This window comes from Culex pipiens, chromosome 3, assembly GCF_016801865.2.
Source record: "Culex pipiens pallens isolate TS chromosome 3, TS_CPP_V2, whole genome shotgun sequence".
NCBI lineage: Eukaryota > Metazoa > Arthropoda > Insecta > Diptera > Culicidae > Culex > Culex pipiens.
The window spans coordinates 119,008,420-119,069,367 of NC_068939.1; the positions used below are offsets into that span (position 1 = coordinate 119,008,420).

At 43.7% G+C, this 60,948-nt stretch overlaps 2 protein-coding genes, 1 long non-coding RNA gene and 1 pseudogene across 8 annotated transcripts; 2 read left to right on the plus strand and 2 right to left on the minus strand.

Annotated features, from left to right (window-relative positions):
• Positions 1 to 3,597: 3,597 nt before the first annotated feature.
• On the minus strand, positions 3,598 to 5,000 carry LOC128093564 (superoxide dismutase [Mn], mitochondrial-like; annotated as a pseudogene).
• A 5,715-nt stretch (positions 5,001 to 10,715) lies between these two features.
• On the minus strand, positions 10,716 to 47,567 carry LOC120413942 (E3 ubiquitin-protein ligase hyd). Of its 6 annotated transcripts, none has more exons than XM_039574944.2 (16): positions 46,985 to 47,567; positions 32,847 to 33,578; positions 29,193 to 29,635; positions 27,983 to 29,039; positions 25,386 to 27,921; positions 24,828 to 25,320; positions 24,285 to 24,769; positions 21,316 to 21,508; positions 21,134 to 21,235; positions 19,595 to 21,064; positions 19,318 to 19,505; positions 13,163 to 14,583; positions 12,899 to 13,105; positions 12,689 to 12,836; positions 12,392 to 12,622; positions 10,716 to 12,318 (listed from the first exon to the last, which is right to left on the minus strand). In XM_039574944.2, the coding sequence occupies exons 1-16, from the start codon at positions 47,044 to 47,046 to the stop codon at positions 12,106 to 12,108; spliced, it is 9,981 nt and encodes a 3,326-aa protein (XP_039430878.1). In that variant the 5' UTR covers positions 47,047 to 47,567; the 3' UTR covers positions 10,716 to 12,105. The 6 variants fall into 6 exon arrangements, with proteins under 6 accessions (XP_039430878.1, XP_039430879.1, XP_039430880.1 ...); XM_039574945.2 differs by having other exon boundaries at positions 27,983 to 29,018; positions 29,193 to 29,650; XM_039574946.2 differs by having other exon boundaries at positions 24,285 to 24,742; positions 29,193 to 29,650.
• LOC120413945 (uncharacterized) lies at positions 14,592 to 16,679 on the plus strand. Its single transcript, XM_039574950.2, has 3 exons — positions 14,592 to 15,296; positions 16,411 to 16,468; positions 16,529 to 16,679. The coding sequence occupies exons 1-2, from the start codon at positions 14,876 to 14,878 to the stop codon at positions 16,455 to 16,457; spliced, it is 468 nt and encodes a 155-aa protein (XP_039430884.1). The 5' UTR covers positions 14,592 to 14,875; the 3' UTR covers positions 16,458 to 16,468; positions 16,529 to 16,679.
• Positions 21,545 to 22,297, plus strand: LOC120413948 (uncharacterized). Its single transcript, XR_005604993.2, has 2 exons — positions 21,545 to 22,001; positions 22,072 to 22,297. It is a non-coding gene; the product is annotated as an uncharacterized LOC120413948 (long non-coding RNA).
• Positions 47,568 to 60,948: the final 13,381 nt, after the last annotated feature.

Consider the following 60,948-nt stretch of genomic DNA (forward strand, 5'->3'; position numbering starts at 1 on the left):
CGCCTTGTTATTTTTCCAAACAAAGTTGCGCAGGTAACCATGGGTCCCATAGCGACGGCCAACAGAGGAAAAAGGAAAATACAGCGCTCGACCAAAATTTTAATCAGAGAGGCTTTGAGTGTCATTTTGTGAGGTCGTGTCTGGCATTGTCTCGCTTTCGATTTGGCTTTTTTTCGTTTTTTGCTTGGTTTTTTGTCTTTCTTTTCAGCGATTTTTACAGGAATGGAGCAAAATTCTAAATGTGGCTGTTCCGCTGAGGAGCGGACCGTGACCAGGTCTGTCCAGGCTACCGAGGCATTTGCGGAGGCTATACGTACCCTGACTGTGGCGATTCGGGACAGTCGCCGAGAGCGCTGTCCCGAGGGGTGTTTGTCGGCCTGTTGGCTTAGCTTCATGACTGGGATCGTAGCCCAACCCCCGCCGGAGCGTGTTGGAGTTTACCGTCGTAAAATGAAAGGTGACGGTGCTGGCCGCTGTGATGTGGCCACCCAAACCTTTCCGGTAACGCACGACCAGTTGCTTCGCAAAGTCAAGCTAGCGGCCATGCACATTGCAATCAGGCAAGCAAAGCATCGTTGCACCTGCGGTATCGTTGAGGCCATTTGGGCCACGATGGAGCTGGAACTGACGGGTCAAAACTCAGGTTTGGAAATCGTCGAGGTGGAAGAGGAAAAATTGGTTCAAATTTTCAAATGTCGCGGCCAAGAGCCAAATTTTCCGTCAGAAATTGTCGAAGAAGATGCGAGTCGAAATTCTAGTGCCAACCACGTCTTCCGCCCTGCTTGGACCATTTTCGGTAGAAAACTTCTGCGCTGTCTGAGCATTGTGACAGCGGAAGTGTTCAAAATTTACACTGGACGCTGATTTTGCGTCTTTTTCTCTAAATTTCTTGTGGTTTTTCTATTTGGGCTGATAGGTATTTCCGATACGTTTTTCTTCTTTGATATTCCAAAACATTCGAACTTGGTGATTGTCGCGAGTTTGAACATCAAGCTAAATTTTCTAATCTTTTGATCTGTCGTTTTGTGCGGAATCCTCTTCTCAAAGGGTTTGTTTGCAGGGTTTAAAAATGGGTCATTGTATTATTTTTTTTATCACCAATTTTCCAAATGTGTTTAGTTCATTGTTTGTTATTTCTTATTACAAAATGTATGTTCAAAGTACATTGAAGCTTATTGATAACTTTAAGCGGAATGTAATATTCTTATCGGCAAGAGAATCTTAGATCTAAGCCGAAAGTTTTCTTTGTTTTTAAGTGTTAAAAGTGATGTTAAATTTTGATAAGAATAAGATATTTTTTTTTTTGCTAAGCGAAATAAAAAATAACAATCAGTTATTTTACAATTTTATTTCGAAAATCGGTGATAAGAAAAGCAATTGATGATCAAACTTTAAACTTTGTGGGCAAACATTTTGGGAAGAATTGACCAAACAAAACGCACATATCACAAGATTAGAAAGTTTTGATTGATGTTAAACTTACGATGATTGCTATCTAAATTATTTGTGGGTATTGAAGAAGAAAAACAATTGATAAAAGTTAAAAATTTCTGTAAATAAATTTTTTTGTGTTCCGCGAGCTTACAAATGATACTCAATGCCTCTCTCCAGTGATTTAACGAGTTGTTTGTTATGGTTTAATGTTGACCTAACTGCAATTCGTTATAAAAAAAAACAAATTGTTCAAACGTTTTGAAATTTCCTTTGCACTTTTAATAACTTTTTCTCTCTTTCTCTCTTTTTTCAAAGGTTTCCCTCATAACTGTCGAATGAGAACGATTGCTGTTGATGGCTGAATGTCTCAAAGGTGAATTTGAGATTTTCAAAGAAATATATAGGGCTTTTTAAACAACATTATTCTTTTCAGATTTGTAACTAACCATAAGAGGAGACGATAAATAGAACGCGGGGTCACGATGGAAATTGGGAAATACCGATGGATTGTGGTAGAGGCTGATGATTCAATGGAGAGATATTTTGAGGATCAACTTAATTTGTTAACATAATCTGTAAAATTTGGTTTTTCCATGAAATAAAATATTTAAAAACTGAACATGTTTTGTATTTGTTGCATATGAAAGAAATTAACCCTTATATTATAATTACACTTTGTGATTTCTATTATTCGCGTTTCCTGTCATTATTTGAATATGGTGAATAGGCTAGGTGCTAGGGGTTGGTCAGAGTCAAAGTTTTAACTATTCGTCAATATATTGACGTTGTTTTTGATATTTCGTCAATATATTAACGAAAAATGTTTCGACCTGCATTTGGACACCTTGGTTTGACAGATGACAGATGGATCAACAACCACATTTTGACGACCGAAGTTTTTTGCCGTTTCCGCTTAGTCTCTGCTAACAATCCAAAAATTCATGAAAAATAGAAATACTTAGTCGAAAATTCGGTCAAAGCCGGCCATTATAAGAGAGAGCTCTTACCCTCGCTCTTACCTGAACGAATAATCTGTTCTTTTGAACGAGTAAAACGGAGTTAGAACGGGAGAAAGTTTCAGAGCAGCAAGCAAAAGAAGCAGCTCCGGTGCAGCTTGCGGCAAAATTTAACGGGTTTCTCGGTTCGCAGGATTTTTCCAGATTTCTGACCATGAATATGGCCGTAATTTCTCCTCTCGCGTGAAATAAAGGAGGTAAAACATTCAATTAAACCTGTTAATAAATTGAATCCCCAATCCGAACCTCCGAATCGCCCTGAATCGATTATTCCGGCGTTTCTCAGACGCATAACGTGGTCGAACTTGGCATTCCGGAAAAAAACGCTCAGCTTACGGTCTGAATGCACCGGCTCAGCGGATCGTAGAACGTTTCCTTTTCGCATGGACTTCAGTACCGTCCGCACGGAGCCACGCAAGATAACGTTCAGACAGGAGGGAGGTCTTAGCAGGAACAGACGGTCATGTCTCCCGGCCGGTGCACAGGATTGGCAAGGTTAAAATTCGAATTAGCCTTAAAATTTCTTTCTTCAGAATCTTCGCTATAATTTTATTAAATGTTTACTTCCTAACATTATTTCTGGAACTCCTGCCGACTCTACCAGTTGCCCACGTCCCAAATGGCATTGACTTAATTGCGACGCAGGTTCTTGCTCAGCAGGTAGTACGCATGCCCCTACACGTCAGTTCCGAACAGTGGAACCAAACCCGTAGTTGCCTCCAGCGGGTTCTGGTCCGGGCAGGCCATAACCAAAGCGATGTCGTCTTCTTGTAGCTCCAAACCTAGGGGTCGGACATCTCGGTCAATAGGTTAACAATAGTTTGTTAACATATTTATATTTCGTCAATAGTTTAACGTGACCTTACCTTGTATTTTGCAACCTTGATCCAAAAAAAAAACGCTGTCAAATTAAAATGTCAACATAAACGTAAACACACACACACTCTGTCACAAAAATTATCAACTGGACGGTGCCATCAAGTTTCAAGGCGGTGGCCACATCATCCATTCGATCTTCCGCAAGAACTTCTTGCTGGACCGGTTGGCTCCGTTGGCCGAGCTGAAGGAGGCTTTCGAGCGGGACTTACATTGACTCAAGAAATAGATGGAGGCCGCCGCCGTGGCCGTCAAGAGTTTGGAGCTAGGGGTTGGTCAGAGTCAAAGTTTTAACTATTCGTCAATATATTGACGTTGTTTTTGATATTTCGTCAATATATTAACGAAAAATGTTTCGACCTGCATTTGGACACCTTGGTTTGACAGATGACAGATGGATCAACAACCACATTTTGACGACCGAAGTTTTTTGCCGTTTCCGCTTAGTCTCTGCTAACAATCCGAAAATACATGAAAAATAGAAATACTTAGTCGAAAATTCGGTCAAAGCCGGCCATTATAAGAGAGAGCTCTTACCCTCGCTCTTACCTGAACGAATAATCTGTTCTTTTGAACGAGTAAAACGGAGTTAGAACGGGAGAAAGTTTCAGAGCAGCAAGCAAAAGAAGCAGCTCCGGTGCAGCTTGCGGCAAAATTTAACGGGTTTCTCGGTTCGCAGGATTTTTCCAGATTTCTGACCATGAATATGGCCGTAATTTCTCCTCTCGCGTGAAATAAAGGAGGTAAAACATTCAATTAAACCTGTTAATAAATTGAATCCCCAATCCGAACCTCCGAATCGCCCTGAATCGATTATTCCGGCGTTTCTCAGACGCATAACGTGGTCGAACTTGGCATTCCGGAAAAAAACGCTCAGCTTACGGTCTGAATGCACCGGCTCAGCGGATCGTAGAACGTTTCCTTTTCGCATGGACTTCAGTACCGTCCGCACGGAGCCACGCAAGATAACGTTCAGACAGGAGGGAGGTCTTAGCAGGAACAGACGGTCATGTCTCCCGGCCGGTGCACAGGATTGGCAAGGTTAAAATTCGAATTAGCCTTAAAATTTCTTTCTTCAGAATCTTCGCTATAATTTTATTAAATGTTTACTTCCTAACATTATTTCTGGAACTCCTGCCGACTCTACCAGTTGCCCACGTCCCAAATGGCATTGACTTAATTGCGACGCAGGTTCTTGCTCAGCAGGTAGTACGCATGCCCCTACACGTCAGTTCCGAACAGTGGAACCAAACCCGTAGTTGCCTCCAGCGGGTTCTGGTCCGGGCAGGCCATAACCAAAGCGATGTCGTCTTCTTGTAGCTCCAAACTCTTGACGGCCACGGCGGCGGCCTCCATCTATTTCTTGAGTCAATGTAAGTCCCGCTCGAAAGCCTCCTTCAGCTCGGCCAACGGAGCCAACCGGTCCAGCAAGAAGTTCTTGCGGAAGATCGAATGGATGATGTGGCCACCGCCTTGAAACTTGATGGCACCGTCCAGTTGATAATTTTTGTGACAGAGTGTGTGTGTGTTTACGTTTATGTTGACATTTTAATTTGACAGCGTTTTTTTTTTTGGATCAAGGTTGCAAAATACAAGGTAAGGTCACGTTAAACTATTGACGAAATATAAATATGTTAACAAACTATTGTTAACCTATTGACCGAGATGTCCGACCCCTAGGCTAGGTGATGTATATTGATGCATATTAAGCTTTTCGTGAGACACATTTTGAAATTATGCATTTGTTACCTCAAATTTAAAGTTTTGTGGAAGAATGGAAATATTAGGCAAACATAAAAATTGCAAATATCCTTTTTTGTTATTGTTTATTTCTTGTAATGCCGTTGCAAATATTTGTCAAACTTTATGTCGACTTCAAAAAGTATTTGCAACGGCCTGAAATGTGCACCAGAAATAGGGAAACATTCCAAAGCATAAGCCTACTACATACACTGGATTCATAAATTTGAATGTTTTTGTAAAGTTTTCGGTACATCTTACTTAGGAGCAATTATCTACGAAATCGGCCGATTTCTACCATTTTTTTTGTATTTTTTTATTTGACTCAAACTTTGTGGGTAGCCTTCCCTATGACCAAAGAAGCTATTTTGTGTCATTTGTGCACCCATAGAAGTCTCCATACAATTTTGGCGGCTGTACCTACGTGAATATCCAAACAGCTGTAACTTTCGTGTGAAGTTTCTGATCAATTTGGTGTCTTCGGCAAAGTTGTAGGTATTGTTGAGGACTATTGAGAAAAAAAATAGGTAAACGGAAAAAAAATTGCCGATTTTTTTATTAACCCTTTACAACCCAACCCCGCCTTTAGACGGGCTTCGATTTACAAAACGCCAAAAATCAATTTTTCAACCAATTGTTATCTTTAAAAAACATTGGAAAGAAGAACACTTAAAATTTTAGAAAATTTATGGGCTGGAAGCTTTACTTGTTTTATGTGACTTTGCCAATATTTTTAAAATTGTCATTTTTTTAGGGGTCAACTTTAGCAGTGTTTTTTACTAACATTCCTTATATTTTAAGTAAAAAGAAGTATGCAGTAATTTTTCTAGTGCCCCAGACTATGCCTCTACGTATTTATTAGATAGGCAAAATGCAATGATAGGAAATGGTAGAATAGGCCAAATACTACCAAAAACAAACATAAACTAAACAAGATAAATGCAGATTCAAATACTTAAAAATGAAACAACAAAAACATAAAACAAGAGAAGTAAAGTTTTTCGTAGAACAAAAGTTGCTCAAAATAACCTCCTAAACACGGGAAAAAAATTGGGCAGTAGAGGGTTAACATTTTTTTTTCGCAAAAACTAAATTTCCCAAAATACGTATTTTTTTATTATCGAGATTTTTTGATATGTTTAAGGGGACAAAAATATGCAACTTTTGAGCAATAGAGAAGCATGGTCAAAAAATCTGCCGCCGAGTTATAAATTTTTGAAAAATAGTGATTTTTGAAAAAAATAATCCAAATTTCATACAAGAAAAAAATACCTAATTTTTTTATGTAAAATTGAATTTGCAACCGAAAAGGCTCCATTTTCAAGATAAAGCCACCGTAAGTTTGATTTTATCGAAATATTTGCAGTTTTTCGAAAACATCGTGGATCCGACAACCCTATCAAAAGTTATTAGCACTTAAGTGTTATTTATACACTTTTTGGAGGCCGGATCTCAGATATTTCAATGAAAATTATGTCCGGGTCCATCATGCGACCTATCGTTAGTTAGATAATCGAAAGACCTTCCGAATGATCCTAGTGTTGAGCCACCCTATTGGAGGTGACGTGCGCGGATGCAACCCTGCGCACAACGGCGCCGCCGTTCAAGAGAAAAAGTGACACGTCACACACAGTTAGTTCTAAGCCAGCTTCGCAACAATAAAGACACGTTTTGTTGTTACTCGCGCGTATTTTATTTTCCGACAAAGTTAACCGGATCCGTCCCTCCTTTTCGCGTTCCCTGCTGCCGTCGGTACTCTGCTAATCCGGCCAACAGGTTTTGTGCCCAGGAACGCAGCGGAAGAGGAGTTCGGTCGCGCGGAAGCTGAGGAAAAAGTTGCAGCCGGACGATTGGTGAAAAGTTCCGGCAAGATGGCGGACCAGCGCTACGCCCTTCCCAGACTGACCAGCATAAACTACCACACTTGGAAGTTTAAAATGGAGATGTTGCTCATCAAGGAAAGGTTGTGGTCAGTTATCTCCAAGGAGAAGCCGCAAGTTCCCTCGGAGCAGTGGGTGGAGAAGGACGAAGTGGCGCGTGCGACGATTGGCCTGTGGGTGGACGACAACCAGGCTAGGCTGATAAAGACCTGCAAGTCAGCGAAGGAGGCCTGGGAGAAGTTGAAGGACCACCACGACCAGCGTTCCGTTGTGTACCTCCTCAAGAAGCTAGCCCGGCTGGACCTTCCGGAGGGCGGCGAGGTGGAGGAGCACATTCAGGTGTTCAACGAGCTGGTGCAACGAGTCGAGGATGCTGGCCAGGAGATTCCGGACAAACTCCGAGTGGCGCTCATGATGGTTTCGTTGCCAGACTCGTTCGATCCGCTCGTCACGGCCATTCAGCAACGGCCTGTCGAGGAAATCACGTCGGATCTGCTGCAGGCCAGCTTGATGGCAGAGGCGGAGAAGCGGCGTGAACGTTCAAGCGCGGTTGAAAGCGGAGACAAGGCTCTACGCTCGAACGTAAACAAAAGAAAGGGCGGCAAGGGTGGTAACAAACAGCAGCAGCAGCAGCTCTGCAATCACTGCCACCAGCCTGGCCACTTTTGGAGGAAGTGCCCCGAACGGAAGAAGGAGGAGTCGACGAACATGAAGCCAGAGTCAAGCAAGGAGGGTAAGGTCAAGGCAAAGCAAGCAGATGTTTCGGACGAACCCCTCGCTTGGATGGTCGGTCACGGAAGATCGGCAGAGTGGTACGTCGACAGCGGCGCGTCGCGGCACATGACCGGCGACAAACGGTTCTTCAAGGCGCTTCAAGAGAAGGTGAGCGTCAGCGTGACGCTCGCAGACGGGGAGAAGGCGGAAGTTCGAGGCACCGGAAGCGGTCCTCTACGTTCCCAAACTCACCAGCGGACTGATTTCGGTGAGCACACTTGCAGCGAAAGGATTCGAAGTTGTGTTCAACGGCGAACGCTGTGAAGTCCGGAACCGTGCAGGAGTATTAGCAGCCCAAGGGACTCGCCACGGAAGCCTCTACCGATTGTGCACTCCGGACCAAGCAATGATCACAGTGCAGAGGAGCCACACTGCCAACTGCCAACACACCTGGCATCGTCGGCTCGGTCACCGTGATCAAGAGGTGGTTCAAGCGATTCCGGGGAAGTTTGCGGAAGGGATCAAGGTTGAGGACTGCGGCGTACGTACGCTCTGCAGCAGCTGCATGGAAGGAAAGATGTCACGCACTCCGTTTCCGAAGCAGGCTGTGCACGACACGAAGGACAAGCTGGATTTGGTGCACACGGATTTGAGCGGCCCGATGGAGGAAACCCCGAGCGGAAACAGGTACTACCTGTCGCTGATCGACGACTACACCAGAATGACGTTCGTGTACCTGATCCGGAACAAGTCCGACGCTGCGGGCAAGATCGAAAACTTTGTCAAGTTCTGCAAGACCCAGATCGGAAAGACCCCGCGCATCATTCGGTCCGATGGAGGCGGCGAGTACGTCAACAAGGCGCTGCAGGAATTTCTGCGCCGAGAAGGAATCGTGAGCCAGTTCACGGCGCCGTACTCTCCGCAGCAGAACGGAGTTGCCGAGAGAAAGAACCGGTATCTCAAGGAGTCGTCTCTGTGTATGCTGCGCGATGCAGAGTTGGAGCCGAAGTACTGGGGCGAAGCGGCGCTGACGGCGACCTACATCCAGAACCGTCTACCGTCGCGGTCGATTGGGATGAGTCCGTTCGAGAAATGGTACGGGAGGAAACCCATCCAAGAGCACATGAAGATCTTCGGGAGTGAGGCGTGGGTGCAGGTGCCCGCACAGAAAAGGAAGAAAATGGACGTGAAAGCGCGAAAACTAGTGTTTGTGGGATACTCGAACGAACACAAAGCATACCGTTTTGCCGACAAACAAAGTGAACGTGTGACGATAAGTCGTGATGTGAAGTTTGTCGAGGATTTGCGTATACCGGACGAGAGAAAGTGCAGTGAATTCGAAAGTGAATCAGTAAAGCACGACCGTGAAGATCAAGAAGTGTCCCCGATGGAGTCCATCGTGCGAAACGAGCTGTCTGATGATGACTCTTTCGAGGGTTACGAGTCCGCCGAGGATCTGTTCAACGGCGAAGAAGCGGTGCAAGAGGCGGCGGCGCCGGGTGACCCACCTGGACCGGGCGAGGCGGATGCTCAACCGCCAGCGCTGGAGGCCGCACCGCGAGCACCGGAAACAGAGCCAGCAGGTCAAGGACAACAGCTGCGAGTGATGCCGGACAGATCTACACGAGGACAGCTGCCGGCCAGACTGAAGAACTACCAAGTCGGCCTGGTGGTGATGGAGCAGGACGAACCAGCGGCGTATCAGAAAGCTGTACGTTGTCCCGAAAAGGAGGAGTGGGTTCGAGCGAACAACGCCAGCAAGAAGAAGCAGACCAAAGTGTGCCGACTGCTGAAAAGCATTTGCGTTCTCCAACAAGCGGCGCGAGTGTGGCACCGGACGATCACCAGAAAACTGTCGCGGTTGAGATTCGAGCGGTGCAATTCGGATTCGAGCATCTACAAGCAGCCAATCGGAGGAGGAGATCAACAGGATCAAGAGAGATAAGAATAGAGCGGTACCAAAACTGGACGACGGAGGAGCCCAGGGATGAATCCGCGAGGGGGAGTGTTGAGCCACCCTATTGGAGGTGACGTGCGCGGATGCAACCCTGCGCACAACGGCGCCGCCGTTCAAGAGAAAAAGTGACACGTCACACACAGTTAGTTCTAAGCCAGCTTCGCAACAATAAAGACACGTTTTGTTGTTACTCGCGCGTATTTTATTTTCCGACAAAGTTAACCGGATCCGTCCCTCCTTTTCGCGTTCCCTGCTGCCGTCGGTACTCTGCTAATCCGGCCAATACCTAGAATATCGAGGATCTGACATTCCTATCAAAAGTTATTAGCACTTATGTGTTATTCATACACATTTTGGAGGCCGGATTCCAGATATTGTGATAGAAATATTGTCTGAATCTTCCATGCGAACTATCGTTGAATAATTTTTTATCAGATCTTGCCGATGAGCCAGAAATATTGAAGGTCAGCGAATCCTATCAAAATAAAAGAGTAATAAAGTTGATTTGTTAAACATGTTAAGGGGGAATGTTGCTATTTTTACTGAATGAATTGACTTTATGAATGTGAGGAAAACACCAACCACCTAAAGGTGGATTAAGTAACGTTTAAATCATAAAATCATAATTTTATCAAAATCATGCAACTTTGCACCGGTTCGAAACCGGTTTGACAAGAATTCAGCAGCAAGAAACAAGAATTCTCGAGTTATGAAAATGGACCCTAATGGTCCGATTTTCAATGTTGACACATGAAACATCCGTGAAATTTTCCGATCTTTTCGAAAACAATATTTTTTTGTAATCAAGACTAACATTTCAAAAAGGCGTATTATTGAATGTTTGGCCCTTTTAATATAGAAAATTACTCTAGGGCGGACTATTCTGCCCCCTCCTGCCCTGTTCGTGGACTCGCTATTAGGTTTTACGCCGACTCGGTTTTGAGGTTAGAAATTTGACAGCTTGGCTGCACTGTTTACATTTTTTGCACCTGTGTCTCTGTAAAAATGTACGTGCGTGTGCGCTCGTGACGTCACGCTGTAAAACCTAATAAAGTGAATTTCGGATTATGGAAACGAAATCAAAGACACGCCAGACACTTCCTTTTACAAGTGTTTAAAATGTATTTCCTTGAAATTACGAACTAATAGTTCAGTTGGACTCCAATAAAATTATTGTAGCTTGTGAATTTTTTTTTGTTTGTTTTTAGAGCAATTCCAGCTCAAAACAGGGATTTGTCTGGTAATTTTGTACCCGACCCTCTCCGATTTCAATGAAACTTTGTAGCCATGTTATTTTGAACACTTATATTAGCCTTGGATAACATATCTATAAAGTTTCATTGAAATCGGAGAGGGTCGGATACAAAAGTACCAGAAAAATTCCTGATTTGAGCTGGAATTGCTTTTTAGCAGCTTCCGCACTGAATTTATTGAACTTCGTTTGATTTTCTCTTTGTTATTCTTTCTGCGCCTATTTCCGGGTATTCTAGTTTATTAGTTGTTTTAGGGTGGTGCAATTTCCTTCCGCGAATTGATTATTCTAACTTTCTGTCTCAGCGAAACCCTCCCTAGAACCGAGCAAATTGTAAGCGAGTGAAATAAATTGTGGTAGTTTTTCAAAACTTAATAGAGACAAATAATAAAGAACAGAAATTGATGCTACATTGTAGATAAATAATAAAGAATTCTAGCGCGCGTTTTACAGAGCTTTTTATGCGTTTTGTTTTTATTACGAAATGGCGCAAAACGATAATCCCATTGTTGATGCTGCTGCTTTCACTAACTTTTGAACTGAACTTAACGCTATCTAAAGTGTATGCAAGTGTTTCTGTGTGTGTATTTCTCGAAGCTGCTGCTGCTCAAGCCGAGTTCAGCAACACTAACGTTAATTTTATTCGTTTGTATTGTTTTTTTTCTTCATACTTTTAGTTTAATTGTATATGATAAATATAGATATATAAATTTATTTATAGGTTTGCATTTATATTGGATATATAAATGGTTTAATCACATTCAAACGCGACGTTATTGATAATCCTTCTTCTTTCTCTTTCGTCTTCCGTCTTCCTTCTTTACGCACAGAGTTCAGAGAGTATCGAAGAAAACAACACACAATTAAGCGAACGCGTATGTTTCTGTTTTATCTGTTTTGCTTGTGTTTTACAGTTACACAAATGTTTTGTTTTTCTTTTGCTTTTAGATTTCTTTCGTTTTTACGCCGAATCGAGAGGGCACCGGAAGTGGGGAGGGGGAGGGAGAGTAATTTTAGATCGCACGGTCGTTTCAGATTGGATTTTTAATGTGCCAAACTACTCAACGAAATATGTACACACGAAGGAGAAGAGCAAATAAAAACAGGATAATTGTTAGAAGAGAAAATTAGTACTTCAAAAGTTCGATCGCCCCCGCTCATTTCCCCACCACTGGTCACTGGTCCTTGACTATGTTAGTGTCTTTTTGCTCTCTCTCACACACTTTCACGCGCTGTTTACACAAAGCCAAAGTTTTTCGTCTTGATCGCCAGCAGCAGCTTGTGCCGGAGGACGGCCTTGCTCGAGTAGAGCGGGATGTAGAGCCGCGAGATGCACGTGTTGGCCGTGGGCAGGTGGGCGTCGTCCGCTGGCCGGATCGTCACCGATGGCATCGGCTGGAAGCCCTCCTCGGAGGCGGGCAGGGCGGGCGAGCCGGTCCAGAAGTAGACCTGAAGAGAAAAAAAAACGTTTCGTCAATTGTTGCCTTTTCGAATCCCCTTTAACACCCAACGCATCACTCACCAGATCCTGCCGCTCCAGGTTGCTCATCTTCTCCACGACGCTCCACAGCCAGCGCTTGAACTTGAGCAGCTTGTCGCTGCTTTCGTTCGACTCGTCGTTGAACGACGTGTACGAGATGAGCGTGCCCACGTGAATGTCGCCGACGCCGTTCAGCAGCAGCCGCAGGTCCTCCGCCGTCAGCTGGTCGAGCGCCGTGTCGGGCAGCACGTCAAACACCCCGGACCGCAGCGACTGCAACACACAACATGTATGAATTAGAAAATGGTTCAAGAAACGAATCCTAGCGCGTCTACTCACGTCCAGTGCCTTCTCCTGCGTTTTGATCATTCGATACTCGGCGTACTTGCGCACGTAGTCGAACACGTTCGTTTCGTTCACCTGGATGTCCCGACCGCCGGGCACGAGCTCGACCGTGCCGGAACCTTCCTCCGGGACCAGATCGATGCTGCAAGAGAGTCAATCATCAACTTTCGGTCTTGAAAACAAGTGCCAATCAATAATACTCACACAAAGTTCAGCTCCAAACTCTGCAGGATCGTGATGCCGCTCTTGGTTTGCGAGTCCTTGACCAGCTGGCGGAGCGAGTCGTACACGACGGGGTCGAAGAAGGCCAGATCGTGGAACCGGACCTGCCGCCCTAGGATGTACTTGAGCACGTGGCGCTGCAGGAACAGCGGGAACAGCTCGTTCTGCAGCAGGCACAGGCCAATCAATCTGAAAACGGTTCAAGTTTAGACTCGGTTCAACGGTTCAACCACACAGTCATCTTACCTTCCGACGTTTCTAAATGCATTCAGCCGCTCGCTCGACGGATAGCCCTGGCGGGGACTGTAAAAGCCGCGCTTGCCGGGCGAGTAGAATAGGGGCGCGTCGAGTTGACAATCTTCTAGTATCAACACTGGGCCGCTTTTCTTGGAGGAACTCTGGCCGGCGGACGTGTAGCCCGAGCTGGAGCCAGCGCCAGCACCCGTCTGGTCAACCGAGGATCCGCCGGCGGCTCCGGCCACGCTCAGATTGTCGATTTCGAGCCGTTGCCGGCTGAGGATTATTTCCAGCGCTTCGTTTGCCTTCTGGCGAAGACTTTCCTCCGAGGCGAGAAGCATGAGAATCTGCGTCGCCGGAAGGTCCAGCAGCATTCCGGTGATTTTGGGTGCGTTGTTCGGGTAGAGGGCTTGCACTTTCGGGTAGAGTCGTTCTCCGAGTTGTTGCTGGTGCGCTGGTAGACCATCGTTGAGATGCAAGAAGGGTGGACTGCTGTTTCCTCCGACGGCCGCTCCTTGGGCCTGCTCGCTGGCCGGTCGGAATGGCCGTGCATCGTAGTTGAGCGTTTTTCGTGAGTCACGATTTGGGCGCCACAGCGGCTGCTTGCTGGAAAGTCCCCGGCGAACGTTTGGGTCTCGATTGGCGCTGCTGCTACCTCCGGAAGCGTTCACTATCGAACTGGACCCGGTTCCAGAGCCGGCAACGCCGCCGCCTCCGCCGCTTGTGCTACTACTGCTCGTTCCGCGATGCCGCTGCAGCATACTGTTGAACGGCACCGTCGTGTACTTGGCCGAGCCCGTCTGGGCCGCGTCCAGGTTCGGTAGCTTCTCGTTGGCCAGTAGGGCTTCGGCAATCGAGGTGTAGAAGCTTCTTGCCACTCCCGAACCCTCGCCAGGTTCATCCTTAAACGTGACCTTGACCCGGCTGAACGCCAACGGTGACTGCAACCGGCGGTTGTTGTAGTGCGTGTTCAACTCCTTGAACGTCTGCGTCAACAGCGACGCCCGGTTCCGCTCCATCTTGGACAGCGTGAGATCCTTCTGCTGGGCGTTGCGCAGCTTCTCCATGTACCGTCTAAACTTAGCCTCTTTCACGGGAAATCCGTTCAGCTCGTAGATCACACTTCCCGGCTCCACGCCGACGTCCTCCAGGAACACCCGTCCGAACAGTATCAGCGACAGCCGCCAACGGCCCAGCAGAATGTCCGACAGGATGTTCGAACTGAGCGTACCCTGACCGCCGGGGCCGCCACTTCCGGACCGTAGATAAATCCCGCGCGGGGGCAACTCCGGCTGCTGCACCGTCTGCTGCTGCGCCACGTTCGGCGTCGTCTCGACCGTCACGTGGGCGGAAATCTCCTGCAGGTCCATCGCCTCCGCATGTTGAATCACTTCCGCCGCACTGGCCGAGCTGGCCGACGGAGAAAAGGCCTGGAAAAACGGGGACGAAAAAAAAACATTATTTTGACTTTGTAAACAATCGTAGTAGACGACCCACACGCGCCTTGTTATTTTTCCAAACAAAGTTGCGCAGGTAACCATGGGTCCCATAGCGACGGCCAACAGAGGAAAAAGGAAAATACAGCGCTCGACCAAAATTTTAATCAGAGAGGCTTTGAGTGTCATTTTGTGAGGTCGTGTCTGGCATTGTCTCGCTTTCGATTTGGCTTTTTTTCGTTTTTTGCTTGGTTTTTTGTGTTTCTTTTCAGCGATTTTTACAGGAATGGAGCAAAATTCTAAATGTGGCTGTTCCGCTGAGGAGCGGACCGTGACCAGGTCTGTCCAGGCTACCGAGGCATTTGAGGAAGCTATACGTACCCTGACTGTGGCGATTCGGGACAGTCGCCGAGAGCGCTGTCCCGAGGGGTGTTTGTCGGTCTGTTGGCTTAACTTTATGACTGGGATCGTAGCCCAACCCCCGCCGGAGCGTGTTGGAGTTTACCGTCGTAAAATAAAAGGTGACGGTGCTGGCCGCTGTGATGTGGCCACCCAAACCTTTCCGGTAACGCACGACCAGTTGCTTCGCAAAGTCAAGCTAGCGTCCATGCACATTGCAATCAGGCAAGCAAAACATCGTTGCACCTGCGGTATCGTTGAAGCCATTTTGGCCACGATGGAGCTGGAACTGACGGGTCAAAACGCAGGTTTGGAAATCGTCGAGGTGGAAGAGGAAAAATTGGTTCAAATTTTCAAATGTCGCGGCCAAGAGCCAAATTTTCCGTCAGAAATTGTCGAAGAAGATGCGAGTCGAAATTCTAGTGCCAACCACGTCTTCCGCCCTGCTTGGACCATTTTCGGTAGAAAACTTCTGCGCTGTCTGAGCATTGTGACAGCGGAAGTGTTCAAAATTTACACTGGACGCTGATTTTGCGTCTTTTTCTCTAAATTTCTTGTGGTTTTTCTATTTGGGCTGATAGGTATTTCCGATACGTTTTTCTTCTTTGATATTCCAAAACATTCGAACTTGGTGATTGTCGCGAGTTTGAACATCAAGCTAAATTTTCTAATCTTTTGATCTGTCGTTTTGTGCGGAATCCTCTTCTCAAAGGGTTTGTTTGCAGGGTTTAAAAATGGGTCATTGTATTATTTTTTTTATCACCAATTTTCCAAATGTGTTTAGTTCATTGTTTGTTATTTCTTATTACAAAATGTATGTTCAAAGTACATTGAAGCTTATTGATAACTTTAAGCGGAATGTAATATTCTTATCGGCAAGAGAATCTTAGATCTAAGCCGAAAGTTTTCTTTGTTTTTAAGTGTTAAAAGTGATGTTAAATTTTGATAAGAATAAGATATTTTTTTTTTTTGCTAAGCGAAATAAAAAATAACAATCAGTTATTTTACAATTTTATTTCGAAAATCGGTGATAAGAAAAGCAATTGATGATCAAACTTTAAACTTTGTGGGCAAACATTTTGGGAAGAATTGACCAAACAAAACGCACATATCACAAGATTAGAAAGTTTTGATTGATGTTAAACTTACGATGATTGCTATCTAAATTATTTTTGGGTATTGAAGAAGAAAAACAATTGATAAAAGTTAAAAATTTCTGTAAATAAATTTTTTTGTGTTCCGCGAGCTTACAAATGATACTCAATGCCTCTCTCCAGTGATTTAACGAGTTGTTTGTTATGGTTTAATGTTGACCTAACTGCAATTCGTTATAAAAAAAAAAAAAAAACAAATTGTACAAACTTTTTGAAATTTCCTTTGCACTTTTAATAACTTTTTCTCTCTTTCTCTCTTTTTTCAAAGGTTTCCCTCATAACTGTCGAATGAGAACGATTGCTGTTGATGGCTGAATGTCTCAAAGGTGAATTTGAGATTTTCAAAGAAATATATAGGGCTTTTTAAACAACATTATTCTTTTCAGATTTGTAACTAACCATAAGAGGAGACGATAAATAGGACGCGGGGTCACGATGGAAATTGGGAAATACCGATGGATTGTGGTAGAGGCTGATGATTCAATGGAGAGATATTTTGAGGATCAACATAATTTGTTAAAATAATCTGTAAAATTTGGTTTTTCCATGAAAAAAAACAACATGTTTTGTATTTGTTGCATATGAAAGAAATTAACCCATATATTATAATTATACTTTGTGATTTCTAGTATTTGTGTTTCATGCCATTATTGGAATATGAGCAGTTCTCTCAGATTTCGGTCATTCGATATTTTTTGTATTTTTTAATCCGGCTGAAACTTTTTTGAGGCCTTCGGTATGCCCAAAGAAGCCATTTTGCATCATTAGTTTGTCCATATAATTTTCCATACAAATTTGGCAGCTGTCCATACAAAAACGATGTATGAAAATTCAAAAATCTGTATCTTTGGAAGGAATTTTTTGATCGATTTGGTGTCTTCGGCAAAGTTGTAGGTAGGTATGGATATAGAATACAATGAATAAAAATGATATACGGTAAAATTTTTTTTGGTGATTTTTTATTTAACTTTTTGTCACTAAAACTTGATGTGCAAAAAAACACTATTTTTATTTTTTTGATATGTTTTAGAGGACATCAAATGCCAACTTTTCAGAAATTTCCAGCTTGTGCAAAAAAATTTTGATCGAGTTGTACATTTTTGAATCAATACTGATTTTTTTCAAAAAATCGAAATACTGGTCGCAAAAAATTTTCAACTTCACTTTTCGATGTAAAATCAAATTTGTAATCAAAGGTACTTTAGTGAAATTTCGATAAAATCCATTTTTATGTAACTTTTTTGAAAATAGTCGAAGTTTTTCATTTTTTTTAAATTAGGTCACATGTTTGCCCACATTTGAAAAAAATATTTTTGAAAAGCTGAGAAAATTCTCTATATTTTGCCTTTTTGAACTGTTTTGATACGACCCTTAGTTGCTGAGATATTGCCATGCAAAGGTTTAAAAACAGGAAAATTGATGTATTCTAAGTCTCACCCAAACAACCCACCATTTTCTAATGTCGATATCTCAGCAACTAACGGTCCGATGTACAATGTTAAAATAAATATGAAACATTCGTGAAATTTTCCGATCTTTTCGAAAACAATATTTTTAAATTTGTTAAACCAAGACTAACATTTTAAAAGGGCGTAATATTGAATATTTGGTCCTTTTGAAATGTTAGTCTTGAATTTTGAAAATATTTTTTTTCGGAAAGATTGGAAAATTTCACGAATATTTCATATTTCAACATTGTAAAGCGGACCATTAGTTGCTGAGATATCGACGTTAGAAAATGGTGTGTTTTTTGGGTGAGACTTAGAAAACATCAATTTTCCTGTTTTGGCAATATCTCAGCAACTAAGGGCCGTATCAACGAAGTTCAAAAAAGCAAAATATAGAGAAATTTCTCAGCTTTTCAAAAATATTTTTTTTTTTCATAAGTGGGCTAACATGTGCACTAATTTTAATACATGAAAAACTGCGACTATTTTCAAAAAAAATACCTAAAAATGGATTTAACTTGAAAACGGTGCACTTTATCGAAATTTCACTAAAGTACTTTTTGATTGCAAATTTGATTTTACATCGAAAAGTGAAGTTGAAAATTTTTTGCGACCAATATTTCGATTTTTTGAAAAAATCAGTATTGATTAAAAAAAATATAACTCGATCAAAGATTTTTTGCACAACCTGGAAATTTATGAAAAGTAGGCATTTGATGCCCTCTAAAGCATATAAAAAAATGTGTTTTTTTGGCATTTTTTTAAATTTTATATGTGTAAAATAATCATATCAATTATAATCATTTGATGTATAGTAGGAATTTCAATACATGTATTTCATTCCTCTGAATTCTCAAAATGATTAAATTAGTGAAATCAAAAATATAATTTGATAACGATTTAAGGTGGAGCCGTTGATCATTTTCGAAGAAAATTAATCATCACTATAAAAAATTGTGTATTACATTCAATTTAACGAATTTCAGCACCAAAAGGAATCAGCATGTGCCGGTTGTTGCCTTCTTGAAGCCACTGAAGGAATTTTTGATCTAAATCAATTGTGCTTCAAAATTTATATTATTTTGTGGCACAGTCATTGACGTCCTAGTTGGCAATCATTGATTAATGATGATTTCCATAACTTTACTAGGAATGGGATAATCGTTACCAAAAGGAATCAGCATGTGTAGGCCACTATTCTAAACAACTTGTTAAAGAAATTTTGTCAAAATATTGAAAACGACGCAAAATTTATATCTTTGAAGGAAAAATCATGACAATGATGGAAGTCTTCACGTTAATCCATTTCTTACTTTTCCCGACATGAACAAAATAAAATCAGACATTCCTGAACTCTTTTTTTTTCACGATTTTTGGTGAATTTCAAAGTTTCCCAATTTCCTCCGTCTTGAGTGGCCACCCTCGACAAAACAAATTTGTCTCACACATAAGGTTACGAGTTAGGTGTTCCGTAAAAAGTGACGGAAATGCACTTGTTTACTTGACTTCCGAAAGTATAATATAATAAAGGATAATACAGTGGCGCTGTCAACTCCGTATCTGTCCTCGACGAAGAATCTCAATCGTTCAAGGTCATCAGAGAGTGTCTTTATACGTTACTCTACGAGCAGCACAGTGAGAGCGCATGTCCACAATCCTTCGAGACAGCCTCCGTATCAGAACGTGCTCGAAACCCACAACAAGTGAGAACCCAAAACCCAACTCACCGTTGACGGTCCGGCGCGCACAATCACACTCTTGCCGGGCGACGTTCCACTGGCGGCGGCGACGCCTCCGGACACACTGCTGGTGGCCGCGTACGTGACAAAGGACGTAATCGGCTGCTGCTGCTCGCCACCACCACCACCACCAATCGAGATCGTTGACGACGCAGCTGTAGACGAGCCGTCCGACGCTGGGGAGGGAGAGAGAGAGAGAGAAGCAGGGTTAGAAGGTGTTTTAGGGGGGTTCCGGTTTGGGGGAAGAGTGGACACCGAGACCTACCACTTCCACCCGCCGCCGCCGCTGCCGTCGCTGCTTGCGGAGCAGGAGGTGGAGGAGGAGGATGGGCAGCGGTCGTCCCGCCTTCGATCGACACCGTCTTCCGTCTGGTCACGATGATTGGCGGACGGATTGCGGATGACGACGACGATGAAGTGGAGGAGGAGGCGGCGGTTGTGGCGTCCTGCTGAACCACCACGACCGATGGCGATGGCGCTGGTGGTTCCGGTTCGGCGGATTCGTCCAGCTTTTGGCGCTTGATGATCTGCCGCGAGTCTTCCGAGTCGGACTCGGACAGCTCGTCATGGTCCTGGTCCGTGTCGACGTCGATCTTGATCGAGGACTGGGACAGATCTTGCGGCTCGTCCGAGCTGATAATGCTGATCTCGTCAACGTCAACGTCGTCGGACTCTTCGGCAGTGTACTTGCTGTTGGCGGCCTTGATGTAGAACAGATGTTTTTTTCTGTAGTAACCGATGCCACCGTCGCCGGTCGTGGATCCGCCAACTGCCGGAGGGGGTGGCGGTGGTGGTTTGGAAGATTGTGACGCCGACTGTTCGCCGGATGGGCCAGCCTTCGGTTGTTCCGCCGCCACAGTGTTAACCTCTTTGATAGGAGAAATTGCCTCACCTTTCTCGTTCAGGACGATCGTCGTCGTTTTGTGCAGCTGCTGCTTCGTTGCGTCCTGGTAGATGCTGACCGGGATGGAAATTTCCACGCCACTCGTCGTCGTTCCGGTCGCCGTTGTTACCGTGGTCTTGTCCTGGGACGTTTCGTCTTCCTGGTAGATTTCCATTGCGACCGATTCCACGTTGCTGGTCGTCGAGTTGGAAATGCTCGTCGAAGAACCGCTTGCCAGTTCATCGTTCCGAATGCTAGCGGACAAGCTGAGTCGCACCGGTGGAACCTCCAGATTGACGTTTCCCTCGCCGCTGCCACCCGGTTGTTGTTGCTGCGTGTTCGGAGGCAGCGTAATCGGACGCTTGGGCATACCGAAGAGTTCCTCGCGACGAGCGTTCGGCTGCAACAGATGGGGCTGATCGGCCAGCGGAAGTGCCTCCGCAAGTGGAGCATTGAACGGATCCGGTGCCGGACAGCCCAGACACAGCGTCGAGTCGGAACGCTGGAAGAACGAGTGACGACGACCAAGCGAGGGCCGCATCAGATCATCCCCGTCCACCGAGTCCGTGTCCATCACGATCGACGTCGAAATGTCCTCCTCCGCGTCTTCATTCTCGTTCTCGTCCTGATCGTCCCAAACGTTCGAGCCCGTCGTCGTCCGATCGATGTCGCAATCGTTGCTGGCCCGCATGTAGAACAGGATCGCGTCCAGCACGTACGCCACGTGGCGCAGCGCCGTCACGTCCAACACCGGCAAAAAGTCCCGATGTTCCGAGTTGTGCGCCCGCATCAGCGACAAGCAGTACGTGAGGAAGTCTCGCCGACTGGAGGCGGCGTCCGAAGAGGACGAACCTACAAAAATAAAACACCACACGATTAGCATCAGTTCGTCGACGACGTGCCGCCTTCCAAGCTGCTTACCATCCCGTGTGCTCCGCTCGGTGGCGCTGCTATCGGTGAACCCGAGACTGCGTGCCGTGGTGGCGCCGAGCGATCCGATGGCCGTGCGGTTCCTGCTACCTGCTGAGAACAAGCACACACACACACACACAAAAATCGTCATTATCTGGAGCAATACAAATTGCGGCTTGCGCTATCCTTACCGAGCACTCCCATCACGCTGGTCGGATTGGAGGTCGAGGGCGCCGAGGTGCTGGGCGTATTGAGCGGATGCAGCGGGTGCGTTGGGTCGGTGGAGTCGGTTAGCGAGGCACCGAAGCGGAGTTGCGCTTCCGTCGCTTCCATCACCGTCAGGATCCAGTCCCAGGTGGGCTTGAGGCGCTTTTCGACGTACATCTGAAACGGAATTGTGGAATTCTCGTTACGAGCATAGATTATTAATCAAGTAGATGTCCCACTTGGAAGTTGCTCCATATACCTAGTTGGCGACACCCCTTTAGCGCTCTGCGCGCCGCCATCGTCAATTTACAGGTACTAAATTGGAAAACAAAATCATAGTACTCTATACACTTGCCTGTTGAAAAATTGTTTTGTTTTTGACAAAGTGTTACCGAATTTGGTTCAACACGTCCTTTAATAAACTATTTCTGTAAATTACTTTTTTAAATCCCAAAACACATGAAAATATCGGCCACCAGGTGTGTACTCTAGCAGGGCAAGTAGCAGTGGCAGCAGCAGTAAAAAATCCAACTAAAATAAAAGAACCGGAAAGGGAGGAAATGACTCTCTTCAAGCCGAACACGGCAAGTTCCCACTCAATGCCGAAACCTCTGCGGGTTTGCACCACTCCCCCGGCCAGGTGAAAAAGACTCGAGTGGTGGCAACGAAGGTTAGACTACAGTCCGCTCCTCAAAAAGATGCTTCTTGGTATATGCCTCATTTTATTTATTTTTTTCCAGACAAAAAGAACTTTATGTAAAACTTTTACCAAAATGCAGCGCAAGAATAGACAAATAAATCTAACGCTAATCCCGCCGTTCAAGTGCATAAGATTTAAAGAGGCCACTTCCGACTTTTAAACTACCTGGCTGACATTGAACCGCAAGAACAATCTTTTGCGTTGGGAAAAATTCTGGAGCTACTCCAAAATCTAGACAAATAAAATTTAATCAGCATATAGGTGTATGATATCCTTTTTATTGGGTCAACTTTTTATTATTAATTACCAAAGTAAAACAGGAAACAGTTGCATCAGAAATCGGGGCATTTTATCATGGTGCCCGGCATGTGTTTAGATTAGACTTTTGTTTCCGCTCGCTTCCGGCAAGTTAGTAGCAATTCCGGCAACGGAGGATTGTCTCACGCCGTGGTTCTTGTAATAACCGGGTCCCAGGAAAAGCTTTGCTAGAGTTCTATTCTCACGAGAAAGCTGTGGCCTCTAGAAGCGCCGACAGTTACGGTCAGATTCTAGAACCCTGCACAGTTTCTGGTTGATGTGGTGGAATGATTGGCAGGGTCTTCTTAATCAGGTTAAGAGTGCAACCAGAAGGCCTGAAAAAAAATAAATTTTCTCATAAGCAATTGTTCTGTTCAACTTTATGCTACTCACATGCTAATACGCACCTCGCTAACACGTCTCCCAGCTGAACGGGTGGCACCGTCGGAGGAATCGGCTCCGTTCGCGGGATTTTCGGTGGTCAGAGATGCCCGCACCGGGTTGTTCTCAAAGAAAAAAAAACCAACGATTTGAAGTCCCACTTGTTGGTGAAATGTTGACCGAAAATAAACAAAGTTTGCAAAGCAGCTGTTTGAACTGAAACCGGGGAAAATTAATTTTCCCTTTGGAAACATCGAAAAGTAGTACCTGTGAATTGCCACCAGGTGTTATTTTGGCGTGGCGGTAGTGTCGCCAGCTCCAACAGGGGAGTGGCGTATCTATATATATTTAGTCTATGTTACGAGCTAGTTGAGCTTTCCTGAGACGCTTAAGAGAAGCCCCGAAGTCTGTTAGAAACGCTTATCCCTAAGACACTTATTCTTACATGGCCTGACTCAAGTGTGACGAGACGCCTAAGATGAGACTTTTTGAGACCTTAGGACAGGGGTGCTCAAAGTTTTTGGATGCCGGGCCAAATTTGAAACTCAAATTAGCTTGCGGGCCAAATGTATAACATAATTAATTAAAATATAAATAAATTTCGTTTTTTAATTTAAATGACTAAAAATTACATCAATGAGTTGAAGATTATTAAAATCTCTGTTATATTTTGAAAATTTTTGCTTTTTGAAAATAATACAAAACCAAAAATTACCGTTTTAATCAGTTTTATTGTTTTAATAGTTCTGTTAAAAAATGGGAAAAAGTTGAATGTGCTTGTGTATTTATGGAAATTGCATGTATTCTATTGAAAATAGTGACATAAAATCTAATAAAAATGTGTTTATCATTAAATTAAGTGTAACAAATGAAAAATCGTTGCAAAATTATTGTCCAACTATTAGTCCTCTGCAAATATTTATAAAAGTTTTTGTGAACGCAAAATAAAAGCAAAAAAATATGTAAAAATTGAAATTATATGCCAGAATTTCAACAATTTACATTCAATATTAGCGAAAAAAAATGTGTGGTGCATTGCCGAACATTTTGAAAGCCAGCAGTCTCATTCCTTCGATTTCAACAATAATTTGTCTGCCTGAATCAGATCGTAGCCAAGCATTCGTTTCGTTATTCGTTATTCAACTTTTATGAGTTTGAATCCTAAGGTGGAAAAAAGGATTCTAAGTACCAAGTAAGTCATATTTGAATGTTTCATAAATCATTTCCGGAAATGTTTGATGAATGTTTTCTTGAATTTCACTAAATATTTTCGCTCACTTTGTAATTATATTATAATATTTGCATCGTATAAAAAAGATCACAATATGGATAAACCATTAGTTTTGGATCAACAAAAATAAAAAAAATTGCATAAAAAGGTTTTAAATAAACATTCATTTAAAAAAATATAAATAAATCATTATACAAATGATCAACGGGCCAATTTACATGATCATTCAAAATGAGTCCGCGGGCCACAAAAAATCTCTTCGCGGGCCACGTTTGGCCCGCGGGCCATACTTTGGTCACCCCTGCCTTAGGAGCCTGCCACGTTACGAAAAAGAAGAGACTCACCTGCAGCTGAATCGCCTCCTGGTGCGTCACATCCAACGCCGAAGATGCCCCCGTGAAGCTCGTCGGCAGCATTCCGATCAGATCGGAAATCTGCCGCAGCACAATTCCAAAGGCTCGTGCCAACGCACTGGCCGTGGTCGTCATCGTTGGCGCCTCCTGCTGTTGGGCTGCCGTGACGGCCGCACTCGCCGCCGTAGTTCTTCGCAGCGCGTTCGGATCGATAAAGACGAGGTTCGACCCGCCGGTCGTCAGACGGACCCGTTCCGGCCCTACCGTTTCCCGACTCCGGATGGCCCACTGCATCGACTGCGGTGCCAAGTTGGTGCGCTGATTGCCGCCGGACGTCTGGCGTCGCTCCAGCTGCTCGTCTCCCAGGTTGAAATCCTCGTGCGAGTGGTCGTCGCTCTCCCCATCCTCGGAACCTTCGTCGTCCGGCTGGCTGGAATCGCCCGAATCGTCTTCGTTTTCAAACAGCATTCCGAGACCTGTAAGTTGTAGCAAAATTTAACTTCCGCCAGAGAATGAGCGCGGTCGTGCGGTCACCTGTGTCCGAACCGGCCGTCGCTCCCGTCTGCACGCTCCGCTGGGCGTCCTGCGTGCTCTGGTTGTCATCCGAGTCGGACTCGGTTTCCGCCTCGTGGAAGTTGAACTCCGTGTCGCTTTCGCCCTGGGCCGCCTCTTCGTTGCGCAGCGGATCTTGCGATTCTTCCTCACCGGCGTTGAGCGTGGCCGCACTCGACACGGTTCGCACACCACCGGAGCTACGCCTCGGAGGTGGCTGCTCCCGCTCGGACATCTCCTCCGGCTCGGAATTTTCACCGTCGTCCTGAGCCATCGCGTCGTTGTCGTTGTTATCTTCAATGTCGCGCAGACGGAGGTTGATGCGCGACATGAAACCGGAATTTGTGCTACGTTCCGCTTCGATTCCATCGCCACCGCTCCCTCGCGAGCTGCCAGCAGCAATGTCCGCAATGTTGGCGGTGCCACGGTTCGCCGGGGGAGCAAGCGGTTCCACCGAGAACAGGTCGTCCGTACTCTACGAAAGAAGATTACGGTTAGCTTACAAGTCATTCAACTTTGATCTAGAAAGGCAAAACTCACATCGATACTGCTCGAAGACAGTGAAAACGGTGCCGTTGGTTTGACCACACCCAGCCGGACCGGGGTGATGAGCGCGTCCGAAATCTCAATCAGCTCCTCGATGGCAAACTTGAACAGCGTCGTAAAGACACGTCGGTACGCCTGCAGATGCTTTGCCTGCGTCGTCGAGTTGCGTGCCTTCTCCGGGTTGTGGAACCGTTCGATGCTGAAGATGACAAAGACGCGTGCCACCGAGCGGACAAAGCGACGCGCCACCTTCTGGGCTTCGTCCATGCGGCCGGGGATGGTTTCGTTCTGTAGCTCGTTGACCAGGGTTACGAGCAGTTTTTCGAGCGGGTCGTTGCTGCAGCGCACGATCAGGCTGTGGGTGAACTTGTCCAGCAAAGTGGTGCCACTTTGGGACTGCAGGTAGACCTGCTGGTTATCATCGTCGTAGAAGGGTTGGGCCGCGTTCGGGACGATCGGTTTTTCCTGTTCGGCACCGGTCATGATCATCGAACGCACGGCGGGCCAATCGTTCAGCAAGCGATCGAGCGCCTTTCTTGCAAAACGCGGAGGTTCCAGATCATGCTCGGGCATGTCGCTGTCCGCTTCCAGGGACGGAGTCTTGCGGGCATTACCGGAAGAGTTGCGCACTCTGGAGGTGGCTCGATACTGGCGCTGTTCCACCATTTGACGGCCCACGGTTTGGATCAAAAACAGAAGAATCGACTCTCCGCGCGAGTTGAACTTGGTCACGAGATCGGTGTCGGTGGCCATCTTGCACAGCAGCTCGAATCGTTTGGTCTGGTTGCCGGCGATCAACGCCTTGCACTTGCACTTTTCCCAACAGTCGCAGTACGCCGTCGGGGAGGTTCGCTTCAGCTTGCAGTCGTGACCCTTGTGGCAAACCTTGGCGCACTCGGTGCAGCAGCACAGCGAGCCGGTCAGGCCACACGTGCGGCACTCGAAGATGTCCTGGTTGATGTGATCTGCACCGGTCCACGTGAACGAGCAGGTGTCGTTACAGCAAAGGATTCCGAGCGGTGACTGATCGGGGGCACTTCCAGCCGGGAAGATCATCGAGTCACGAATGGCCGCGTCGCCGTTGGCGATTTTGAGGATCGCGTTGAACACGATGATGCCGGCCTGGTAGGCACGGCACGTGACGGCCAACATGAACGGGGTTTGTCCTTGGGCGTCTTTTGCGCTCAGCAGTTGTCTCAGATAGGGCTGAAGAACGGGACTTTCGCAGAGAAGTTGCACGATTTGCAGTGCGTTCGCACGACGTTCGTTCGGGTCGGAGATGTAAGTCTCGTTGACGGATTTCTGGGGCGCGTTCAGACCACTCATACTGTCTTCGTCGCCGCTGGCCGGGTCATACTCCGGTGGCCAGTAGACAACGGGCAGTGATCCTCCGGGTGCTTCGTCACTTCCCGGCGGGAGCGGGGCACTGATTGCGTTCGAAGCGTCGATCTCGCGGTTCACGCTACGGCGCATAATTTCTCGAATGCTGACCGGGCGATTGCCCATCATGGTGTTGGTTATCACGTTGATGCACTCCAGTCCCGCGGAATTTGAGCTGGAGCCGCTGTTGGTGTTGGAACCCGAGCCGGATCCTCCGGAACCTCCCGGCGCCAGTGGATCATGGTCCGAGTCTTTGTTGGACGTTGGCGAGCACATGCTGATGCACGCGTGGATAATATTCCGGTTTCCATCGGTGTGTTCCGAGATGACCGACATCAGTTGACTCTTCAGGTCTCCCTCCAACTGTCCCAGCACGTGTCTAACGCCTTCGATGTCACAGCGCAGAATACGCGCCATGAGCAGCTGCTGTTCGGGGGCCAACACGACCAACGCAACCTGTGATTTGAGGTTCACCCCAACCGATGGTAACGTCAGCGAGGCCGCAGCGATGCACTTGATCGGTGGCAAATCCAGCCAGCTCGGATCACGGATCGCGTCCACGCAGTCCTTGGACATCGGGTAGATCGTATTGTTGCCATCACGCAGCAGCAGAACACTGTCGGAGCAATCTCCGGCGCAAGTCAGCGACACGTTCGACGGTGAAGTGCCCATAAACGACCCGATATCCGTGGGGAACACACTGTCCTGCTCCTGTCTACCGGTGTTCAAATTGAACAAACAATAGTGCAGCTTACTTCCGGTCCTCATGATCGCGTGAATGCCCTTCGAGTCTACCGCGATCGTCAGCAGCTGCGTCGTCCCGCTCGTCTCCCCGCTGGGCAGATGTGGATTCAGCACGATACGGCGCGGAATCTTCTGGAAACAATCCGGAACGCGCGATGTCGTGGCCGACTTGATCACCTGCAGATCGTCCTTGCGCAGCAGCCGACAATCCTGCCAAGCTTCGATGGTGTCGTCAAACTTGTCCTTGCTACTACTTCCGCCACCACCGCCGATGCCACCTCCACCGGAATTACCTCCGGTGCCAGCGGTAATCAGCGGTGGGAACTTGACCGCCGCGTAGTCACCGTCCACCTTGAGCACGCGCCCGATCGGAACCGACCGTACGTCCTCCACGAAGATGACGTCCCTACAAAAAACAAGAAGATTATTTTCGATACGAATTCAAGTCGCTACTTGATGAGTCTTACTTCAACAGCCACTGCTCCTCGTCCTTCTTGCCGTCCTGGTCGTCCTTGGGGGCCATCCGTTTGCGCTGTTTGTGCGAGTTGCTAGCGCTTCCGGTGTCGCTGCAGGTGCTCGAGGCCGGCGACGGGGGTGGTGGCATATCGAGCCGATCGGCCGTTTCTTTGCTGCCGCCGGAGCCTTGCTTGGTGCTGCCGCTGCCACTGCCCGAGCTAGAGCTGGGAACTTTTTCTTTTACTTCCGATGACGGCAGGAGCCCCGCGGCTCCGGTTGAGTTGGAGTTAGATGCACCTCCTGAAGCGAGACCCAGCTGCTGGGACAGCGTCGACATCGAGAGTAGCTTGAAGCGACAAATGTTGGTAAGATCCCAGGCGGCGTTCAGTAGCTGGCCGACCTTCGGGACTCCGTTCGAGATCGTGAATCCGATCGCTCCGTGCTGGTACATGGGACTGTTCTTCATGCATACCTGCGCCCCGACGGTCACTTCCGGTGTGTTGACGCTCGGTCGGACCGGCTTTTTAGCTTTCGCTTTGTATTTGTCCCAAAGTCGTTTTCGTTGGCCAAACGGCAGGACGCCCCACCAGAAAAGTTCGCCACTTTCGGTGCGCGCAACCGTGTAGAGCGTACACGTGTGCAGCGATACGATCTTGTCCAGGGCAAACTCCGGATAGCTCGTGGCCACATGTTCCAGCTTGCTGCCGGCATATCCGAGCAACTCGTCCATCCACGTGGCGATCCGTCCACTTTCGGTTGAGACCGAACATCGGATCGAGGTCGCTGAAATGTGCGTGACCTTCTCGTACAGCAAATTCAGCGGCACCGTCTTCGGGTGAAAGATGTTGGTCGATTCACTGCTCCGGTACGGTTCAACGTCTGCCCAACGCCACTGATGCAGCTCCCCCTTGCTCGTCACCCCGATAAACTCCGAGTACAGTGAGGCAATCTCCACAAACCGCACCGCCTGGTCCTTCTCCGGCCACGCCTCGAGCTCGTCCGATACCCACAGTGGATAACCGGAAGCGAACTCCTTCTTCTTCGGATCTACGGTATAGTAAAGTTTCACTGTTAGAGATATAGTAGGTCCGCTTCTTATCCTACAGATAAAGCTCCTCGTACCGCGGGGGACATCGTACACGGAATCGAAGATTCGTCTTTAAGACACCACTTCCAAAACCTTTCCGATTTCCCCCACCGGCTCTGGCCCGCCCAACTTACCACTCTCTTTGTCCCAGGCGTCCTCGCGACCACTCTGGAACCACCGGCGCGGTCCAAAGTACTGTCGATCGCGCCACCGTCCGAAGCCTTCCCGCTCGGCACTGTTCAATCCAGAACCGCTTCCACCACTGGCACCGCCGCCTCCTCCTCCTCCCCCGGAACCCCCGACCGGAAGTCCGGACGCTCCCCCGTTACCGACGGCCGAACCGGACGCACCGCCAGCCGCCTGCTGCTGCCGTCCGGAATCATTCGACCCGGCACCAGCAGCGGCCGATCCACTTCCGGCAACGGAACCAGCACCACCACTTCCGGTTGATCCTGCGCCGGATCCTGCCGCAGCAGCTGCTGCACCACCGGCACCGACTGCAGCTGCTGAGGCCGCGGCGGCGGCGGCCGCCGACGACGAGGACGAGCTGTTCTGAGTGCGTTCGCTGCGAGCACGACTGTATAACATCAAACTTGTTTCAGAAATTGAAACAATTTGACACAATGTTAGTTAATGAAAGCGAAATGAAAATAATGAAAATGATATGGGGAAAAAATAGAGAGAGCGAGAGAGAAGGGGGGTGAGGAGGGCTCGTTCCTGAACCCGGTACCATGCTGTTTGTTGAGTTTAGCTTAAGGTTTGTGGGAACTTGATCAATTTCAGAACTAAAATGGATGTTTTTAAACTCCCCGAAGACCCTACTGACCACTTGTTGATCGTAGCCTGCAGACTATGAAGCTTTATACATCTCAGTTCGGTGCGTCGTTGTTGGTACCGATCAGTTTAATTCAAAGTCAAGTAGATACCTCTTCCAATATGAATAGCACTCCGGATTCCTTCTCTGTTGCACTGTTTGCGTTCGCATGTCTAACTTCGGATCGTGATCTGCTCAGCTGGATTTTTGCCAGTATGATCAGCATAGACCACTACTTTTGTTCAATTTATGGTTGCGCGATCGTTCTTAGATCCGCGATGAGTCGACCTTCCCATCGTCATAGTTTGCGGGCTTAGATATACTGGAACGCAGTTTTTAGAACTTCTTCTTCTCATGAACGAAGTTTTCGTATTCATTTCCAGTCAAACCCATCTTAATATAACCTTCTGGAAATTTACTTTTACTTTTTTTGCTCGGAAAACCTGCGGGTCATGAGCTGTCTCCAGATGCGAGCAGTTCCTGCACTGGGTCACGTTCGGTCGCTTGTTCCGGTAGGCCTCCCACCGGATGATAGTAGTAGTCACAACTTTCATTGCAGAGAGCTTCTTCAGATTGGTGTATCCCTTGGGGAAGACCACAATGTACGGTGTTTCGTCCACGGTGGACTTTTCCTTCCGCTTGATGATATGCACCTCCAGCGCGTCCAGCTTGAGATCCCTCTTCAGCAGGTACTTGACCTCATCCGATTTCAGTTGATCAGGTAAACCGAACAACGACCCGGTGAAATCGTTCGCTTCTTCGGCCGTGGGTATAGAATTTCACATTCTTCTTCTTGAGAAGCTCTTGCAACTTATCAAAATCTTTGACAGAAAAGCAGGTCACATTGGTTCCAAATCGGGTTAGTTTGTAAATCAGGTCGAAACCAAATTTACAACTTCCCACTATCGCCACGATCTTGTAAAAGTCCGTGGTGTTCTTCACCATCAAAGGTGGTTGCTTTTGTTTACATGCCGACTGGCCGGGTGCTGGAACCGTCGGGGCTTCCCCTCCTCCTGCTGGACTGGCAATGTTGTTGTTTTCCGCTAGCGGGATGAACTTGTTGTTGTTGAGCAGATTCTGCTCCACTTTGCTATCTTCCTCTTTCCTCCATTTGCGCTCGTTCGCCTCCATTCCTTGGAATATTGGGGCGGAAAGTCCACCGAAAGAACCACGACGGCACTATTTGGTCCGTCGTCGATATCCCTCCCACGAAACCGGCTTGGTACGTCCATACGAAATCCTTTGCTCGCTCCGACAGATGACAGAAAATGATCTGAACACTTTGTAGGCCGCGTTGAGAATAGTGACAGCTCGATAGTTCTAACATTCCAACTTGTCCCCCTTCTTGTAGATTGGGCATATTACTCCCTCTTTCCACTCCTCCGGTAGCTGTTCTGTATCCCAGATCTTGACGAACAGCGGGTGCAGGCTCGAACTGAACTGATTAGTCCAATGGTCGTGCCGCTTGGGTCAACATCCGCTCTGCGCACATCTCCCTTCAAGCCGATGTTAAGCAACCCTTTTTGACTTGATTAGCCGATTCCATTTGTTCAGGAATCCGTTCTTGTGCATGATCTGCCCAAGCACGAGGTTGACTGTATCGTAAGCTGCCCTGAAGTCGAATCTTCTTAGGTAGTGACAACAGAATGCACTGTTGTATAGCACGACAGGTAACCGAACTTTACAAGTGGACGCGTTGTTTTTCAGCTGTTCGATCTCCTAAATTATCGTTTCCAGATCAAGGTTGAAGTCAAATCCGTGCGTTACATCTCCGCTTAGAAAACCATACGCGGTGTCCATGTTGTAACAAGAAGGTTATTCCATGTGGCTTGGTTTTGGGTTGTAGCTTTCCAGCCTCTTAGGTATCAGATCTGTCTTAGGTTCGTCACAAGCTACCTAAGCTAATCTTTGGCCTCCTTGGCCCTGTCCTTCCCGGTTGACGATGGTCGGTTCTCCAACCGAAGTGACTTCACTCCTCGTTCTGGGCAGTACTTGGTATCTTGGTCTCGTGACGGTATAATCAGTGTCAGCTTCATGCAACATACCAATCAGCTTAGAACACCATACGCGGTGAACGTGCTGCTCCTGCTCTTCGGCCTGTGCCGCCATCCGGTCGCGCGCTGTCAAAGAGCGTCCTGACAGGACGGTCTTCGTCCATTCTCGCGACGTGGCCGGCCTACCTGAGCCTCCCGATCCTCACCAGGGTGACGATGTTCGGTTCTCCCAGCAGCGCGTGCATTTCCTGGTTCATGCGCCTTCGCCACTTATTCTGAGCTGTACGTACTCCACCGTAGATCGTTCGCAGCACCTTCCGTTCGAAAACTCCAAGCGCTCGTGCGTCCTCTTGCCGCAACGTCTAGGTCTCATGGCCGTAGAGGGCAACCGGTCTAATCAGTGTCTTGTACATGGTCAGCACGTTGAAGATGTGATAGTTGAAGAAACGGCCTAAACCTAAACCTTAGCGATTCATGTGGAAAACAATAATTCAAAATTCTACAATCAAACAGCATGGTACCGACTCACCGTGAACGTGATAAACTAGTAACTAAACTAAAAATAATAATTAACGTAACATAAAAAAAAACAGTGTGTGTTGTTTTGTCTAACTTCCAAATAAGGAGACTGTTGAGCAGCGACTTCAATACCACGCACCAATATCCTAGAGTTTGATTTATGTACAATACCACAAACTTTAGCACTTCTCAACAGTCTCGGAGAGCTCTTCATTTCCCTGCAAAGATCCCTACCAACGACGACGGACAGAACAGCTTGGAGAAAGAAGTTTCGCGCCTAGTTCTAAGGAACCCAAATCTACGGAACCCATCACAAACAAAATAAAAAAAAACACAAAACTAAACTAAAACCAGCCAAAACGAAACGTCCTCAAACTAAGGCGTGTGTTTTTCCCTACAATCTGTGTGTGTGTGTTTGAGTGAGTGGGCAGCAACGAGTGGACACGCACGCACGCACTTACTTTCGAATGTTGGAAAATCCAAACATGTCCTCGGAGAACATCGCCTCGGCATCGATGATGACGCTGTTGTCCGCGTGGAAGCCGCCGTCCAGCAGTGAGATCAGATCCTCCGCCACGTAGTTGTCACTTCCCTCCTCCGTGTCGTCCCCGCCCTCGTCATCCCGCGACAGCAGATTGTTCACCGCCAGGTTCACGTCCAGGTTCGTGCGCTGCAGCTCGCGGATGATCAGATTGCGGCTCTTGCCCTGCAGCACGACCTGCGCTTGCGTGACCAGCTCCTCCGGGACGAACGGCGCCGGCACCGACACCAGCGAGCGATTGCCGGCCGAGCCGCTGCCCCCCATGATGACGCCGGTGCTTCGCGATCCCGAACCCTGCGAGCTGCTGCCGCCGCGGACCGAGTTGCTGGTGCGCATGATCCGGGCCCGCGACCGGCACTGGCGGGAGGCGGGCGAATTCTTCGAGTTGTTGTTGGACTGGCTGCCGCCACCGCCGGCGCCCGTTCCTCCGCCGGTGCCACCGCTGCCGCTGGCCTTGTTCGGGTCCTGCTTGCTCAGGTCGAGCCGCTCCGGGATGATCGAGAAGGCCACGCGAAAGGCACGCCCGTCCTCGAGCAGGATGCCGAGGTGGGCCGGCCCGACCACGATCTGCTTGACGGGCACTTTGAGCGACTGCAGGGCGGGCAGAATTTGGACGCCATATTTGTTGATTTTGTCCGCGACCTCACGGATTCTGCGAAGGGAGAGATAAAAACGAAACTCGAGTTAGTTTAAAAAAAAGATCTAAGAGCAAAAAAAAAATCCAAAAATCAACATTTAAAAAAAACCAAAGTGTATTCTAATCAGACGAGAATGGACTGGGCCCGTCCATTTTTCTATTTTCGGCTGAGTTCTTTTATCTTTTCTTAATCGACAAGGAAAAAAAATGGTGATTTTTTAATTAACTTTTTTTTTACAAAAATAAAATTTTCCAAAATCCGTTTTTGCCTTCCTCACCTCACTGAGGCAAGGCTATAAAATCACTCGAAAATTGAACTTCTTAAATACGACTCCTAGATATACCTTCACGTATACCTATCGACTCAGAATCAAATTCTGAACAAATGTCTGTGGGGATGTGTGTAGACATGATTTTTTTTTCCACACGATTTTCTCAGAACTGGCTGAACCGATTTTGGCCGGGTCAGCCTCATTCGATTCGTTTTGGGGTCCCATAAGACCCTATTAAAATTTATTCTGTTTAGTAATGTATTTAAAAAGTTATGCTAAGAAAAAGATATTTGTATCTACAAAAAAGGGTGATTTTTTGCATAACCTCAAAAGGCCGGGTCTTTTTGTTTACGTGCGAGAGTCGCGCCAGATGCGAAACGCCCGGTTGCCACATTGCTTCGAATGAAAGTCTGCATGTTTTTTGGAAAAGTCTGTATCAGGTGTATATATTTTTTTCATTAACTTATTTTAATTATAACTTTGTAGATATGAGGAAGGCACCAACCACCTAATGGTGGATTAAGAAACGTTTTTTTTTAAATTTAGATTTTTTTTCTATGTTTTACGGGACAAAATTCCGCATCTTTTGAGCCATTCAGAAGTATGGATCATTGTTGCCACAATTGATTCTGTATTTTTGAGGACCAAAAATCTGTATCAGGGGGACAAAAATCTGTATAGTCATTTTCAAGCAATTTTTCAACAACAAATATTCTTGATCGTTTTTTAATGCATTAAAATGCCATACAATCTAGAACTTAACGTCTGGGCACATTTATCCGTTAAAAAAAATACGTTTGAAAAAAAAATTAAATTAAAATTCAGAAAAATCTGAATATCATGTTTTGCTTAAAATCTGTATATCTGTATATCTACAGTTTCTTTTAATGGGTCCTATAATCATATGGCATGCAGCAGGCTTAGCCGAATGGTAACGCTGTCCGCTTTGCAAGCGGATGATCACGGGTTCGATTACCATCTGCTCCAACCTTCCATCGGATGGGGAAGTAAAACGTCGGTCCCGGCCTGGGTTGTTGTTAGGCCGATAAGTCATCCCTAATTTATGGGAGTCCTCGCCTTGCTGTAAGTACAAACAACACACCAAACCGAGCCTGCTCCGGTGGCATCGCCGGCGGCGGTTGGACTCGCAATCCAAAGGTCGTCAGTTCGAACCCTGGGGTGAAAGGTTCCTTGGAGTAGAAAAAGATTTGGGTGCCCTCCCCATAGGGGCATCAGCATTTTTCCACTATTGCACTAAAAAAACAGATGGCAGCACGATGTAACATCACGCCCCTATTCAAGCCTTCGGACTCCTAGGTTCGAGCAGAAACTTGCAATAGAGACCACAAAAGACCTGGGGGCAGAGCTGAAAATGTCAGGGGTCCTGACGCGAAACTCGGCGAAGCATACACGAATTTTTCAGATCCATTCACTGAACCGCAAAACCGTGACATAAACAAACCCGACTCAGTCGTGAGTGCCCTAGCTAACTGAGCAGCTGCAATGCGAGGCAGTAGTCGACCAACGCTCATTCGACGTTGCACGCACACACATAAAGAAACAAGTTTTTACACAAAAAGTTGGTATTTATGCGTAGAAATGTAATTTTGAATATAAGTTATGGTTGTTTTAAGTGTTTTGCACAGTCTAGAACCATTCAAATGTTTAAAAATAGTCAAAATAGTGTTTATAGAGGATTTTACGAGTCAGTCATACGACACGAATTGAGTGAGTGTAGCTCATTTTTTTACGTCTCTCATACTCCAGCAGCCGACCGGCACGAGTCAGGCGGCAGTGGTTGAACGGACACAGTAGGCTGACAGTCACATGCTAGCAGTGAACTGACATTTTGGTTTGCTTCATGTGTACGCTGGGTTGGAAACATTTTGCATGCCTGCCTGGGGGTCGTGAATGTGAAAGGTTTGATTGAAACATATGAAACATAATAGCTTATAGGACCTTTTCAAAAAAAAAAAAAACTCTAGATATACAGATTATGTGTAATCAAATCACCTTAAACATCTGTAAAATACAGATAAATCTGTATTTGTGGCAACCCTGGTATGGACAAAAAATTTGGTGACAAGTTGTGTTTTTTTTAACACTGGAACGCCCAACGCATGTCCAACTTACACGGACGCCCAAGCCTCCCAAAAAAGGTGGAACGGTAACTTCAATTCGCTGGTTCTCGGGCATTACTCAACCAATCGGGACGATTCTTGTTTCCAGTGATTTGTTAGGATGTCTAGATGATCCTAGAACTTCGCAGAACTCAATTTGTCTAATCTGTAATTTCTGCGACCGAAAACATCGTTCCACCTTTTTTAAAACAACTGCCTCCGAGGGGAATTTTTTTTTACACGCGAAAAAAAAAGTTGGAACGATGTTTTTGATCGCAAAAATTACAGATTTGATCAAATTAAGTTCTGCAAAGTTCTAGAATCATCTAGACATCCTAACAAATCACTGGAATAAAGAATCATCTTATTTGGTTGAGTTATGCTCGAGAACCAGCGAGTTGAAGTTACTGTTCCACCTTTTTTGGAGCCTTGGGCGTTGGAATGTTAAATAATGATATTTTTTTTTATTGTGAATCGAAAAGTGCATAGAAATTCTTTTTTTTTTATTAAGTGATGCTTTAAAATAGTGTCCATTCCTGAAAATATTTTTCAGTTTAGAAAATGTCCTACAATTTAGTATAATAAATAATGAAGGTTGGACCACTGGTTGCTGAGATACAGCGGATAAAAAAAGAAACTGGATTTTTATTTAAGTTTCACCCAAAAGAGGTTGTTTCCATTTTCTAATCTAGAGTAACCTGTTTTTTTTATAGGTACTATACTGCCGTTCTACGCATAATTGTACTATGTTAGTTTTGGACGATTTTGACTTTATGACATTTTTAAGTTTAGTTTGATGTGTACTTTAAGAAAAACACATAAAATCTGGTACTTTGTTTGGAAACTCATTAAAATCCACATCAAGTCTGTTTGTCCCATCGTTAAACTTCTACGCATAATTGTCCCACCAAGTATTTTCTATCACGAAATCATTAGTTTTACGAAGTATTATGTCTTGTTTACCTGTTGTATAGCAAGAAAATCACAAATAAATATGATAAACTGCTAACTGGGGTGATTAGGGACACATAGGGCGAATAGGAACCCACGGGACAATTATGCGTAGAAACACAGAAATCGGTCGAAAAATTTCAATCGCGTTTTTCTCAGTTGCACATTTTTGAACATGGGACAATTATGCGTAGAACGGCAGTATAAGGCTGGTACAAATATTTTTAAAAGTATTTGTCCCCCCCCCTCCCCCTTTCAAAATTGGCCCGAAAAATCAGGGGGCAAAAAAAATATTTTTACAATAAACTTCAAAATTTCAATGAAAATTCAAGTGCAACCAGCTGAAATCAAATTAAAATACATTCTTCTGCGTTTAAAATCATTTTTACCATGTTTGTGTTTATTAAGATTTTTTGAAAATTTTCGATGCCAAATCTTTTTTTTTCGATACAATTTTTGTTTTTGTCAGATCTTAGATTATTTGAAAACTAATGATTGTAAAACAACTGAACTAGTGTAAAATGCATTTTAAAAAACTTTTTTCATTTAAATGTGAAGACTATGGCTTGTTATTTAAATTTTTATATTTTTTTATTTTTTTGTCCCCCCCCCTTGACCTCGGCCAGGGCCGAGGGACAAAAACTTTTTTAAATATTTGCATCGGTCTAAACATATAAAATACAATAGCTTATAGGACCCTTAAAAAAACCATAGATATCTCTGCAATTCATGGTCCGACTTTCAATGTTAAAAATATGAAACATTTGTGAAATTTTCCGATCTTTTCGGAAAAAATATTTTGAATTTTTAGAATCAAGACTAACATTGAAAAGGACCAAACCTTCAATATTACAGTTGCATTCGACGGGAAATTAATCCTAATTTTGGTTGGTTGGTTTTTAGCTAATTGAGTTGCTTGAAAGGGCTTGATATTTCTGTTTATTGAAGATATTTTTTCACTTGCATCAGATATGGAGTTTATGAATTTTTCAATTAATTTGTTTTAATCTGAGTTCGGTGGTGTAGTGGTTAGCGTGGTAGTCTGTCACCCTAGTAAGAGGTTTGGGGTGACTCGCAACACATAACCTTCGTACGCCTAGAAATAAATATATAATAAATATTGTTTTCTACCCGTAGTTGCTACTCTGTTATTGACCAGGACCTGTTCTTAGGTACACAAATTCCAATCGAGTTTCTTGGATTCTTATAGCATTCTTAATTCTTTTAGTCAGCTAATCCTCGATGGTCTGGTGGTTAGTAATTTTGTCTGCTGACCCAAAGGACGGGGGCGAAACCAGAACCTTGCGCTTACAAAGCGAACAGCGTAACCATTCAGCCACGCCTACCCCTTACATAGAAAGGGTCATTATGAGTTTTAAATTAATATGAAATATGTACTTAATTTTTGTTTTTATTACAGTTTGGATTTTAGTCAAATTTGAACGTCTAATAATTCTTTTCCGAAAATTTGTAATGCAAATTTTGACAAAACTTACTATTGTCACTCACACTGAAACGTGTGAAAATGTCCAATTAAAGAGATTTTTGAACAAAATATTTGTGTCGTATAATGGGGATCAGAATATGGAAAAAAATTAAAATTAAAATACATTAGCATCAAGTATATAATAAACCTTCATTCTGTAAAAAAAATACACATTACAAATGGTCGGCCCTTTGACCATCAACATGATCATCCAAAATGGGTTCGCGGGCCATACTTTGGTCACCCCTGCATTAAGCCGTTTAATAAAATAGGAATAGAGTTATCTACGTGCGCATGTATTGCGTGTACGTACACGAAAAAAAGTGAGGTTAAATTTTGTACCGTCCAGCAAAACAAATGGCGTGCTAGTGTGCGTGAGAGCGGGCTTAGATAACTCTATGAAACTTCAGAAAAATCTGTAAATCTGAAAGTTTTCCTTGAAGTCTGTACTTCTGTACATACAGATTCTAATCATCTCAAAAATATGTTAAATACAGATAAATCTGGATTTGTGGCAACCCTGGTATGGACCACAATTTCGCCGACAGGTTATGTTTTTTATAAATAGTATTTTTTTTTTAAATAAAACTTGTACTTTTTTTACCTAATTTGGTTTATGTAAATCGAACAGTTCATTGAAATTTTTTCATTAAGTGCACTGCCGTTCTACGCATAATTGTCCCATGTTCAAAAAAGTGCAACTGAGAAAAACGCGATTAAAATTTTTGGACCGATTTCTGTGTTTCTACGCATAATTGTCCCGTGGGTTTCTATTCGTCCTATGTGTCCCTAATCACCCCATTTATCAGTTTATCACCTTTATTTGTAATTATCTTGCTATACAACAGGTAAACAAGACTTAATGCTTAGTAAAACTAATGATTCTGTGTTAGAAAATACCTGGTGAGACAATTATGCGTAGAAGTTTAACGATGGGACAAACAGACTTGGTGTTGTTTTTAAGGAGATTGCGAACAAAGTACCAGATTTTATGTGTTTTTCTTAAAATATACATCAAACTAAACTTAAAAATGTCATAAAGTCAAAATCGTCTAAAAATGACATGGGACAATTATGCGTAGAACGGCAGTGCACCGTTTTCAAAATTCTAAGTTTTTTTTTTTAGGAGGGTGATCCAGCCGCACATCGTTGATGTCGAAACCTCTAAACTGGGCCCTCGTCCTGTCACGTCCGTCAGTAGTCTTGTCGTACATTACAACTAGAATCAGATCTGCCAATGAATTAGTACACTTCGACCAAATAAACAATGACGCTGTATGGATCTGACTCTAGAATAAATGCACAGTTGTGTGTTATTCATAAGTCCAAAATGTTCAATTATTCATATAAGTCCAAATATTCATTTGCGGATAACTACCTAACTTGAATTGAATACAAGATTTAAAGTAACATATCCGAAAGCTACGCTTATCTCAAATTCCCGACATTTTAATTAATAGCAAAAAAAACGTTTTTTTTTGTAAAACCTGTCTGGCTTCTTTTAAAAAACAAATAAAAATTAATAACAGTTCACATTTTACAAGTCGTGAATTGAAAAAGAGACGACCATTTGATCGTCATAATTCCAGTAGATCCTCGATTCGCAACAATGGTCGATACAATCATAATCCGACAACCGTTAGTTCAACAGATCAACGAACTTAGTCCGATATCATTTCACTATTGATTCATCGAGACTCTACGAAAATTTTGACAAATCATAATGGTTTTTATGCTACTTGAATGAAAATCACCGATTCTGATAGAATTACTAAATTCACTGTTACTAATTTTGTCCCTAAATAACTAAAGGCAAAGTATAACAAGTTGATATTTATAGTAAAAATCCTAAATTCTACAAAAACTAAATTTAAAAAACTAAATAAAAAAAAAATAAAAAAAATTTTGTCCCTAAATAACTAAAGGCAAAGTATAACAAGTTGATATTTATAGTAAAAATCCTAAATTCTACAAAAACTAAATTTAAAAAACTAAATAAAAAAAAATAAAAAAAAACCTGACACCCACATTAAGATAGGGAAAAATCACATATGGGTCATTCCATCTGAAGCGGAACAGCATTTGAAAATTACCCTCTCCGATCCTGCTCAAATTTGGCAGAGCTGTTGATACTATCAAAACATGCAAGAATCCCGAATTTCATCCAAATCGGACCACCCCCTCCATTTTTGTACCTCCCCAAAAAATCGACTTTTTGGCGATTTTTGGCCAAACCTCCTAGTTTCAAACGGCGATAGCTCAGGAACCACAAATCTCAGAAGGTCGGTCTTAGACTCAATTTTGAAGGAAATTGGACGTAGAATCCATTTCCGTGATCAAAATGTTGATTAATTTATTTTTTCTACCTGTATTGCGCAATTGAAAACTTTAAACGGCCGTATCTCAAAACACCCCAACTTATTTTTTTTATTTGACCTCACCATCGTGTTCCCCGGCCAATTTTACATAAGAATCACCTATCGACAGAAATGAATATGTTTCATTCCAGAGATATCGAATTTTAAAGTTTTGTGTTTTCGAGATTACCTGCATCAGCTTCATTCGCCGCATCTGCTAGAAGCACACAGGTGGGCTGATCAATAACTGCTACCTGGCCATTTATTGAAATAATATTTCATCATAAATAATCTTCATTAAATTGAGCAAAAATTAACTGTATAATACTGTAGGAAACTGAAGTTTAATCGCAAATGTTTATCTGCTCAAAAAAATTAATGAAGTGAATTTCTGTGTTAACCCACTGGACACACCCTTACCAAAAATCATAATTTTTTAAGTTCCAAATCCCACTTTTCATACGATTTTTTGAGTTCAGGTACTACAACCATAAAAATGGTTATATGGGTTGAACTGAAAAATTCGTATGAAAAGTGGGATTTGGAACTCAAAAAATCATGATTTTTGGTAAGGGTGCAGAGCAATGACGACACACAGTAAAGGGCAGAATTGGATTCCGACGGAGCGAGAGGAAAATGCAATTCTCGGATTAGTTTTCAAAAAGCCGTAAGAGCCATTGTTAAACAAAGTCCTTTTTGCATCGATATTCGACCTACTTACGAAAAACCAATATCAAAATGCTCGAGATTGTTCATCTACACGTCCTTCAAGTGCCCCAAACTTAAAATAAATGAAATTTTGTTTCATTTTCTAGAAAAACGAAAATTAGTGTCAGAGGTCACAATGGCTCTTACGGCTTTTTAAAAACTCACCCGAGAATTAATCTTGTTAGTAACACTGAAAAATAAGTGCACGATACATTATTGAGTAAAAATATGAATTAAAATGAATAAAATTTGTTGATACGTTGTACTCTAGTGAAGGACGATCACAAAGAGTAGGAAAAGGATTTCTGGAATGTATAAAACTGAAAAATGTAAGAAAATCACAAATTTTGATCTGCTGCAAAGCGGCTAATTCTCTAAATTTAGTTGCGATGATTTCGACACCGTCCGAACAACAGTGTTTTTTTTCATCTATCATTCTTGTATTCTTGGAACACAATACGGCTGCTGTCCTCACGTATAAGGATTTTTTAAATTAAATGTACCTTGACCAAAATCATATTTTAGTGAAATGGAGCTGGCTCACTATATAAAAATTGATTTAATATGATCAATCTAAACCATAAATCAGAATTATGGTAAAGTGTCAATAATAAACTATAATAATAATAATAATAAAGCAGGTTTTGGGGTTTTTGCTGAATGGCACTACAGTCGACTCTCTGGTTGTCAATATCCAAGGGACCGTCGAGGAAGAGAATAATCAGTTTACAGAACGATGCAAAATGAAGACTCGATTGAAAATATTTTTTTCTTGATACCCAGCTATGGGAGAGAATCATGGCAACGTCCATCAAACAAAAACAAACTAATGTCAAACACCCTTCAAAACCTCGTTTCGCCAAGAAAAATGTCTATGCAAGCCATGAGAAAGTGAAATTATTGACAACCGGAAGAGATTTTTAAAGCAAACAGAATCCAAGGGACCGTCGAGGAAGAGATCCTTCAAGCAAGGGAAAATATCGAGGAATGAAGATAATTGAAGTATGCAGATTGAAGGGACTGAAGAATTCATCAATAGATGGAGAATTATTGATATCGAGAAGATCGACAGCCAGAGAGTCGACTGTATTTTGCTCCACTTCATTAATTTTTTTGAGCAGATAAACATTTGCGATTAAACTTCAGTTTCCTACAGTATTATACAGTTAATTTTTGCTCAATTTGATGAAGATTATTTATGATGAAATATTATTTCAATAAATGGCCAGGTAGCAGTTATTGATCAGCCCGCCTGTGTGCTTCTAGCAGATGCGGCGAATGAAGCTGATGCAGGTAATCTCGAAAACACAAAACTTTAAAATTCGATATCTCTGGAACGAAACATATTCATTTCTGTCGATAGGTGATTCTTATGTAAAATTGGCCGGGGAACACGATGGTGAGGTCAAATAAAAAAAATAAGTTGGGGTGTTTTGAGATACGGCCGTTTAAAGTTTTCAATTGCGCAATACAGGTAGAAAAAATAAATTAATCAACATTATGATCACGGAAATGGATTCTACGTCCGATTTCCTTCAAAATTGAGTCCAAGAACGACCTTCTGAGATTTGTGGTTCCTGAGCTATCGCCGTTTGAAACTAGGAGGTTTGGCCAAAAATCGCCAAAAAGTCGATTTTTTGGGGAGGTACAAAAATGGAGGGGGTGGTCCGATTTGGATGAAATTCGGGATTCTTGCATGTTTTGATAGTATCAACAGCTCAGTCAAATTTGAGCAGGATCGGAGAGGGTAATTTTCAAATTTGCACTTTTTCGTGCACAGTTGAGATGGAATGACCCATATGTAGCGGTTCATTGTACAAATGTGATATTTCCACTATCAGAGAACCTCCTTGTCTCGATGACAGCTTACCGGCCATCGATTAAGCCCAGAGACTACGCCAAAGTGGGTTCTCGCAGCATGAAGTGGTGTCCATGAGTAAAAATTGAAGCTTCAGCAATATACTGAACACTTCGATTTTAATTCCACATCGAATCAAATCATACTCTTTGCCAAACAAGCATCAAACCTATGACACTCATTATGACAAAGCCCAGGGACATAGGACATTCATCCGGGTTCAAACAATTTGTTTCCCGTGTGCTCCTTAAATCGCCTTTAAGTAGGCTTCATTTTGTCGTGATTTCGTAAGTTTATTTAACAGAATTCATTGGATTCCAATAGGAGCTTCTAAGCTTTATAGGGTGCATTTTCATAACTACAGAATTCATGTTCTTGAATTCATGTTACCGGTTCAATTTTGACAAGAATTATTTTTGAGCTATTTCCGCATTATTTTTGACGAAAAATCTCGCAAACATGCTTGCTTACTCAAAAAAAGCTAACCTACATCATTATTTTTTTAACTCATCATAAAATATTTGAAGAAACTGATGTTTAAAATTCGAGGTGAGCGGAGCAACAATCGAATTCTTGTTCGACAACAATTCAATTCTTGTCGTACAAGAATTCAATTCATGTCGAGCAAGAACGATTTATAGCGAACAAAAATTCGTGCTATAACGGATTTGACAGATGTTTGTGTACATTTTCGAGCTGGCTGTTTTCATATTTTGCAGGCGGTCAAGTTTTCGAAATCTTTCCACTTTTGGAACCGTTGAGGCGAGTGCAACCGGATAGCCGGCCGAAGAGGTAGAGGCGATTGCCTGTGGGGACGAAACCATGCTTGAGCTGCTCGGCAACGAGTTAACCGATGGCTATGAAGACGGCGGCGTGGCGAGTACGGAGAAGCACTAGTCGATGTGCTTGTAGACCTGTCTCCATTGAGATTTGCGCCGTAGGCCATTTGGGGCACAGATGTGGTGCATGTTTTATTTGGTGATGGGCAGCGTTTTGTTTGAAAAGTTGGACGATCCTGGTCTCCGGATTTTTTTTCCGCCATCCAGTCCGCAATGCACAATTCTTTGCTCTCGTGCCTAGCCTGCGTGATGGGGCTGATCTTAATGGCCGTTTATGGACACAGAGAAACCCCCAATACCACGGTGTAGAGAAAATATTTTCGATTTATTTTTAGAGTTCATCAAAATGAGGCCTTTTTAAATCATAAAACAAACATTTTATCAAAATCACAGCTTTGTGTCCGGTGTGTGTTTTCCGTTTTTTCACCAGCTGGTTTTGACAAAAGCATGATATTTGTCGACATTTTTCGGCGAACGCACCCCGTTTTGGCTGCGTTGCTATAAAATTGAATGCAACTTTGCACCGGTTCGAAACCGGTTTGACAAGAATTCAGCAGCAAGAAACAAGAATTCTGGAGTTATGAAAATGGACCCATATCGTTTTCAAAGTTTTCAATGCTCGCAACGCCAATGGCTATCTACCTAAGGTTCTCGCGGTTGAGTGTGTAGTGGTGCGGTTGTAAAAATAGCTATCTCTGACTCTCTTACTTTTGTAGATGCTGAATGGCAAGCTTCCCACTGTGCGGTTAACTCGGTTTTGCTTTGCGCCTGCTTTGTTTGATTTTTGGGCTCGTACCAAAACTAGAAAACCAAAACCGCAGTGTGCAGTGGCGCATGGGAAGCTTGCTATGCTCGCGTTTGTCATAAACGCTTGTTTGATTAAGAATTTGTACGATTAAAAATATTCTATTGGTGAAAATCGCGTTTTCAATTTCTTTTGGAAAACACATCATTAATAATGCCTTGCTTTCATCATAAGATTTTTTGATTCAAGTCGATGTTATGAATTGAAAGAAGTTAAATTCTTTAGTAAGAAAGGCTCCCTAATTTGGTTTATGTAAATCGAAAATTTGATTGAAATTTTTGGATTAAGTGCACCGTTTTCAAAATTCAAAGTTAATTTTTTTTTCTTAATCAGTGTCTATGATTGTGTCCATTGCTGAAAATATATTTCAGTTCAAAATTTATACACTTTTTTGAAAGCGGGTCCCAAATTGACGAGCTTCCGTAGCCGTGGGTTTCGCCTTGTAAGCGAAAGGTGATGGGTTCGATTCCTGTCTGGCTCGGCAAAGTCAGATCCCTTAAAAGAGTGATTCTGCTCACTGGGAACACTGATCGGTAAAGGATGGGTTTCCAATTCAGAGGTCGTGACGAATCTTTTCGCACTATTCGACAAAGTTCTTCCCTTGAACACGAACTCATGAGATTTAAAAAAATACCAAAGCCAAAAAACTAGAACGCACCGATTGTACGGGGTCCTCATTTAAAATTCAAAGAACCAAGTCCTGTCGCAACCAATCAAGCTTATATTCGGGATTCGAGCTCTGTACACTTGGGGGTATAGTTAGGTCATTCCAGATGTAGGAGTCATCCCCCTGGAGGTGGCACAGACAAAAAAGTACCAGACTCAAACTTGGTTTGGTAGAGTCGCTGGCCGGCAATCCAAAGATCGTCAGTTTAAATACCGGGGTGGAAAGGAACTAGATGTACAAAGACTCCTTGCAACTCACAACTCTCAGCCTGTATATCTACCATTAGTAGATTGTTCCAAATATCGAAATCATATGTCGATGTTGAGCAGCGCCCTCTTTATAATTATATTCCAGTTTAACCTTAATTTCTGCACGGCTCACCAATCACAAATTATACCCGAAACTGGAGACGCATGGGTAATGCAAAAATTAACGTCTGGCATTAACGCGCTACCTAGGCTATGCCACAAACACAAACCCGTTTCTAAAAGCACGGTGCGACCAAAACGTTTTCACGAGCATCTTCTTTTTTTTTGTGCTAGTAACAGAAGTGACACATTTTTATTTCAGGAATCTGTTCGGCTTATCGTAAATTGCTTGCGTTTCCAGGAACGAACATGTTTGAATCATGTTGAAACCATGCAAATTGTAGACGTTTTAAACTATTTTTAAATTATTGGAAAAAATTGTGCTAGGAGAAAAAAACGTGCGAACTAATTTATTAATTTTACATGCATAAAAACAGACATTTTTAAACATTGCGAAACGCACCCCTCACACAATCCCAAACAACATCATTTCACCCTAAGTTCAATGCTGCAGCACAGCATAAATAAATAAAAAAAGAAAGATCCTTTCACCACCCGAAACGCGGACAGGTGCAACAAAAACAAACGCAACAACAACAAAAACACCTTCCGCGTGCACACACACACACACACACACTTCCCGATTCCGCCCCGAACGGCCAGTGTCCGAATCCAATTCCTCCCCGTGGCCACACGCGCAACGAGGAACGACACATTCGCCGACGTCGTCGTCGCCGCTGCAGTCAAGACTTCGTCCGACCGAATCGGCCATTTTTGATTGTGTTGACGATTCACCCGTCGCCGTGGGGCGTAGCGCTAGCGTTCCCACTAAGGGTTCTCCCCGGAAGGGTGCTTCCGGGGGTGGTTTCATGAATGAGGTTAGCTCGTGGTCACCCCACTATCCGGAATGGTCTCTCCCTTCCCGGACCAAAACTGGTTCCTTTCCCACTTTGTGGCCACCACAATTTGTGCCATTTGCTCAAATTGGCTGCCATCTTAATTTTTTTCCTGCCTTCCTTCCGAGGTGAATCTTCGCTGTCGGGAAATTACCTGTCGTTTAGCTGGTCCTCCGTGCCCGGAAGCGGGTGCACCACAAAGTGCAGCGTCGACATTGCGACGGGGCCAGATTATCCGTCGCGACTGTCGTCCGGATTTACTCCGGAAATTCCTTATAAAATTCTCCTCCCGACGAAAAAAAAAGTTAAACTTGCTGTCTGTTCCGTCCTTGCTTCTCTTCTGACAGTCCGTTTGCTGTTTGCCCTGTGTGTGCCTGCTGCTCAACTGTCAGTGTGCGCGTGTGGCACACAGAACACACACACCACCAAAACACCTCCCCGATCGCAGCAACCCGCACACACTCTCCGTACGGCGATCGATTCGCCGTCGCGAAAAAACACGAGGCCAAAATTTTCCACACACTTTTCCCGTCGCGAAAACCGCACGCACGGAAATTTCACGCCAAACTCGCACGAGCAGCACACTTTACGCTTCTTTTCCAGCTGCCTGTATGAGAAATCTCCAGCGAAAACCGGGGCAAAATCCGTGCACGATTCAAGCGCGATCACGACGACGGCGGACTGCGGTTTCTTTTTTCGAATCGCGATGCGAGTTGAATGACGGTCGACGAACGAATGAGGCGCGTAAAGAGAACGAAGCGCTGACGGTTGAGGCGGTGCGCGGCGGCGTCGCCGACAAAAAGAGTGAAGGAGGTACTAGAACGGTGCACGGAGAGAAAAAAGCGGGTCGAAAAATCCCAAAGAAAAAAAATATACCTATTTAAGGCATGAAACATGCATAGGGACCAGCCATAAACCACGTGGACACTTTAGGGGGGGGGGGGGGGGAGGGGTGTATGGAGATTGTCCACGCTCCATACAAAAAAGATTATTTTTGTATGGACAATTGTCCACGAGGGGGAGGGGGGGGGGGGTGGTTGAGATTCCTTAAAAAGTGTCCACTTGGTTTATGGATGGTCCCATACATAGCGGATAGATATTATATAAGCTTATTCGAATGCTCGCTATTTCTAACCTATTCGAATTAAAAAAGCACTCAACCGTCAAAACCACTTGTCAAACTGATGTTGACGTGTCAACATCAGTGGTTGGTGCGGTGGCCACCGGTAACATTTTGCCAGCCCAAATGTCGCGAGAACCGTAAATTTCCACCCAAAATCGACGTAAAATTTCTTTAAATACGGTTATTCCGACGGCCGAATCCATCAAAATCACTTTAATGAAGAAAAACAGTCAACCACGAGACTGACGTTTCTAAACGTCAAATGTTACACACTCAACAAACGTACTCATATTTTGCAAAATAGTTGGCTCGGAGCTCAAAAGTTCTGGCACCGAGCCAGACTCGCGCCGAAAACTTGAAGTGGTACACTCTTGATGCTAACGCATATAAAATGTATGTTCTCAGCACATGAACAGTATATTAGAGATCCTTAATAGGGAGACTGGTCGAAGTAAATTTGACGTACCCAAACAGACACGAGTTTGACGTATCCAAACGAGCATTGCCCTGCAAAACTTATCAGTGTTGCCAAGCTCAAAACATACGTTGCCAGATCGATTAAGCCAGCTTAGACCAGTCTCCCTATTTAGGGTCTCTACGTGGGAAAATGCAGGGGGATCCTAAAGGCCGCCATCTTGGATGATTGAGATTGATAACGCGCGCAAACTGCGCACAGTGAAAACAAAAATATTTTTTTTTATTAATAATTCAATTTTTGTAATGAGAATTACTGCAGTAAAAGTCAAATTACTCAGTAGTTAAGTTATTTTTTTTCCTTTGGGCTGACAGGCTAAGACCGCGGTTGGTCCATCTCGCCAGTAGTTAAGTTAAACGTTTTATGTAATAAAAGTACAACTTTAAATGAGTTCATCGGTCCGATGTGGGCCAAATAATCCCAACTTTAGTAGTTTATTTTGCAAATAAATTGATAAAAAATCACCTAAAAACATACACTAACTTTTAAACGTACATTGCGATAAAACAATACATAAAAACAATAATTACTTTATTTCCATTTTATGCCTGCAGTTTTTGTACTTTTTTTTACAGTGCGCAGTTGCTTTGTTTTGGTTCCGTAACGAACAGCTGTTCTTTTGTGCTGGCGCCGTAATCGACAGCTCCCTTTTGTTCTGGTGCCAAAGTTGACAGCTTGTATTGGCTACGGGCGAGCTGCCTGTAGTGAGATATAGATGTCGCCCCCCTGGGAAAATGCCATTTGAGTTATAATCTTGGTCTAAATAAATTAATAACTTAAAACCTATGACGATGGCTCTAAACCTAGCTCTAAACAGTGCCCAACGGCTCTATACTGTTAAAAGTCATAATATGATATTATCAGGGCATCTGTTATCTGATATTATCAGGGCATCTGTTAGAGTCAATTACCATCATTTGTTGAATTATTTTTTCCCCTTGAATCATCGCAGGCTCCAAAAACTCCTAAAAATTGAAGCAATTTCAGAATCGGGACATTTTTAAAAAGTTCACTTTTTTAGTAAAACTGGTTGATAAAATGCGTAAAATTCGATTAAATTAACTGTCACACGTCTCAATAACAGAACCCTGACGGCTGGTAACTTTTTAATCCATACAAAAATTCACAAGTGGCTCTTCAGGTCGACCAACATAGAAAAGTCATTTTTTCCTTTATATGGCCTGGGCTGGGAGCAAATTGGAGAATTTTAAGTTTAAATATGCTGTTACATTTTTTAAAGCTAAATAAAAGGTTTTCCATGCATTATTCGTTTATTTGGATCCTATTTAACATTTACACATGCTACATACATCGTAAATAGTCAAAACAGTCCCGATTTTCACAAATTAACAATGTCGCATTTTTGATGGGCCATACTGTAGAGCGGATGCACACAGAGTAACCCAGAGGGAGCACTGGCATTTAATGTATGGTTGCGTTACGCGGTACATCGTGGTACATCCCCCCTTCAGCAAAACTTTTGATTGTAATGGGCCTCGAAGAAAATTGACGTTTAAGGCGTTACTTTTTTTCGCAGCAACCAGGTTGTTGTAAGTTGTCAAAAATTTGCTCAATCATAACAATTGAATCATGTGAATGTTCTAATGGCAATCAAAAGGATTCAAAAGAATTTCAGTGAAATTTTCAGAAAACTAAACATTCTGTGGCCAGACAATTTCTCTAACCAGTTTTTGGGAAATTACGGAACAAACCACTAGAAAATATTGTGTTGTTAGAAAAATCTTTTTGTTTTCAAGTTTAATTTTCTGACTTGGTGCACAGACTTCTCTTATTTTTGTGACTAGACACATTTTTAGTCGTTTATGAAGGACGACTCACCTCAAATATTATTTACTAAATTAAAAAAATATGTCGCTTCGTAAGATTTTCCTCTTTTGAATCTGCAAAGAAGGCATGGCATGTGTTTGTGAGTGAGAAGTCCCTTGGAGACTGCTGACAGGTTTAGACGCCCCTCCCCCTTCCCCTTTCCTTGTTAAGTTCACAAACAAATTTGTTTGTATGGAGCGTTGACAATCGCCAACTTCTCATAAAACCTTAATAGTATCAACTTCGTCAGATGGCGCTCATTGATCCCATTGACATTAAACACACTGTCCTGGTTAGGCAATAAGATTCATTATCAACTTGAGATAGCAAAACAAAACCCGGAAGGGAGCAATCCAGGATAGATGCTCTTGCCCCACCGCCAAATCAAAGTATTTGGATGGTCCTGAGGAAAACTGCAGGTTTAGACTGAATTTCAATTTTAACTGCTTCATAAATGCCTTGTAAATTAAAGTAAATCAGCAAACTTGAAAAAAAAATCAACAGCAATGCCATCAAAACCTGACAGATGTCAAAACAAACAAATCTGAAAAATCCTGAGATTACTATGATGAAAATGTTGCTTCAGCAAACCCGTAACGCTCTAAACATAACGCCAAAATCCGCTACTTTTCCAAAGGGTATCCAGGTTTTTAACAACATGGACGAATACCGAAGGTAACGCATGTAACGGTACGGGGGTACTGTCAAACCAATTTTGTAACGCATGTTCACGTTACGTCATTCTTGAACTCCTGTCAAAAATTTTCACCAAGATGGCGTCACACATTTTTGCTTCCACCCCATCCGCACACAACAAAACATTTTCTGCTGCTGCCCGGAATATTTTCGAAACAACCCGTTTCTCTCCGAAAGCCGCTGCCCAGGAACAACCCCAGACAGATCCGCTGGCTGGAACCAAGTCCATAGTGCTAGAAATAAACTCGAGACAGCAAAGCAGAAAGATGCTCGTGAAAAAACCTTTACTTCCTGCAACCTCCAGCCGGAACCGTGTCCGTGGCTAAGAAAATCATCCGAGGCAACATTCGCTGGCCACTGGCCATGGAACAGTGGAAAAGTGAGTGGGAAATACAAGACACAGAACCTGTTGGTTTCGGGCAGCGGCTTCCTGTAGAAACGGTGTTGTCTCAGGTGTTTTGACAAAGAACTTTGTCCTAAGGGCTCTATTCTGGTGAGGTGTCAATCCAGAAAAACGAAAAATGTCGCGCGTTACGAAAATGTTGCATGCTTGGTACTGCGGAAGGGGTCAGCAACGAATGAAGTGTGGCAACAATGGTGCAACATTCTCGCGTGACAGTTCCAAGCAAGCAGGAGACGAGGCAAAAATTGCACCATGTTGCCACATTTCATGCGGACTATATAAGCTAACAGATAGCCTCTGAACAGTTAGTTTTGACCGAAAATCCGTCAGAGACGGATCGACGGTGGTAATTTTATTGCTCACACACACATACATTGAAAGACACAGGTTGTGCACCACCTTGGGAGGAATTCTGTTCTAAAGAACATTGTAAGAACGGTCACTCGGAAACCAGAATGATTCAAGGCAATGGGGTTGGGACCAAACTGGTAGGATATTGGCCACACCCGGAGTGGCCATGGCCCTGAGGGGAGGTTTACCGGGGGGACATTTATCGAACCATACGTTTTGGGGCAATATGGGTGTTAAAATTCATGGTTTTTGATACTGGTGATGAAAATGGCCATTTTGACAGGATTGGCCACACCCGGAGTGGCCATGGCCCTGAGGGAAGGTTCTACCGGGGGAACGTTTATCGAACCATACGACTTGGGGCAATATGGGTATCAAAATTCATGGTTTTTGATACTGGTGATGAAAATGGCCATTTTGACAGGATTGGCCACACCCGGAGTGGCCATGGCCCTGAGGGAAGGTTCTACCGGGGGGACATTTATCGAACCATACGACTTGGGGCAATATGGGTATCAAAATTCATGGTTTTTGATACTGGTGATGAAAATGGCCATTTTGACAGGATTGGCCACACCCGGAGTGGTCATGGCCCTGAGGGAAGGTTCTACCGGGGGGACATTTATCGAACCATACGACTTGGGGCAATATGGGTATCAAAATTCATGGTTTTTGATACTGGTAATGAAAATGGTTATTTTGACAGGATTGGCCACACCCGGAGTGGCCATGGCCCTGAGGGAAGGTTCTACCGGGGGGACATTTATCGAATCATACGACTTGGGGCAATATGGGTATCAAAATTCATGGTTTTTGATACTGGTGATGAAAATGGCCATTTTGACAGGATTGGCCACACTCGGAGTGGCCATGGCCCTGAGGGAAGGTTCTACCGGGGGGACATTTATCGAACCATACGACTTGGGACAATATGGGTATCAAAATTCATGGTTTTTGATACTGGTAATGAAAATGGCCATTTTGACAGGATTTGCCACACCCGGAGTGGCCATGGCCCTGAGGGAAGGTTCTACCGGGGAGACATTTATCGAACCATACGACTTGGGGCAATATGGGTACCAAAATTCATGGTTTTTGATACTGGTGATGAAAATGGCCATTTTGACAGGATTGGCCACACCCGGAATGGCCATGGCCCTGAGGGAAGGTTCTACCGGGGGGGACATTTATCGAACTATACGACTTGGGACAATATGGGTATCAAAATTCATGGTTTTTGGTACCGTCCCAAGTCGTATGGTTCGATAAATGTCCCCGGTAGAACCTTCCCCAGGGCCATGGCCACTTCGGTTGAGGCCAACCCTGCCAAAATGACTATTTTCATTACCAGTATCAAAAACCATGAATTTTGATACCCATATTGCCCCAATTTATATGGTTCGATAAATATCCCCCCGGTAAAACCTTCCCTCAGGGCATTTGAATAAATTGATTACTCCTTTATTTGACCTCCTAGCCAAATGGTGTCTTCGGAAGAGTTGTTGAACTTGATCAGGGCTATCTTTTAAAGTTATTGACATGCAGGGTGACGACCTTCCAGGGTGTCAACCAAAAACTAACTCTGTTGGATGACGTTGTAGGGCTTTGGTGTATTGCGCAAAGTTGTAGAGGAGAAAATTTCATGAAAGTTTGTCAAAGGCGCCAAATTTGTAGCTCTTAATCTACTACGTCATTTTTGCAAAAATGGTAAAAAAAGCACTTTTTTTGTGATAACATAAAATGTTAGCATTTTAGCGGCCTACTATGTTCTGAAGAGTTGTTTATGACATAAAATTACACATCTTTGCCCAAGACAGCAAAATGTTGTGAGCCTTTATTGAGGAGTTATAACCATTTGTAAGTGATTTTGAGCATATTTTTAAGTTGCAATGTTTTCGAAATGGCGAATTTTGGCGCAAAACCGAACAATGCACATGAAAGTACACACTTTCAACTACATTTTCTGAAAATATCTCCGTGTCGATCGGTGTCGATTTAGAGATACAGTGGACTCTCTCGTTGTCGATCTTCTCGATATCAATATTACTCCAGCTGTCAATAAATTTTTCAGTCCCTTCAAATAGATTGCTTTGATTTTTTGTTCTATAATTTCATAACTCCTGCTCTCGACGGTCCCTTCAATATCGACAGCGAGAGAGTTCACTGTATCTAAATTTGAATTTGACGGTTTTTAATCAATTTGTTTATAATTTTTAAGCGGAATCTTATTTAAACGTGGTAATAATCGGTAAATTGAAAGGGTAAATTGATCGATTTTAATATTGCTTATTACGAGATAAAATCACGTTTCTCCTTCGCTGTGAGTGACAGGAGATTATTGCCGCCTTATTACCGCAGTGTAAAAATCAGCAAGTTGAACTGAAATTCTGGTTGATTTGGCTGTCAACTTGGTTTGTTTTCAATATTTTCCAAAAAGTCAGCTCAAAACTCCAGGCAACCTTTGACAACAGCCAAAAATTTGTTCTGCGGTTGTCTTGCGGCTGTCATGCGACCATTATCTTACGGTCGTATCACCGCACGTGAACTCTAATTATTGACGCCCGCAGTAAAACATTGTTCATGCTTAAAATTATGATACACATTTTAAAATTATGAATAAATACATGTTTTTCCCAAAAATAATGTAAGTGAAAATTTTAAATAATTGTTCGTATTTAAAATTAAGTATTTCCTTTTATATGTGGTCACTCTGGAAAGGTTGTCGTATTTTTTCATAGACAATGTAATTTCCATAAAAATCGATCAATTTACCCTTCAATTTAACGATTTTCACCATGTATTCATTATGATTTCGAATAACATTTATAAATAAATTGATTAAAAATCGGCAAATTCAAATTGAGATATCTAAAAATATATACACGGAGATATTTTCAGGAAATGTAGTTGAAAGTGTGTACTTTCAGGTGCATTGTTCTGTTTTGCGCTAAAATGCGCCATTTTGAAAACATTGCAACTTGAAAATAGGCACAAAATCACTTAAAAATGGTTATAACTCCTCAATAAAGGCTCAAAACATTTTGCTGTTTTCAGCAAAGATATGTAATTTTATGTCATAAACAACTCTTCAAAACATAGTAGGCCGCTAAAACGCTAACATTTTAAGTTATCACAAAAAAGTGCTTTTTGGACCATTTTTGCAAAACTGGCGTATATCTCGAGTAGATTAAGAGCTACAAATTTGGCGCCTTCGACCAACCTTCATGAATTTTTCTCCTCTACAACTTTGCCCTACAACGTCATCCAACAAAGTTAATTATGGTAGACACCCTGGAAGGTCGTCACCCTGTATGTCAATAACTTGAAAAGATAGCCCTTATCAAGTACAACAACTCTTCCGAAGACACCATTTGGCTAGGACTTCAAATAAAAGAGTTATCAATTTATTCCTCTTAATTTTGCCATTCCGAACACTGTGCAATGGCCACTCCGGGTGTGGCCAATCCTGTAAAAATGGCCATTTTCATTACCAGTATCAAAAACCATGAATTTTGATACCCATATTGCCCCAAGTCGTATGGTTCGATAAATGCCCCCCCGGTAGAACCTTCCCTTAGGGCCATGGCCACTCCGGGTGTGGCCAATAACCTACCAGTTTGGTCCCAACCCCATTGCCTTGAATCATTCTGGTTTCCGAGTGACCGTTCTTACAATGTTCTTTAGAACAGAATTCCTCCCAAGGTGGTGCACAACCTGTGTCTTTCAATGTGTGTATGTGTGTGTGAGCAATAAAATTACCACCGTCGATCCGTCTCTGACGGATTTTCGGTCAAAACTAACTGTTCAGAGGCTATCTGTTAGCTTATATAGTCCGCATGAAATGTGGTAACAATGGTGCAACATTCTCGCGTGACAGTTCCAAGCAAGCAGGAGACGAGGCAAAAATTGCACCATGTTGCCACATTTCATGCGGACTATATAAGCTAACAGATAGCCTCTGAACAGTTAGTTTTGACCGAAAATCCGTCAGAGACGGATCGACGGTGGTAATTTTATTGCTCATACACACATACATTGAAAGACACAGGTTGTGCACCACCTTGGGAGGAATTCTGTTCTAAAGAACATTGTAAGAACGGTCACTCGGAAACCAGAATGATTCAAGGCAATGGGGTTGGGACCAAACTGGTAGGATATTGGCCACACCCGGAGTGGCCATAGGCCTGAGGGAAGGTTTTACCGGGGGGACATTTATCGAACCATACGACTTGGGGCAATATGGGTATCAAAATTCATGGTTTTTGATACTGGTGATGAAAATGGCCATTTTGACAGGATTGGCCACACCCGGAGTGGCCATGGCCCTGAGGGAAGGTTCTACCGGGGGGACATTTATCGAACCATACGACTTGGGGCAATATGGGTATCAAAATTCATGGTTTTTGATACTGGTGATGAAAATGGCCATTTTGACAGGATTGGCCACACCCGGAGTGGCCATGGCCCTGAGGGAAGGTTCTACCAGGGGACATTTATCGAACCATACGACTTTGGGCAATATGGGTATCAAAATTCATGGTTTTTGATACTGGTGATGAAAATGGCCATTTTGACAGGATTGGCCACACCCGGAGTGGCCATGGCCCTGAGGGAAGGTTCTACCGGGGGGACATTTATCGAACCATACGACTTGGGGCAATATGGGTATCAAAATTCATGGTTTTTGATACTGGTAATGAAAATGGTTATTTTGACAGGATTGGCCACACCCGGAGTGGCCATGGCCCTGAGGGAAGGTTCTACCGGGGGGACATTTATCGAATCATACGACTTGGGGCAATATGGGTATCAAAATTCATGGTTTTTGATACTGGTGATGAAAATGGCCATTTTGACAGGATTGGCCACACTCGGAGTGGCCATGGCCCTGAGGGAAGGTTCTACCGGGGGGACATTTATCGAACCATACGACTTGGGACAATATGGGTATCAAAATTCATGGTTTTTGATACTGGTAATGAAAATGGCCATTTTGACAGGATTTGCCACACCCGGAGTGGCCATGGCCCTGAGGGAAGGTTCTACCGGGGAGACATTTATCGAACCATACGACTTGGGGCAATATGGGTACCAAAATTCATGGTTTTTGATACTGGTGATGAAAATGGCCATTTTGACAGGATTGGCCACACTCGGAATGGCCATGGCCCTGAGGGAAGGTTCTACCGGGGGGGACATTTATCGAACTATACGACTTGGGACAATATGGGTATCAAAATTCATGGTTTTTGGTACCGTCCCAAGTCGTATGGTTCGATAAATGTCCCCGGTAGAACCTTCCCCAGGGCCATGGCCACTTCGGTTGAGGCCAACCCTGCCAAAATGACTATTTTCATTACCAGTATCAAAAACCATGAATTTTGATACCCATATTGCCCCAATTTATATGGTTCGATAAATATCCCCCCGGTAAAACCTTCCCTCAGGGCATTTGAATAAATTGATTACTCCTTTATTTGACCTCCTAGCCAAATGGTGTCTTCGGAAGAGTTGTTGAACTTGATAAGGGCTATCTTTTAAAGTTATTGACATGCAGGGTGACGACCTTCCAGGGTGTCAACCAAAAACTAACTCTGTTGGATGACGTTGTAGGGCTTTGGTGTATTGCGCAAAGTTGTAGAGGAGAAAATTTCATGAAAGTTTGTCAAAGGCGCCAAATTTGTAGCTCTTAATCTACTACGTCATTTTTGCAAAAATGGTAAAAAAAGCACTTTTTTTGTGATAACATAAAATGTTAGCATTTTAGCGGCCTACTATGTTCTGAAGAGTTGTTTATGACATAAAATTACACATCTTTGCCCAAGACAGCAAAATGTTGTGAGCCTTTATTGAGGAGTTATAACCATTTGTAAGTGATTTTGAGCATATTTTTAAGTTGCAATGTTTTCGAAATGGCGAATTTTGGCGCAAAACCGAACAATGCACATTAGGGTGGTCCAAATCCGGACTTTTTTGGGGCTACCCCCTGAAATCAAAGATTGACCCATCACTAGGCTAAATTCCAAATTTGAGCTCATTCTGACCACGGGAACCCCTCCCTCCAATCGCTTAAAGTTTGTATGGGAAAAATCGTCAAAATGTATGGAGAAAAGCAGCTGTTTTACTTTTTTACCTGTGGAAGGCGCCAAAGTTATCCGATTCTTACCATTTCTCAAATGTAGAACCTTCATTAAATTTAGAACAACTTTCCCGAAGACACCATATTTTTAGGATTTTTTCTCGCGAAGTTATTAGCGCCCAAAACTGACCCTTTTTGCGCGGCCAGCTGTAAGGGGCTACCTAACAACGATGTTTATTTCCAATTCGTACACGCACGTGCTCTCTCTCAGGTTCAAACTCTCTCACGAGCTTGCTCGCCTGCCTGCCTGCTTGTTTACCTACAAGCGCGTGCTCTGTTTCTCGGCTTGGACTTTTGTCGTCGTCGTCGTTTTCGTTTGCTATCCGCTGCGCTGCGTTCTTGACATGTTTATTATAATGTTGAACTAAAATACCAGGTTTGTTTTGAGATATAAAATTTAATGTAATATGTGATCAACAAAAGATATCATATTATAAGAGCGTGTGAGGGAGAATACAAATTTGATGAATTAGTTCATCCCAAGTTCATCCATGAATCGTCATCGTTTTGGATTTTAATTTATCTGCTCTTGTTACAAGAAATACCATGCAGTTTTTTTTAGATAAAAAATGAAGGAATCTTTTTTAGATTTTTTTTTAAACTGAAAGAAAAGGAAGGCCGCAACTGCAAGATCTGAAGGTAGTTTACGATTGTGCAGAAAGAGATGTTTTCTGAATCGTTAAATTTACAGGTAAACTGACAAAAAATGATAAACAGTTGCAAAATTTGTTGCAGGTGGTCTAGGAACACAGAAAGAAATTTCCATAAAGAATAAAAAAATAATTTTAGAGAGTATGAATGAAAATTTGCAGCAATAATTGTAAAATTGCCTTGATTTGTTCTGATTTGTACTAAAGTATATTTTTGTTAAAGCAAACTACCTAAAGGAACAACATTTATATTACCTGATTTTTTTTTTTAATAATTGAATCATTATCATGTTTCTTTAGAATATACGAAAAACTGCGTGTAATGCTGGAAGTAGGTCGCGTGGCGGGTCGGACGCAAATTTTTGTGCTCCTGTCATTTTCATGGAGTTTTGATTTTTTTTATGTTTGAGGCAAAATTCAAATGTCTTTAAAGTTATTTAAACGGTTTGCGAATGTTCTAAAACTTGTGCTCCTAGTGTAGAAGGAAACTGTTTGGTCCGCGCCGGAAGTGAAAGTGAGAAGGAGACCATCAAACTGCCAAGGGAACCAAGAGAATGACTGAATTCGCGTTACGGACAGCTTTATACCGGACGGTGCTGGGTGGCGTTAGTCATCAAATTCTGGTCTGAAGAGGATTACTAGAATTTGGCCAACTACGTGGAGCTGAAAGTCTGAATTTTTGGATCCGTCAGGATCGCCGCCTGTGGCAGTAATTTGGATGTGTGCTTCCTCCGGCATAGAACGGCTGTTCAAGATCATGTTGTTCAAACCCGGTGAGGAATTTCCTTTTTGCATCTTATTTAATTTCAAGCGTTGAAGGAGTGGCCGTGGCTGAATGGTTACGGTGTTCGCTTTATAAGCGAATGGTCCTGGGTTCGATTCCCATGTGCTCCCAACGAGAAAGTTAAAGAAATATAAATTCGTGAAACTCCTGAACAATGAACGAAAAATCAAAGTTGCTCGAGGCGGGATTCGATCCCCCGTCCAGGTTGATAAACAAAAAGGCTAACCACTAGTCCATCGTGGCTTGATGAGCTATGACTGGAATTAGGAATACTGTTACTGCTAACTATATACGCGCTGGGTCTTTGTCCATTTGACAAAGGTTCGGAAGTTCTAAATAACGTTTGAATCTGATTGATGCAAACGTTCTTCAGGGCGGGGCTTGTCGATAAAGCTGAGGTACCTCGCGCTCGGCTAGCCAGCGTAGAAATGGGTCACCGAAGCTCGGCAGAGCTAACACCTTTCAAATGCCTATGCGAGTTATTTGCATGTATAGAATGTCAAATTCTAAAATACATGGAAACAACTCAATTTGTAAGAAGCGACCGCGTGGTCCCGTTTGATTGGTTGCACACACACACACACACACGAAAAACTGCGTGTAATGCTTGAAAAAACAAACAAACCCTGTTCTCATGACATTTGCTGTAATTTTTTGATCGAGCCTAAGCTGTCTTTTCTTTAAACTATTTTTTCAGCGCAGTTTTTTTTATTTTTGTCATAATTCAAGAATTTATATGCTAAATATATCTCAAAACAATCCTGCTATTTTAGTTGAAAATCATAATAAACATGCCAGAAACGCAGCGCAGCGGATAGCAAACGAAAACGACGACGACGACAAAAGTCCAAGCAGAGAAACAGCGCGCGCTTGTTGGTAAACAGGCAGGCAGGCAGGCAGGCGAGCTCGTGAGAGAGTTTGAACCTGAGAGAGAGCACGTGCGTGTACGAATTGGAAATAAACATCGTTGTTAGGTAGCCCCTTACAGCTGGCCGCGCAAAAAGGGTCAGTTTTGGGCGCTAATAACTTCGCGGGAAAAAATCCTAAAAATATGGTGTCTTCGGGAAAGTTGTTCTAAATTTAATGAAGGTTCTACATTTGAGAAATGGTAAGAATCGGATAACTTTGGCGCCTTCCACAGGTAAAAAAGTAAAACAGTTGCTTTTCTCCATACATTTTGACGATTTTTCCCATACAAACTTTAAGCGATTGGAGGGAGGGGTTCCCGTGGTCAGAATGAGCTCAAATTTGGAATTTAGCCTAGTGATGGGTCAATCTTTGATTTAAGGGGGTAGCCCCAAAAAAGTCCGGATTTGGACCACCCTAATGCACATGAAAGTACACACTTTCAACTACATTTTCTGAAAATATCTCCGTGTCGATCGGTGTCGATTTAGAGATACAGTGGACTCTCTCGTTGTCGATCTTCTCGATATCAATATTACTCCAGCTGTCAATAAATTTTTCAGTCCCTTCAAATAGATTGCTTTGATTTTTTGTTCTATAATTTCATAACTCCTGCTCTCGACGGTCCCTTCAATATCGACAGCGAGAGAGTTCACTGTATCTAAATTTGAATTTGACGGTTTTTAATCAATTTGTTTATAATTTTTAAGTGGAATCTTATTTAAACGTGGTAATAATCGGTAAATTGAAAGGGTAAATTGATC

Coding starts and splice junctions, on each gene's coding strand:
- LOC120413945 (XM_039574950.2), top strand. CDS start 14,876: ATGGAGCAAAATTCTAAATGTGGCTGTTCCGCTGAGGAGCGGACCGTG. Junction 15,297..16,410: donor ACTGACGGGTCAAAACGCAG/GTTTGGAAATCG, acceptor CTTTTTTCAAAG/GTTTCCCTCATAACTGTCGA.
- LOC120413942 (XM_039574942.2), bottom strand. CDS start 47,046: ATGTCGACGCTGCACTTTGTGGTGCACCCGCTTCCGGGCACGGAGGAC. Junction 21,509..24,284: donor AGGAGGCGATTCAGCTGCAG/GTGAGTCTCTTC, acceptor ATTCCGTTTCAG/ATGTACGTCGAAAAGCGCCT. Junction 21,236..21,315: donor CAGCGTGATGGGAGTGCTCG/GTAAGGATAGCG, acceptor GCTTGTTCTCAG/CAGGTAGCAGGAACCGCACG.